This window comes from Numida meleagris, chromosome 6 (assembly GCF_002078875.1).
Source record: "Numida meleagris isolate 19003 breed g44 Domestic line chromosome 6, NumMel1.0, whole genome shotgun sequence".
Lineage (NCBI taxonomy): Eukaryota > Metazoa > Chordata > Aves > Galliformes > Numididae > Numida > Numida meleagris.
The window spans coordinates 21,480,537-21,552,625 of record NC_034414.1 but is presented as its reverse complement, the minus strand read 5'-3'; the positions used below and the strand labels follow the sequence as shown (position 1 = coordinate 21,552,625).

The following is a 72,089-nucleotide window of genomic DNA, read 5'->3' as shown; positions in this document are numbered from 1 at the left end:
TAGTCATTTAATTCACTATAATTAGGATTTTAGGGAAACTACAGTCCTGCTGTTAGAAGCCTTTAAGGTTTTGAATTGAGGGAATGACTTTTTTTTAATTTTTTTTTTATCTTTTTTTTTTTTTAAATCAGCTTTTAGTGGTGGTTCACTTTCTGTGATTCTCTAGTCCATAGAGGAAAATGCTATCATTGGCAGTAATAGGAAGTCATTCATTAGAGATGGCCTGGAACAGACATACTCATCCATCTTAATGCAGTGACGTGAACTGACTCAGAGAAATGCTAATAGGTTTACATTGCCAAATCTAAATCTGAGTTCAAAGTCAGTCTGGACAATGAGTTAGTATTATAAGTTACTGTCAAGGGGAACTAAGTGTGTCCAGGGTGAAAAAGGTTGTTATTTGAGCAGAACATTGGACACAAAATTGTCTTTTCAACAAAACATCCAGTAAAGGGAGGTATCCAGGATATATATCCCCCAAGTGCTCTAAACAAGTAAGCAAACATCTCTGAGGGCAATGTGTACCTGCAGAACTAGCCTTCTCAATGACACATAGATATGCCAGCAGAGTATGCAGCGTATTTAACATCCACTACTGTGAGTAGCCAATTAGCAAGTCCAAGCAAGGCATGAAGTCCATACCCTAATGCATGTGTGTCCAATCTACTGGCTTGCCTGGGCCAATCATCTAGGGCTACATCTACAAAGGCTGCTCCAAAAGTAATGCCTCCTGATTATTTACATAGAAATTACAACTTACGCAAAGAGCACGACACTGTTAGATTGAGCAAATTCTAAGCTACAAAACACTTTTTCCCACAGAGTAACCACTATTAGCTATGTATTTTCACCAGCAATGAACAAGAGCCTGCATGCTGTGCTCGTAAAAATCTGTACCAGGTGAGGTGATTCACTGTTGCTGTCACCGCTGCTGAAACGCACCAGCCACCATCTCACAGTGCTAACGTCCACTGTATGGTGTTCATAAATGTTCACCAAGCATCGATGAATGTCAGTGGGTGCTTTTTTTTCTGCATGGAAGAATTCAATTCCACACCAGTGCTTCACACACACCTTCATGTCAGACGCCATTTTGTCAGACTGCCCCTCTGCTGCCATCTGTTACACGGCAACAAAATGTAAAGGAATATTGATGGGAAGGTTCAACCTCTACTGCCATACCACCAATATCCACCTCTGATATCATGGGCTGACATAATAAATAGGAGGCATTACTCTCAGAGCAGCCCTTATTAAATACATAATACAGTTAATTTACGTAAGTAGCAAGACTTTTTTTAATTTTTAATGTTTTTTATTAAAACATATTGTCAGTGGTTTACGGCTGGTTCAGCCCAGTCCTGTGACTAATGGAACGGGAGGACACATGGACCTACAGCACAGGAAAGGGGAAAAGGGGAAAAGGGGAAAAGGGCAGGGAGATGGGCCTAAAAACAAAACCAAAACAGCAGCAATGATCTGAGAAGAGACAAACTAATTTACTAAATAAGATATCGGAATGCAAGATAACACAATATAATATAATATAATTAAAATTGAAGCTAATAAATCAAATAAAATGAGAAAGAATGTCCAAAAACCAAAGGCCTTACTCTAATGCTGAAGGCAAGACGTCTAGGGAGTGACATGCCGGGACAAGCAGAAAGGAAAAGAGAGAGCGTCTCGTGATCTGCAAATGGTTTTATCTTTCCCTCCGAACAGAAAATGGAAACAGAACAATGCCAAGTCCTCTGGGGTATGTAGTTCTTCTTCTCTTCTGAGAACCAGGTACCCAGAACCATCCATCATCCACAGAACTGGAGCATTAACTCTGTAACTCCCAGTGCACTACATGATGTTATGACGTGGAATACTGATAACCAAAAATCATAAAACCATGACACATAAAAAAGAGAGCAACCAAAACATAAAACTAGTGGGATATGTGACTTCGCCTTTATGAAACCAACGCATCAGTCTGGTTCAATGGCAGTGGCTGCAATTCTTAGTGAGTTCTCAAGATGTTCAGTAGAGATTTTTAATAAAATTTTACTCTTCCTATGCTTCATCCTTGAAAACAGTTGTTCACAAATGTACGTAATGCCAAAAGATGATGACAACTCTCCTGTGAAGATAGGCTGAAGGAGCTTGGCTTATTCAGCCTGGAAAAGAAAAGGCCGCAGGGAGACCTCATTGTGGCCTTGCAATATTTAAAGGGAGTTTATAAACATGAGGGAAATCAACTTTTTACATGGGCAGATAGTGATAGGATAAGGGGGAATGGTTTTAAACTAAAGGAGGGGAGATCTAAATTAGATGTCAGGGGGAAGTTTTTCACAGGGAGGGTGGTGAGGTGCTGGAACAGTTTGCCCAGAGAGGCTGCAAATGGCCTGTCCCTGGAGGTGTTTAAGGCCAGGCTGGATGGGGCCCTGGGCAATCTGATCTAGTACTTGATCTAGTGGTAGGCAACTGCCTGTGGCAGGGGAGTTGGAACTTGATGATCCTTGAGGTCTCTTCCAATTCAAGCCATTCTATGATTCTATGACACGAGTAAGGTATGACTGTGAAGTGAGGGATTTTTATCTCTGATAAGAGAGGGTGTACAAAAGTTTGGTAAAGAGACATGATCAAATTTTTAATTGCAACTCTATACATCCCATTTGAAAATTCACAAGTAATGTATTTATGCTGACTGAAAATGGAGTTGCAAATAAACCAAAAAATTGATGATATTTTGGTGATCTTGAAACCTACTGTCAAATTCCTTTATCAAAATAGAAAGCATGGCTGCATATTTTTTGCTGCTCACAGGACTGTGTTTAGCCAGTGTATCAAAATCCATAAACTTATTATCCATAACTTGAGTTAGCACTGCACTGCACCCTTGCCATGCCCTGTTTTTAGCCCAGATAGGATTAATAGCGTACCCTTGTTTGGTTAGTGCTGAGTGACAGCTGTGTGCCCAGGACTGGGCAGGGCTGCTCAGCAGGGCAGAGCCACCATCATTATTCACAGGTTGTTTTTGTTTTGTTTTGTTCTAACCATCTAATTCTGGAGTTTGGCTCTTATTTCCAAAGTGTGCTCTCAGTTACCTTGTCACTGATTTAAAATATCACTTGCACAGAATCAGATTCTTAATTTATAATAGGTCAGGGATTTTACAGTGAGCTACTATGCCAGTAAGGAAAGTGGAGAAGGAAATCGTGCTATGATAACATACTGTTATGTCTGAATTGATTCTGAGTCCTACAGAAGCCAAATGACCTGGCATATGTTAAAAATGTCAATTCACACTAACTTCTTATGCAATTATCCTGCTTTTTTTTTTTTTCTTTTTTTTTCTTTTTTTTCCCTGGCTTTAAGCACTGAAAGAAGATCCACCTTCCAAGAGGCTCTTCCATTTGTGACAGTTATCTACCTGATTTTTCAGAACACCATTGCTGGGAGTGGGATGAGAAGTTGGCCTAGAGCATTTTATGTAGATCTGCAGGATCTCCCAGGAAGGCTGGGGAGCACATTTAAACAGTTTTCTAAAAAAATGCAATGCTATCAGCCTTCTTCTATCACTGCACTCTTCTGAAAGGAATACTATTGTATTCTTAATGCCTCTGGAGGAGGTAGAGCTTAAGTGATTTGACTATGTATTAAAGTTACATAAGCAGTATTGTCCTGACTTATGCTGTATTTTTGTGTTACACGTAAAAGTAAATCCTAACTTAAACATACCGTCCTCTCTTTTCCATTCTTTCCTACTTTAAATTCATTTTCCAGCTTTTGTTTCTTCAGTGGCTTTTTTTTCTCCTCCTCTGTGTACTTTTCCTATCTCACCATCACATTCTACTAGATAGAACACAAGCTTTACAATGTGAAATCAAGCTACCCCATCCACCATGTTCAAACAACTTTAGAATTAGATAAAACAAATTCATTTATCTCTTTCCTCATTGTGACAGAACTATTGAAATTCTTCCTTGTTATTCTGAAAGACTGCCTTTCCAAATAAAATCCAGCTAGAAAACATGTAAAAGTTTGCTGCTTTTGTGTATAGTAAATCAACAACCACACCACACAGTTGCAACCAACTTCAGAAAGATTTATTCAGTAATGGATTAAATCTGTTTCTCTGCTAATGTGTGCCTGTGCCTGATCCATCTGTAACAATGTGCCTCCCTTGATCTGCAGGGCTTTGTGTAGAGATGTAATGCCAGGAAGACAAAGGCTTTATGATCTGTCAGGGTCATTCCTCAGGATAAAGTATTTGATAGTTAGCATATTGATAGTGCATTGGAATTAATGAAGGCAGACATATCACTTTAATTGATACCATTTGTTTCCATAATCACTAGTGATTCCACTGTCCAGATTGCTCTACTACTTCCTCATGCTCCATTAAGGCACTTCTTTCCCCTGCACAGGTTTCTTTTCTTCTTTTTTGTATTCTTCTGCTAAATACAATTGTGATTGGAGAATGCGCCCAAGCTGACTTGGAGCTTAAAGATCTTTACATCAAACTGTCTGCATCCTTCATGAAACCAGCACTCACATAATTGTCAATATGCCTTTTAACCAAGGGTACAGCTTTTCTCCAGTGCTTGTTGGCAAAAGTGCCAAACACTTTTAGCACCTGCCAAATATGCACAAACAGAACAAATAAATACAGAAGTCAATCATACTGGAGTACTGGGAACTCACCTGAGAAGCTGCAGATTAATGACATTATTAATATGAGGGTAGGAGGGTTGCGAATCTCTAACAAAATGCTATTTGTGTTAACCAAAACAGGTAATTTTTAGTTTGTATGTGGTGATAGTTTTGTAAGAGATACTGATGTCCCCCTTATATTTCACTCTTTCTGACTAATTTCTCTTTCTTTAGAAAATTTATTTATATCAAATCAGCTTTTCTTGATGTAAGCACAGCTGAATGTAACTCCTAAAGGGAGATGTGGAGACAATTCTGAACTCAGGAGCATTTCTAGGTCAGCCATGATGCTTTGCTTTGTACTTCTGTCAAGGAAGAAATACGTGTCATCTGTATTCCAGTTCATTTCTAGTCTCTTTTGGTTAGAAGAGAATTAGGCTCCCAGAAAAAAACAAAAAGGCCAACCCTGGAAGAGCCCTAAATATGGCTTGAGAAGGACATATATTGGCAGAATTTGAGACTTTAAGGAAAAATAAGAGAGTGTGCTGGTTTTGAAAAACACTCTATCTCAAGAACTAAATACTTTTCTCAGACTATAGTTACTTCTTTTGCCAGTTTCTCAGACTTCCAATATATAAGGCTTTAATTTTTGTTACATATAAAATTTACTGATAGTCTATTAAACACAGTGTGACTAATCAGCAATTACAGTGATATTAAAAATTCTAAACCAGGCAATTAAAATTATGACTACAGGAGTGTGGTCTCTGTACAATTAGCAAAACATGTTAGTTCAGAGTAATGACACCGCCATGTAATGAGTATGAAATTCACTGGATAATGATGAAGAATTCACTTCTGCAGTTGACCTCCCTTTCATATGACTTAGGTGCAATTACTGATATCAAAAGTTTTATCCGTTATATAATTACATATTACTTGGAAAAAAAAAAAAGAAAAATTAATCATCTCATAAATTTAAGATACTTATTTGGTGGGACAGTCTTGTAACCCGATTTAGTTATCTAAGAAAGCAACAAAAGGAGACTCCTCATTCTGAGAGTCTTTTTAAGACCTTGCCATAATTTAGATGATTAGGACCATATGTTTCTGCCCTAAAAATTCAGAGGAAACAAATAGGTGGATACAATGTGGAGCGTTTGCATAATAATACCAACAGCCCCACTAAACAATATGCTGACTGCTGGTTCACTGTATGCAAAATAGATCTGTGCTTTGAAGTGTGGAGGACAATCAACTTCCCCAAAAGCTCTGCCTTGTCTTATCTGTCTGACATGAAGACCCATCAGGGAAATGGTGAAATCTCTCTTCTTCCTTGGACAAAATTTCAAATAAGGAATTAAAAATGAATCTGGAAAGTTTGGATGCATTGTAATCTTAAAAGTCAGGTACTGACCCCAAGCTAAATTATACACTTCAGGAGGTTAAAAAATAGTTATTTATTAACTCCTATAGCAATGCAAAAAAAGCAATACAAAAAAGCTTGAAGAATTTCTCCCATAACAGAGAAATCATTTTGTAGAGCTTGCAATTGAATTTGAGCTCCTCTTCAATGTGCATGAGCTTATATGAGATCTAAGAACACATAGAGAGGTACGGAGGTCCTTCAGGAAGCCTGTCCCACCTATTACAGAGTAATATTCTCTTGCTATCAGTGAACTCTGTTTTGTTCTTGTAAAAAATCTATCTTTCTCCACTGTTTGAATCGAATTAATGATGCTAGTACAGCACAATTCAGCTAACTAGCATTTCTGCCCTGTTCCCAAGTCAAAATCTTCTCTTAGTTTAGGAAAATGGGTTTGCCATGTTAGTCATAATAAGAAAAGGAAACTACAAACAAGCAATTATATTTTGTCTCCCAAAGTTCCCTCTGCAGCTTTAATTCCTTAATTCCTAGTCTGAAGCATTCGTGGGGTTACTAAGTGATACTGCAGTTATTATCTTTCACTTAATTAGTAGCTGCTTTCTTGTCATGGATAATTTCTATCTAGTATGATGTAAGTAAAAACTAATATTCTTTTTAAAATATAACACAACACCAAGTAATCTTCATCAGCAGAGCTCAAACTATATCCCAAAGAAGTGCCCTATTTTTCTTCTGACTAAATGGAGGCACAGACTTGTGAGAATAACACCTAAGATTTTCAAGAATGGCAATAATATTAAGTGGCAGAGCAAGAAAGAGAATCCTTTCTTGAGTACAAGGGCAGTGTTCTGTACATCAATGTTTATCATAAAGTTATAACATTTTTATTTACCTCAAATATTTTGCTCAGTAGCAGGAGTAAGTGTATATAGTATATACACTTCGTAAGTGTATCAGGCCAAATCCTGAATCCTCCTACTCTTGCCCACAATAGATGGTAGCAACATGCATAGTCACTCATCTTCTGTGTTTTTGACAATGGTATTTATTTCAAGAACATCTCATGCCTTGATAATGTAGGAATCTGAAGAAAATGAATATTTAATGTGATGTTCCTCTAATCACAGTTGAGATGAGAGCAGAAAGAAGCTCTCCTGCTTACAATAGGAAGGAAAATCTTCAATATTAAAATTCATGTAATCTTTTTCTACGAGACTGTTCCAATCACAAAACTGATCACAGAAGATGATCTCTGACAAAGATAATATTTGGTCTTGTGTTATGGACTTCCACTAGATCTCTTTAAAAAATGAAACCAGAATAAGGAGCCCATTATAACTAATAAAACAACTGATAATGGCAGAAAGTCCATGAGGGTTCATAAGTTAGGTGGAGGATTAAGAAAAAAAGAGTAGTAGATTCGAAAATATAATCACAAGTGTCATGAGGTGTATATAGTTCCCTAAAGTCAATAGTGAAAAACATAGTAAAAAATTGGACTTGGGGATTACAACAAAGAAAGTAAAAGGGAAAGGCGGGCCACAAACTCTTAAGTAATGTAGACAATAAAAATAAAATTGTGAGAGATCTATCAGAGGAAGCACAGACCCAGAAACATACTGGTAAGAAGTAGTAAGAAATTACTACATCAGAAACAAAAGATTAAGGAAAAGAAATGCAAAGAAATCTTGATGTCAGTGATTCTGTGGAACAAATAATGTCAATGGAATGAATACAGAAGTAGAAACGACATGTATAATGGCTACAGAAAACTCAGGGATAACTGTATGTTAACTGTATTAATATTCTAAATGGGATAACTTTTGTTTTTTGGACTTACTAGAATTTTAGATTTGTTAAATGGTACTGCGTCCTGCAACAATTGACCTGAATGGGAAATAATTAAGCTATTCTTCAGAAGTAAAAAAGTAGATAAGAATTACTTTGAAATTTTACTTTCTTTGGAACACTTGGAAGGAAGTATACAGGCTGACTTCCAATCACTGAAGTTCCTCAATTAATAAAATAAATATTAATTACAAAATAACTTCCTTGACTGAGAAGATAATTGAAAACAGACAGGCCGAAGATTATGGCAAAAAAAAAAAAAGCAAAAATAAACAAACAAAAAAAACACATCAGAGAAAGCCTGAAGTATTTTAGCTTTGGAAAAGTCCTCACACAGAAAATTGGCATTTGACAGTTAAGGTAAGCACAGGAGGGAGTTTTTTCTCTAAACTATGTGCTTGACTTTACGGGTTTTTTTTTCAGCTGAGTAGTTTTTTCATTACTTTGAAAAGTATGCACCAGCCCTTCATAAAACATGAAATAAACTCAAGTCTTCTGGGGTCTGCAAAGGAAAACCCTATCTAAAGTTAAGTAGAGGTTTCTTCCAGAAAGCTAACAACCTGAAACTTATGCACGGAATATTTGAAAAGGAAGAAGACACTCAAAGATGTTGTTAGCTTTAACACTGAACTATGGGAATGCTGGAGAAAGGAAGTAAACCAGTAAGAACAGAAGATGGAAGTTTGGAAGAAAAAGGGTGGTTGAGATCGAGGCTAGCATGTTACAGGAAAGTTTGCGACAAGTGATACTCAGCACAGGTGGCACAGAGAATAGGACACATCTGAGAAAGAAAATCTAAAAAGAAAGAAGTTCTTCATATAGCAATGGGGTAGAGTAGCAATTGAGCTACTTTAAAAACTGGTAAGAAAGGAGAACTAGTATTCAATTCCACCTACTTAGCACAGACAATGGCTTCACAAAAGACAGTCATCCACCGCTAATCTGTGGTCCGTTTCCCCAGTCCACAGCCACAGAATTGTTTCAGTGGCGCAGGGAGTGTCTCTTTTGAAAGATAAAGTGCCTTGGAGCTTGGAAGCTAGGAGACAATACAGAACTTAAAGTTGCATTTGTAAAGCCACAGCAGATCATAGACCCTCACTGAGTTTATTTTATTTTCATAGCAGGACATACAGGAAGGTGAGCATCAGCTGCTCAAGAATGTGCTGGGCTTCTTGCTTGTTTTCATGTTACGTGGATTACAGCAGCAAGAGCAGCCTCAAAGCCACTTCATACTCTGCCTAGTAATGGCATGAAGCGTATGAAGCACTGCTCACCAGAATAGATGCCATAGATGGCAGATGAAGAAAATCTGTATTTAATCTTTTTTAAAAATATATTTGCTCTCCATTTCTCCTGACCTTTTCTGTTCTGCTCAAAGTCACCGTGTAGTGCAGGTAGTGATTATCTGATTGATTAGCAGGAGCAAATTTGGTGCTTGCCTTCTATTTCTTTTAATTCTCAGAACAAATATAAGTGTTCTTGAAGAGAATAAATCACTCCTGTTAATCTTCGAAATATTTAAGCCACTTATTTACCTGTTCTCCTGTTTGCCCCAAGAGAGAAAAGGCAACCTAGGAGAGTCCTCTGACGGACAACTCTTCAGAAAACTGGCAGGAGTCAGAGGAAAAAGACAAGAAGTCACCTTTGTCTTTGTTACTGTGCTATGCTAAGAAAGTGCAGGTACTGAAAAGAAAATGTTCAAAGATCCAGTGGAATGTCCGTCAAACAGAAATAAGTAAATTTCAGAAACAACACTCATACTTTTCATAAACAAACTTTTCTTGAGAAGGTATAAAAACTGGAAAAACATCAATGTAAAATTCCTGAATGTACTTCTGAATACTGAATAGTTTTTGAAAGTCCAAGATTGAGTTGTTTGAAATCTCTTTTTCTAGCCAACTGGAAGGAATTACTTTATTCCTCCCCTCGAATCCCACTTCTTGTTCGGTTTTACTGCGTCACCTTTGATTTATCACCTGCTAAAGTTGGGGAAGAATGAAATGCAGTTCCCGAGGCCAGAATCAATACACTTTTCACCCTGAGAGGCAAGAGTAAAACTTTGGGCAACACATGCCATCAAAAATGTGTGTGTTTGAATGGTTTGCTTATTGTGAAGTACATTTTCATCTTTAAAGTGTGTTTTTGCAAAATGCATTGAAAAACTGTAGAAAAATTTTTTATAAGATTGCAATGCAATTTTTAAAAAGAAGAAAACTAGCAGATTTTAAGAAGGAGGAATTATATAGAAGGAGAATATTAGATGAGTGTTTTTAGGAAACATTTCCAAGTGTTTTATTTACATCTATACCTAAGCTATTAGAACTATAAATGTATGTTTGGATGAAAGCTTTAAAGGCCTTAGTGTGGTAAAAGCACAGCACAAGTACAAAGTGCAGTATCACTCTGCACTGATTTTCCTCCCATGCCTTCAAGTAACATGTATTTTCTAGATAAACATCTCCCTGGACATGACATTAGCAGTAATATCCAAACAGAAATATCAAAATTTATCTACTACAAATTCTGCATTATTCAAATCTTCTCATATCTTTGCATTTCACACAAAAAAATTGAAGCCACTACCTCATTCAAGTTTTGCTTTCTTTTCCTTCAACATCATTACTTCCTTATAATGCCACGTATTTACAGTAATCCTCTGTGTCCCCTTGTCCTTCCCTCATCTTTTACATATACAGCGCATTCTGAAAGCTCTTTGACAAAACTGTCCTTGGATCTTATCTGAGTTACGCTGCTGAACAGTTTCACTTCTGTCAGGTTTGCAGACACTTTAATCTATATTGGTTTACCTGCTTTCCCATTCCAGCTTACTCATGAAATGAAATAAAACCATTCCAACTTTATTCCTTCTTTTTCTTCTGTGTTGCCTCTGTTGTTTGTTTTCAGATCAGAACTTTATAACAGTGTATATTTTTTTGTTTATATTTTTGTAAGCCGTGCCATGTATACTGTAAGTGCTTTTTAAAGAATAAAAAGGAAGCTGAAATTCAATCTTCTTACATAACCAAGAAAATTTAAAACCATGTGTTTTTATTTCTAATCCACAGAGGTAGGGAGAAACTAAACTTGAGCAAAATTCACTAAAGTAACAGTGGATTTATTCGCCAGAATGTATGCATGTGTGTGTGCATACATGTATATGCATGTTTTCCATATCTTTCTACTCATTTGTAGTTACAGTAGTGGAATTCAAATCCATACGCTAGTTTCTAAAGCAAAGATATTTCACTGACTAGTTGCATTTTCACCACTTCGGTGAATTTTAATTTCAGTCTGGATTAAAAGTATCATGGAAATTCAATCTGATATTTATAAAAGCTTTGGTCACCAAATTACAGTAACTACTGATATAGTGGAGAAAGGGGAAATTCAAATCAGGTCAACTTTTTTTCTCATTGATGATAACATGGAAAATAAATGAAAAATATTTAGATCCAACCTGGAGTTTGGATCTAATGAGTTTTTTTCCAAAAAAATCTAAAGACATATCTATATAGCATAATGCCATCATAAATGATAAAGTCCTAGAAAAATGTGAAATTCCAAAATGCTTATTTTTTATGGAACACAGATGAAAGAACAGTGTGTCTCAGCCTGAGCCATATCTAAATGAAAAATTTTGGTTTGTTTTGACTACATCTATACTGTTCTTGTGATCTACTTCAGGGAATAATTGTTGCTTCCTCCAGCCAATTACTCCAGAACAGTGTGCATCCATGCTGTTAAGGGGATGGCTTACCCCTTCTAAAATTGATTCGGACAGCACTCAGTGTATTACTGGCAAAGAACATATTCCGGAAGCTACTGTGCCTACTCAATGCAAACACCCGTAAGCATGCCACACTTACCATCTGTCTGCCCTCGTGTGCCACATGTCCACACCATCTAGCTTGAAAAACAGCCATATGGAGCCAAACGCTGCTCAGTGGTCCTGGAGACAACAGGCTGCGTCTCCAGTTGCCACTGCTGCATGCCCTGTGTGACATCTTGTCAGATCTGCCACTAAGCCAGACTTGTCCTCCTATGATCAAGGTCAGTCTTAGTTACAGGATATTAATTCATTAGCTTTCTCTTTCAGAAATATCCTTGAAGAGGAAACACAGGCAGCTGTTGGTCATGTATGGAGAAATACAGTGTTGCACGGTGGCTCATGGAACCCAAAACTAGACACAGCACTTCAGATGTAGTCTTCTGGACTACAGAATGTAAGGATCACTTCTGCTGACTTGCTCCTTGCTGCCAGGGTGTACTGCTGGCTTGCATTCAGCTTTCTGTCCACTGGGGTACTCAAGTCCTTTACTCCAGAGCTGCTTCAGTCAGCCGCATCCTGCACAGTTGCACAGGGCTTTTTTTTTTCAACCCAGCAGCAGTACTTCAGATTTGCTTTCACTGAACTTTGCGAAGTTCCTGACAGTTCATTTGTCTAGCTTGTCCGGAGTGCTCTAAATAGCAGCTCTCTCCATTTTAAGTCACTCACAAACTTGATGAAGATATACTTCATCCCATCATCCAGGTCATTAATGAATACAGTCCCAGTACTGACTCCTGACAGATGTAATCCAACTGAAGTCACAGGCCACCAGCTGTGCCAGACAGTTCCTTCCTTTTGTTTCATATGCTACCCACATTGGTGTACAGCCATTTGAAATTCATCCTGACCTGTGCTGCTTTTAGAATGGATGTGTGAAAGCCTGCCTTGCCATGCTGTGCCTCTAGACATATCTGTTCTGGTTTTTGCTCTCTCATTCCTCTCTAGGCTGCGGTACCCATTACCTGGCATACATGCAGTCCTCCTCTCTAGGTCAGTAAGCCTGTTTGCCCACTGAATAGTCCCTGCTCCTCAGAAAGTCTGCCTGTGACACCTGCCAGTTAGCTTGGTTCTGACCAACTGGATGCAGTGACTTCCACTAGAACTTTTCCCTTCACATAAAGTACTGAGGGGAGAATCGCCAGGCCACCTGCCCCTAACCTCGCCCTTGCAGTCACTCTAGACGGACTCCACGATGACCCTGCCGGCACCACTGGCGAGCATCCAAAAGAGCTGCGAAGGAGAAGCTCAGGGGCTGGCCAAGTCTCACCACTCCTCTGTAACATCCCTGACGCGGGTCACTGGTGGTGACTGCAAGCATTTGGACCCGTCCCGTGCAAGAGCGGATCTCCAAAAGCCGTCATTTGCCTTTTCCTCCTTGCGCGGGAACCAGGCGGCAGTCCCCAGCGCTGCAGCCCGCTGAACACCGAGCTGCCGGAAGCATCTTCCAGCCCGGCCCGCGGACAGCGCGAGGATCACGTGCGCAACACCGCCCTGCGCGGACCTTGACGCGGCGCCTCAGCCAACACGTGCTGCTCTTTCCCGCCCGGCCCCAACCGCCGCCCGCACGCGCTGTGCCATCTGCCGCTCGCACGCGCCGCGCTAACGGCTGTCCGCACGCGCAGCCCGCCCAGCCCATCCCGGCCCGCTGCATATCGGCGGCGGCACTTCTTTCCGTCGGTGCCGGCAGCCGGGCTCACCTTTCCACCCCCGCGGGTGGCTGCCGGCATGGGCGCGCGCGTGCCTGAGTGGTTCTCGAATGCCCGTAGGGCGTAGGCGTCTGTAGCCTGGGGGCAGCGCGGAGGAGCCCCACGGAGGTGTGTTGCCCCATGTTGAGACGTCCTGAGAGCCCGCCTCATGCAGGATCGGGGCTGCGGGAAGAGAGGGCTGCTCCTGGCTTCCTTGTGGTCCGCTCACATCTCTCCTATGTCAGGTAGGAGCAGGAGTGTTGTATACAAGGTTTCTGGCCTTTTCTTACTTGTGTGGTACCTCCACGGTGTTTGATTACAGATGGGTCATGTCTGCCCCACATCCCCGCTGCAGGCACTTGCTGGGGTACCACGGGGGGCAGCTGAGTCCCCTCCGCTGTGAGCAGACAGCCAGCAGTCCTCTGTGAAGAGCCATCCTGCGGGGCATCCTCACAGCTTTTCCTGGGAAAGGGAAATTCTGTGCCAAGCTATGAATTTGCAGAGGTGCCAGAACAAGGGAGCCACAAGGACGAAAGACAGAAAAAAGGCTGCTTCGGAAAGGATGTGTAACTCTTACTTTAGCAAGGGAAGTGTAAGATCATCAGGTCTTGTTTCCTGGTGTTTGTGTGTATTGATTCTGAGATTATATAGGAGATCTCGGGGAAACAAAGTCTGTGCTATCGCTCCATGCATTAATGTTTTGAAAAGTCATGTGTTTCCTGTGCTGGTAGCTGCCCTTCTGAACTGATGATTGCCTTGTTGTTGAATCTTTCAGTTTTAATTTTACAGGTTCAGTCTGGAAAGCAATTTTGGTGTAAGACGGAAGTGTCTAAACGTTCACTAGTCTCACATGTGTTTGTTATCCAGTATCTGACAGAGACAACAGCTATTTTTTAAAAATCTATTGCACATTTTGATTTTACTGTCAGCATTCTCACCTCTGGTGAACTCGCTTGAATCCTCAGTCATCACCATCTGAAGAACAGAATGAAAGGACTGCGGAAATGACTTGACTTCGTCTAAAGATTCATTAGCAGCTGTAAAGGTCACATGCGTTTCTTCAGGTCTTGGTGACTAACAGCATCATAAGCCAAAAACCTCTCTGCAGTAACTGCCTTGATTTTATATACAGCATTTTCCATTTTCCATATAATTTTGTTATTTAACCTCATAAATTATGTTTCTACATTTTAGACTCACAGCTATAGTTTTCAGATGTTAATGGTCATACACTGTGACTCTGCTATTACAAACTCTATTATATTCAGAATATGTCTGCATAAATATTTACTTAGTATGACATAATTCCCTTAATTTGCAAAACCTCACATAGTCCTATCCATGTACAATTCAGAAGTCTATTGATTCTATACCAGTAAACATGGTTGGTTTTGTTTATAAGGTTTTGCTTGAAATAAAAAATACGATGATAGAAAGGAGGAGGAATCAAGATGTTTTAAAAAGAGCATGGAAGTTTAACACCTCTGTAAATTAGAGAAGTGTACTAGTATCGGCTAGGACAGTTAATTTTCAGCCTAGTGGCCCATCTGCTGGATTTGTGACAAAAACAGTACTGATAACACACTGATGCAACACAGAGCCAAGGAGTTTTTTGTTTCTCACGCTGCCTTGTCTTCAGGGAGAATGGGAGTGTGCAAGTCAATGAGTGGCTATGTGGTGTCGAGCTACCTGCTGGGGTTCATCCACAGCAGGAGTTTTTCTGAAAGGTGCACAGAAGTTTAACACCTCAGTAAAGTGGGAATCCACACAAGATTGGACCTCAGCATGGTAAAGCAAGTTCATCTCCAAAATGATCAGTAATGAAATAGCTAATATTGACATCTAATTGGTCAGTTTGTTTCAAAGTTAACAAGCAATGAAGTGAATGAGGCAGTTCAACTTTCTTGTACAGAGACTGCAGTAAAGTATCAGCAGAAATTGAATTTCTAAAATACTTGCATTAAAAATATGTAATCGGTCTATCATATATTATTCATTCAGGTATTCTTCAAAACAGGAAAGCTACCAGCATACTTGTCATGTTCTGGACTGTTATTCTTGCTGTGAATATCAATACTGTGATTAATTGTCCTGCCAACAACTTGCAGTATACGCAGGCCTGTTTATATTTCAGCAATTGAGACTTGTTTTCTTAAATTTTCAGCACCTCTCCTTCACGTTAGTTAAATTGCAATATTGGACTTAATAGGTCTGTAATTTACTATGTCTATTAATATTACATAGGAGTCTTATGCCATTTTTCCCCAACATGTCTGGCCAGGGATCCAGGTTATCTTCATTGGAATTCCCAGCTGGATTTTTTCCATAAAATACTCCATAAGAAGGAAATTTCAAAGTGTTCTTCGGAGACCTCATAGTCTCCAAGCCCTCGTTAAATTGCCATTTATACAATATGCTTCCTAACCACCAGGGTCACTTTGCTGTGAAGGTACATCGCAGTGGGAAAGCAGTAAATCTTGGTGAATATTTCACAACCGTCTCTGGCAATTAAGGTTTTGAAAGGCATCTTCTCTGCATAGCCAGTAAAATGAGAATCAAAAGGCAACTGCAGGACAGCCTAGATAAAATGAGCCAACTACTGTCATGTAGTATTTCATGTTGAGAGAAAAAACTCAAGCAAAATTGAAAAGTGATAGGCATTGTTGTGGTACTCCACTGTGTAGTAAGAAAAGATTCTATGGAGTGCTTTTGACCAAGGGAGAAAAATATTTTTAGGAGCTGTTGTTTCATTTCAAATATACTGAATTTCTTTGTTAAATAAGTATTCAGAGAGTGACAGTCCTTTTTCTTTCTTTCTTTTTGAGAAGTTTAGTCTCTGTTGCCAAGGATTCTCTCTTGCTGTGAAAGACTTTCATTGAATTCAGTCTAGACAATCTCTTCAGTGTTTCCGATTTCCATTAGACTGGAAATAGGATTATATTTCCACCCAAATTTAGGAGTTTCAATCTGCTGCTGGACATGCTGACAACTGTTTTGTAGAAACAAATAAGGCACATTAGAGACTCAGGAGCTAGAGGCTTTCTTCCCAAGCCCCCCCCCCCTCCGTTTTTTTTTTGCTGAAAAGCTTTTGCTCCTTACACTTCTGACACTTAAAAATACTGTAAAGAGTTGTGTCGATGCAGCTCTGCACATCAGTACAGTAACAAGATACCTCAGTTTTGTATGCAGCACACTTGGATACAAATACTTTTCAAACACTATCTAATTCTCATATCTTCAGTGAAACCTAGAGGCATTTTAAATGAAATTTTGAGAAATAGGGAAACTTGAATGGAATTTCTGGAAACAGATTAGCAAGAGTAGTAAAGAAATCATTGTCACATATACATGGATGAATGTCTGAAAGATGCAAATAATTTTGACTCAGAAATGGTAAAGCCACAGATGAGCTCTTAAAGTTTCTAGTGAAGACAATTTGACCATTATTTATTCTAAATATTATAATACTGTTCTCTTATTTAGGGACCATTTGTTAACTCCTGTCACTGCTTATTATCTTACTACATCAGTAATTAGGGTGACTGAGTAAAAACAGTTGTGTAGCAAGGAAAAACTTGAGGAAGTCAACAATATCACTTTTTACTGTATAAATTTAGAAAAATAATCAAGTAAGAAAATGACAATATTACTGGCGGGTGTCTTGGCAGTCTTAACAGAATGTAAAAATGAAGATCACTGATGGATGTGAGCAGATGAAAATGCACCCATTAAAGAATTATTAAATATTCTCTTAGGACAATTTCTAAGATGGTCCACTTGCAAATTCACAGAATTGTAGGGTTGGAAGGGACCTCGGGAGATCATCTAGTCCAACCCTCCTGGTAAAGCAAGTTCCCTACAGTGGGTTACACAGGAAAGCATTCAGGTAGGTTTTAAATATCTCTCGAGAAGGAGACACCACAACCTCTCTGGTCAGCCTGTTCCAGTGCTCTGTCACCTCAAAATAATTTCTTTCTCACGTTCATATGGAGCTTGCTGTATCTCAGTTTGTGCCCCTTGCCCCCTGTCCTGTTGCTGGGCACCACTGACAAGAGCCTTTCTCCATTGTCTTGACACCCATCCTTTAGATGTTTACAAATATTGATAAGGTCCTCTCTCAGTCTTCTCCAGGCTGAACAGTCTCAGCCTTTCCTCATAAAGGAGATGCTCCAGTTCCCTAATCATCTTTGTGGCCCTCCATTGGACTCTCTCTCTCTCGAAGTTCCCTGTCTTCCTTGAACTGAGGAGCCCAGAACTGGATGCAGTACTCCAAATGTGTGTTCATCAGTACAAAATAGAGGAGGTGGTTCCTCCCTCACGGTCACACTTTTTTGAATGCTCCCCAGGATACCATTGGCCTGTTAGGCCACCAAAGCACACTGCTGGCTAACAGTCAACCTGTTGTCCACCAGGACACCTAGGTCCTTCTCCACAGAGCTCCTTTCCAGCAGGTATTGATACATATGGTTATTCCTCTCCAGGTGGAGAACGCTTGCCTTTGTTGGACCTCAAAATATTCCTCTTCACCCAACTCCCTGGCCTGTCCAGGTCTCACTGAATGGCAGCACAGCCTTCTGTTGTGTCAGCCACTCCTCCCAGTTCTTTATCATCAACAAACTGAGAGTTGAAAGTACACTCTATACCTTCATCCAGGTCAAATTGCACATCTCCCATTCTAAGCATGTCTGTTTAAGCAAAGCTGTTATCTCCTCAAAGCATGCAAATTTAAAAAGCTAAAATAAAATTTGCTTTTTAATCATTTTTTAATAGTAATGTTGCAATCAAGCATTTCCTAGCCTTTTTTAAAGTTAATTGTTTGTATAATTAGTCATCTTACTCTGAAATAGCAAAAAAGGTTTTCTCAACACTACCAAGATTATGAAATAGTTAATAATGCAGCATCGTTTTTAAGTACAGATAATGGTAATGAATCTTATGTCTTCCTGTATGTTGTTATCATAGGAAACAACATCATGCATGTGAGAAATAGGAAGAAGATACTTTGTTGTGCCACTGAACAAGTTGCTAGTTAGAAACCAGTAGTTGTCAGAAAACTGGTTGCAATGTGAAAATGAAACAACTACTTTTTACATATGGCTCCACCATATATTGCATGCTTCACTTGCATGATTCATTACATATATACTTGTTCCTAGCAGCAGCACCAGATTTGAGCCACATTTTTGGAAAAGCTGTCAAGCATTAATATTAAAGATCATGAAACTATGTAATGAAATTATATTTTTCATACAATCTTCGTGATCGCAAGCACATAGGACTCTTAATTCTTTGAAGAACTATTTCAGAGTCAACATCTCTCTGCCATGAACTTTGAAAATAACTAAGGAAGTAAAAGGGGTAGTCAAATCAAAAAGAAACAAAAGTTCCCAGAATTGACGTTCTACTTCTTACAGACCTGCCTCAGAGGTCCAATGACACATACTCATAAATGTAATACTTACCTATGTATTTTGAAACACCAGAGGTAACACAAAGTTCAACTTCTCCTGTGTGTCAAACTGAGCTCAAGGACGTGGTGCAGAGAAAGTTTCACCTGTGCTGGACCCCAGTGAATGATATGGGCGTGTCAGAATAACAATACTTCACAGGAGTCTTTCTTCATCCAATAAATTTGCGGAGAATGTTGAAAAATCACAGTTCCAAAAAATGATGAAACATTTAAAAAGTGACAGAAAAAAATATTTTTCAGTAGAGATAACAGAACTGATTTTAAAATTATGCTACATACCATAACTGAAATGTACAGCTGCTCTCAAAGTCCAGTAAACTCGAACCATTAACATTTGCTGAAGTACCATACATAAGGAATTCAATAGACCAATTTTCATGTAATCAAACCACAGCAGTTTAACATTTATTACTTGTGAGACTATTTAAACTGTTTTGATCCTTAATTGTTGGAAAACTTGCTTGCTACATCTAGTTGCAAAAAACTGGAGAATTCTGGTAAAAAATAAGCTGACATATACAGTAAGTGAAAGGCTGACGTACAAGCAGTGACTATTACTTAGTTGTATTTCTTTGTACTTTTTCTTTATGCAATATTACTGACTACATGATCCAGAGCAACTACAAAATGAGAATTCAGATATTCTGAAGCCCCATAGAACGCGTTATCCTCTGTCCGAGGTGAATACAATTGCCGATAGACTAATCAGGAAATGCTTCAGGGCTAGGAAAGGGTTCAGCAAGATGCTGAAATAGAATAATGGAGACATATAATAAGTCTTATAACACATGTGGTAAGTTTTGCATGAAGACTATTTATCAATACAGGTTTCAGGCTAGGTTCTGATCTGATTAAAGTACTATTGCTCGTTACGTATTCCAGCTCTTCAGGAACTTCCAGCAGTAGGAAATTCAGCGTTACACTTAGTAATTGCACCACTGTGGTAGTATGGCAGTACACCTATGGTAGGTGTCGCATTTTGTACCATAAACATCAGATGAGATATTCTATGTGCTTGGAAGTAACTGATACTAAATGCTGTCAAAAGCGGTATACTGGATTAAACAGAAAAACGCGTGATATGGCATTGAGTTCCTATGTTTATCTTTTCCTACAACATAGATAATATATAGTTGTATTTCCTATTCAACTTTGCCAGAATTGATGCCAGTATGAAACGTCAGTATGTGATGCAATGTAAATTTCAAGTTCCCAGGCTGTTCTGAAGATGAAATTTTAAATGGGCAATTGGGCATTCTTCCTGTCAGGGCTCTGAGTGCACTAATAGGCCTCAATGGCCATGATCAGCCTCATGTATTAAGACATTAATACCACACCCTCTACTCATGGCCTAGGAATTCTAGTTTTAGCACAAGCTTGGGCATTCGTTCTTTTGCTCAAAGTGTGCTGTAGGTATACCTAACTCCAGCTCACAGCCATGCCTCTATCTGACCATGGATGGATCTCAATGATCCAGAATCTGACCTATAGACTGATTTCTAGCTTGACTTCAGACCTGCTTTGTCACTCTTCTGGCATTCACTGAACTGTATCTATCTTACCTGCTGTCCCTAGATGTAACCTCTGCCAGCAAGTCCTCTGCCTTGCCGGCTTTGTTACCATGCTCAGCTTCCTGTCCCTTAGGGAGCAGCCAGCCCTTGCTGCCTCCTCATATTTCACATGCATTGCTTTGTCAGGTAGGACATCTCAAAAAGTGTCTAAATGCATGGAAAATATGTATTCATAAATATACCACCTCTAGAGTCACGTACATGACAAGGCTGTCCTTTCTTTCCTTAGAATTCACTAATGCAACTACAGCTCAGTGTAGAAACTAAGTAAGCACCCATAAGATGTTTCTTGGGCTAACTTTTCTCTACCTTGTTCTAGTAGCATGCTGCGGTGATGTATTAGAGCATAATAAATATGCTACAAAGCAGCTTTAATTGGAAAGAATGGAGTTTGATTTGTTCTGGTGATGTTGCATTGATCATTTATTGGCACTTAAAAAATAAGCTATCATTTAATCAGTTTTCTTTTCCTGGGCACCTTTACAGTAACCTCTTCACATGCTCAATTCAGCAGTTTGAGTTCTTAGAGCTCAGTGAAATATGTCAGAAAAGACTTCTAAGGAATTCCCTCAATTTTTTTTCCAATTGTCTTTGTATAGAATATAGCATTCTAGAAAAGATACTCTCCTCGTTGAAGATGGAAAATCACAGAACTGTAGTCTGACACTAAGGTGTTACACATCTGTTGTGCTTTTACAGTATTCCAAGAATTTACTAGTTTATTTTTAGAAAAACAGCTTTTTTGTTGTTGTTGTTGGATTTTTTCCTCTGCACTTTTGAAAAGCAGGACTCAAATTTGCCCTACCTCTCTAATGGTAGTTCCTATGGGAAATTCATTAATTTAAGTTTCCTTATCATAGTGGCTACTGTTAAATAGAGTGACTAGTCTTCCTGCCTGACCCTCAGCAACCACTCATCTGTGTATTTCCAAGCAGAAAGCAGAGGCTACTGATGTTATCAGTTGTGACATTAAGTTAGGCTTTATGTGAAAGCGTTATCTTTTGGGAAAACCCAAGAAAACAATAAAGAGATGGAAGAATTTCATTACAAAATGGCTAACCATTGCTGTGCTTACCTTTAAGTATTGACACAAATTATTTGCTAATTAGCTGTTATAGGTTAACTCTGACAAAGAGAATCAGAAAACTAGAAGTGTGAAAACTACGTGAGACAAAAAGTAGTATAATAAGTTGTAGGGAAAGGCAGTAGCAGATAACCAGCTCTAAATTACACAAAAAATGGGCAACAATTAAAAACCAGTTAAAGAAAAAAAAAGATTTACTTACCCATCCCTGCTGAGTATTATATCATGTGATGCAGAGCATTCTCTTGGTCTGTTGGTGTCTGTTGTCCTGACTGTGTCCCCTCCCGATTTTTTTCATACCCCCAGTGTTGGTGCTGCTGGGATAGTGGGAGAAACAGAGTACCTTGGTTCTGTAAGCAGTGTTCAGCAATAGCTAAATCATCAGTGCATTATTAATGCTTTTTGTGTCACTAATCCAGAACGTAGCTGTAGACAGGCTAGTACACTGAAAGTTGACTCTCTCCCAGACTAGTACAGTAACAAATTAATTGTTTTCTGACAGCTAACTGGTAATTAAGTTAGCTGTTCTTCTTGCTGTTCTCAGAGAATTAGTGTTCATGTCACCAAAGTAAATTGAGTCAATTTCCGTACTATTTCTCTTTTACTGTGTGAATACTTCAAGATGCGTAAAAGCAGAGCATGTATCAAGAATTCTTAAACTGCTTTTTGTCTCATGCCTACAGGATAATCACATCCAGTTTTTACCCTTTTAGAAGCTATTATTTACAGTAAAATGTAATCAACCAATGAAATTCACAAATTTAAATGCATTCAATACTTCACTCTGACACGATGTCAATAAATAAATATTACTTGAAGTAGGACAGAATCAATTCAGCATAGGATCAGAGATCAGATCATGCAGAATTCAGCTATAGTGATAAAGCCTCGTACTTATAGCCTCTTCCATCTTGTTTTCATCAGAGTTAAAACCATTGGAATCTGAGGAAAATGCTGAGACTTATTTTGCTTTTGGTGGATTCCTGTGCTTAGGTCATCGATCTGAAATCTCATATTGCAGTGAATATACCTTCACATATACCTCTGTGTCGTGCTCATTCATATCACCTAATACATGTACTGGAGTTGAGTATTGCCTGTCAGTTTCTTACAATCAGTAACTATCTATATGATGTCAAATTATAGCACAACAATTACTCTTTTCTTCATTCTTAAGCATATTGGGAGACTATAAAAACAAGAATGTATGTGAAAAAAAAAAAATTGAAACAAATGCTTTCCACTGGTACAAGGCAGCATAGACTTTGGTTTAATTTAACTGAACAAAAAGCAGTGTAAATTTGCATTAGGGAAAGCCATGAAGAATTTATTACTTCAATGCATCATTTAAAATGGTAAAGGCAAAAGTAACAAAAAAGCAATTGCTATTCTCTGCTTATAAACAGAAAGGCAAAACTAGGTTTTTGTTTTTTTTTCTCCTGTCCAAGATGGTAAGAAATACAGACTTGTGTGTAAGCTTGAGTATGAATTAACATCATAGCACGGGCACATTCTTTTTAGCCAGCTCATCTTCCATACTGATGAACTCATGCTTTACACTGTGAATAATAGGCTGGAGCTATGTCCCAGGGAAGCACTCCGTTGCTAACAGTTGTATTATGAATATGAAAGCTTTTATTTTAACTTTTAGACACTATCAAAGGCAGGTCATAGCCATGACACATACATACTCTGAGTCAGAACATTAGCGACTATGAAATATTAAGACATACATCTTCTCTATCTCACTCTATCACCTGCAGTTGTGTCTAAGAGGGAAGAATAGCAGCACTAGATGGAAACTATAATGTCATACATTAGGAGATTCAAGTGATGCTAGTAAGCAATAGCTTGTTTTGTTTGTACCTATTTTATACATAAATATGTTTAAGGATGCTGATTTTATCGATAAGCAAATGATTTGGTATTCTTAGATGTTAAACATTTTTACTTTGCTTTCAGTTTATAATATCACAAGAACCCAAAGATAAAATTTAAACCTCTTATATGCAATTGGGGGGCATAATTCCTTCAACTATTACTCTGATTATTGTTTGCATATTATTAGTTTCTTCACCTTGAACTGGTATGGCATTTCAGTGCTATGGGAAATCAATGGGGTAAAAATTTCTCATGCTACTCTGAACTGTTGATTTACATACAGCGACTAAATATCAGGTAGATAGTAGGGATGATAAAGAGACTAAAGAAGAGAAAACACATCTGATTTAGGGAATCTGTTAAATTGTTTGTAAAAGCTGATGTAGTATGTAGGGAATAAAAAAGTTTGTTTACTGATACCTGTTACATGAATAGAACTTTCTTTCAATGTAATTGTCTCTACCTTTGCATCTAATAGTATCCGCACACTTCAAGCTCAACCAATGTTTTATATCATTTTCCACTTTAGTACTGCCTGACTGTGCCCTCCTTACATACTTCTTACACTGTGCAGTTATACTCAGTCCTTAAGATGAGGAGAATGTTCTAACCGGTCTGTATTCGTCTAGATTCTACTGTTACCTGTTTCCTAAAGCAGTAAATTTTCATGTACATGTGAGTGTATGCTTCTGTAACTCAAATTCTTTCATTAATTTGATTTTCTAACTTTTGTCACCTACTTACAGGAGGCATCACGTGCTATAAATACTACCCACACCAGCATGCTTGCCAGAGAATTGAGGAAAGAAAATTTCTTGATCAGATTGTTTTTCCAGTGCCCCCTGAAGGTAATGATGTAATTACACTACACAGTGTAGGAGTTAAAGGGAGGTGAGGGTTGTAACATGAACAAAATTGTTTGGAAATTATATTTAAAGACCTGTTCTTGTCTTCTGTTAAAGACTTTACTATTTTTGAGATTTCTAGCTTATATTTAGTTTAAAAAAGCACGATTGAAGTGCTTTTCAAATGTTATTTTCAGGCTCTTGGTTTCCTATGGATTCTAGAAGTGTTGGACTAGCTAGAGTTATACTTTTGGGTGAAGGAGGAAACCAAAGCTTACATTTTTTACTAAAGATTTGAGTAATTACTTAGACCTTTATGTTAGTCCAGATTCATTTGTTCCGTCCATATAACCTGCAACACCAACGCATTTTTATTGAGAAGAAAGCAATAGAATAAGTGTACTGATGAGCTGCCAGTGAAAGAAAAAAACTAGTTGTCCATAATCCATTATTGCCAGTGTTTCATTCTGACTCTGCTTATCACATACCTGGGACTTATTATAGGCATGTAAACTCGGTAGGCAAAGTAGCATTGTGGACAAAAAAGAAACCAACTGCTTGTTCAAGGTGTGCTGTGAAAACTATGAGTAAACCCAGGAATTATGGTATGGATGGAATACTTGAAATCTTTGCTTTTATTATAGATGCTGTTCAAACCTGTGTTTTGGCACAATCACGGTTTTGAGAGCAGAAAGAGTTAACAACTTTTAAGTTTACTTGATTAGAGCTTGAGCAACAATGAGAGGAGTTACTGGACAGTTCTGATTAAAGAAAAAAGTACACCCAGTATTTAAGATGTTCTGGATTTCTCTCTTCTGCAGTTAATGAAGCCCTTAATCTTCTGTCACAAAATTATTTACTATGGCAGGTGGACCAAGGAAAGAAAATAGTGAAACAGAAACAGTAGAATAAAAAATAATAGTAAATAATGTCTCTATGGAAAAAATTATTTGAGGAATTTAAAGATACCGCCTTTTTCTGAATGAGACAGAGATAAGAATGATTCCCGGAAAAGTAGAATCTGTATCAACCAATCTGTGGAAACTTTGTTCCAATCTTATTCGTTGGTCTCTGCTGTCTGCAAATTTGGGTTGTGTACCTAATGGAAAAAAGATTACTAGTGTACTCCATTTGAAAAGATATCCTGCTTTATTTTAATTCTTTTTTTCTGGAATTTTTTTTAAAAAAAGGATGAAAGTTAAGGAAAAAAAAATAATAGATGGGTTTTCATCTTTCCCAGCTTCCCAGTACTCTATGATACTCCTTTGGATGACTGTAGAACTACTGTAAAATGATAGGAAACCTTTAGTCTCTTCTATTGTTCAGAAGTGTCTCCTTCAGGTCTAAGCCTGTCAGAATTTGAGTGTAAGTATCTGCTAAAATTTCTTGTAGTTCTGCATTCTACATAATTCAGGTGTCATGGGTAAAAAGAATTCAGGAACTTCAGAGTCTGTGTCTATACAATTTTTTGTTTCTACTGATGATTTTGCTACTCTGTAGACGACAACTCTGAATTTTTTTTACTGACATTAAATATTTCCCTTTTGCCACAAATATTTGGAGAGCCCAAGTGAGCTCCTCCTTTTGCAGTCTTATCTTAGGCTGGTCACACTATTAAAAACTGTTCCTGTGTTTCAGCAGTGTGCATTCCTTCTTGCAAATCACAGGGAGAACTGAAGTTTTAGGCTTAGAAGCTCTCAAATCTCTTTTTAGTCAGGATAATTGCCAGCACACAGAAGCAGTCACAAGAATAACAGTGCCAAAGTGCTTTAAAATGGAGAGTGAAAAATTGTCAGGTAGGAATTTGGCAATAAATATTTAACTAATGTGCTAGTTCAAATATACAGAACTCTATCCACCAAATGCAAAGTTACACAGAATGTAATTATTAAACACTTTTTGTGGGGAAAAATAACAGTATGTCATAGCCCCTCTGCGTATTTCATCTCAGCTTCTTGCATCTTCATTCTTTTAAATGATTAGTTGTAACATTTCCCCTATTATATAATAAATTGGGGAATGGAAAAAATCAACAGATCACTGATAGTTTTTCTGATGCTAATCCATTTGTCTGTCCTTTCTTGTACACAACCAGTAGCATTTTTGCTCAGCTGCTGAGTTTCACAGTTTATTGTATTACAGAAACAAACCCATAAAATTAAGAAGAAAAAACATTAAAACAGAATGTTAATCAACTAAACATGTGTGACCTTGCCCTCCACAGAGAGCAAGGAATTATGTCTCAAATATGAGCACAGAACATATACTTATATCAAGATCAACAGCAGAACCTGTGAAAAACAATGACTTTCATAATGGAGCTAAAGGCAGAGGTTATTTTTTGTCTTTTTTCCCCAATTACTTATCAAGCAAAAATTCAGATGACAGAATTAATATGGGTATATGATCCTCTATCTCAGCAGCCACAAAATCTTTGTCCAGTAATTAGCTGTCTTTCTCAAGGGAAGAACAAGGCTGGGACAGCAGAGCACTTACAGAGATGTTTCCATCAGAAATTTGATATTCCACTAGGAATCAGGAAATATGAGTGGTATTAACATCAATGACAATTTGAAATTCCTGTTGCTCGCGTACCTGCACTGTAGCCAGGAGTGAGGGTAAAATGGCTTTTCCACAGCACAAGAAATCAAACTGTTCTTATATTTAAAGGCTGTACTAATTCTTACTGGATATTTGAATGTTTCAGGCAGTTAATACATATATTTGAGACATCTTCTATTCAGCAGGATAGCTTTTTCCCTTTGGTTTGCTAACTTTCCACCCATTGCCAAAAATAAAGGCAATGCTATGTAACATCTATCTTTTAAATGGCAGATACTTTAAGAGCAGAGTAAGACAATTAGAAGGCTAGGTTAGGAGTCTTTGACAAATCCTTTTACCACATCTCTGAAGTTAAGTATTTTTCTGTTGCTGGATCCAAATTTATTAAGAATAGGAAAACTGGGGAGAAAAACACATTCATAAAGGTGAAGGAACAGTCTCTACTCACTGGGGTTCCTTTTAGTGGGTGATGACCATGCTGTAGTGATATTCAGTATCATATTTAAACTATAAGTTCTGTATATCAAGGAGTTTTTTCAGTGTTTGTGCAGCATCAATACAAATTAATGACAGAAGCAACAACTATTGAAGAGCTAGGACATTCAAAAGGAGTAGAGAAACTAGACCTGCCACCCAGGATGACTAGTGTCTGAACTGAAGCCTAAGTTATATCTCTTACTACTAAAAGTTTCCTTATAAAAACAACTTTTTAAGAAGTTTTCAGTGCATATACTTGGTCTTAATTTGTTTCATGTTGTGTAAGCATACATTCAAGCCTTCTAGCATCATCAGCCTTTCTGTATATCCTGCATTGGTTGAGAACACACACAAAAGACCTCACAAAAGTGCCTGATTTCAGTGCTACTGAACTGTACTTACAGTCACGTGGCTGAAGGCAGATGTTGACAGTAACAGACTGGATGATAGACATTAAGGTTTTTACTATAAACCATGCTTCTGAAGGTGTTGAACTTCTGTAATCTTTTATGTTATAACAATCTAAAATGGTCTTGTTAGAAGCGTTCACATTCTCTGATGCCTTATCAAATGATACTGGCTTTAGCAGCTTGTCAGTGATAACAATATGAACAGACGTGCAAAATAGATAAGTGGAGGTTAGCAGATACAGAAATGCAAAGGATCACCATTGGGCTTTACGTTTTGTCCAAGGGAGGTGTTCAAATGATTTAATTAGATCATTGGATATATGCAGAAGAATTAGAGGAATGTGTTCCACACTCCCATTATACTCAGGAGTTTTGCAGTCATTTCAGGTAAAATTTTTCTCAGCAGTCATTATTAGAGAGATCAATGAATGAGAGAGAAAGGTTAAAAACATGCATACTACCAGTAAAATACCAAAAACTTCCTTTTTCACCAGCATTTGGGCATTCTGTTGCAATATCAAATTTGTTGAAGTTCCGCAGAAAAAAAATGTTTGAACTAAATTGCATAGTATGAAGTTAAGATTGCTGCAGAGGAACCTGGAATCTTTTTAAATAGAAAATGCCGTATCTCATGGGTAATCAAATATATTCTTCAACAGCAAGCTAAAGTAACACACTTGCCACAGACATTAAAAAAAAAAAAAAAAAGCGAACTGATAGAGGCAAGTATTGCTTTTTAACTCCAGCCTGTAGCTAGAACTAGCTTGTTGTTTAGATGTAAGAGGGAAGGTATATGTGGAACTATGAAGCAACATATTCAGCTCAGTTTGAGTTGCTTGGTAATCAGGACAAACAATGAGCTTCTTCTCTCCCTATGCCTCCCCCCAAAAAAGGTGTATTTTAGCATCTTAGCCACAGAAGAACTGAGGTTTTTTTGGTAGGCTTGCTCCATTTTCTTTTGTGCCAGCAGGCTCTAGTACTCATAATGACTGGACAATATGAGGAGCCAGTCCTTCCACATCTCACTTCCCCAAAAGATTTTCTGTCTCTGGAGAGTCCAGGATAGATGTATTCTGCTAGAAGTCCATCACATACTGAAAAACAATGCAGGAGAAAAATAGCTATATGATAAGAGAGCTGCATAACTCAGGTTTTGAATGCCTGTTCAAGCAAGCTATGGCTCTTGGTCTAATTTATGTAATCTACAGAATACTGCATTTATGCTTGGAGATCAGAAAATATTCTCTCTAACTGGCAGTTTCCTGGCTACCTCTGTAAGAGGTTAATGACTGAACAATAATCCTACTCCTGGCACTGTGGAGACATACTTTTGATGGTTATCCCACTCTGTGTATCAGCCTAACTGGTTAAGTTTTTTTATTAGCTGATACCAAAAGATATTTTTGTAGAAGGATGATGATAGAAAAATTCAATACAGCTTCTCCCCTGACTATATGTATTCTATCTTTTTCTATAAACATCTAGTAGTTTCCCTGTCTAGGAAAGGATTTGCCCTTACCTTTTTCCTCTTTCTGCATTACAAACCTCTCAGTATACAACACTACTGTTCTGGAGGGACTACCATGGGCCTTTATCGACTTCCTAGCAATTTTGCAAGCTAATAACTGTCTCAAAGACATTTAATGCATATTAAAGAAAAATATAAAATTTGTCATTTTATTGTCTTTGTGAAATTGAAGTTATAAGTCTACATAATCAGTATAACAACAGCCTCAGCATGCTGCAGGACTCACAACATATGTTAAGAAAATCAATGCTCCCTGTATATTTTGCTATATTTTGCTTATCTCAAAATAAACATGAAGTTGTTAAAACTGATAAAATCTGAGCTCTAAAATCAGAAACTTTATTTTGCATGGGAGGGAAGGCCTGGATATCACAGCATGTACTGAACCTTTTTTCTAAGCTTCATCACCTTGCAGTTTGCACCTGACTGAAGACTGATACTGCATGTTTACGTGTGACTTAAGAAGTACAGCAGAAATTTAAAAGGGAAGACTTTATTTGGGAACAGAAAACCTTTATTTACTCACATTTGATTGCACGTCTCATTGCTATGATCAAAAATCTCACAGCAGCAGACTACTTGACAATGTCTGATATATGTGATGACCATGCTATTTGCTACTCTTGGCAAGTTTTTTTTTTTGTGGTCTAGAATGCAAAAGACTATACCAAGATTCCTTTAATAAAAAGGAGTAACTTTTCAGTATATGAGAACTGAAAGTACCATTCCTCTCACTTCTACAACATATTCAAGTGACTCTCTAATGTAGGATTTTGCAGATACTCTAGTGAAATGGTAATATTTGGTGTTCTGTAGCTAGCCTTCCTAATATAAATGTAAACCTCCCAGTCCTTATTGCTCTCCCTAGTGCTTAGTTTCTAAAGTGTTTACCCTCTGAGAAAGGGATTAGAGAGAACAAAAAAAACTAAAGAATGATTTTATCTGTTTCTTTCTTTATTACAAGTCTGTGGTCTTTTTAGTATCATAGAGCACCTGCAACTAACGTAGCACTGCATTGTGCCCAGACATGAAGGCTCCTTAGTGTGGTCTCTAGAAGCCATCAGCTTTTCTCTTCAGTTTTTCTACCCTGCTCCACCTTTCTCCTGCTACACTTCTATTCCACAGTGGCAGAGATAGCTCTTTTACCTTTCCAGATTGGCTGCATTTCCTCTGTAACCTCGGATAAGTTACTAGAAGCAAGTGCAAAGAGAAGTATTGTAGAACAATGTGCCTGTACTTGGTAAAAAAAGCAATTTTCTCAACAACTCCTGTAATAGCAAAATCAAATCTTTGGCATGACATTTTGGAGACTGTCCCTTCTTCCTTGTTACTTTATGAATTTTGGCTTACTGAGCAATCGAAGTAAACACTTCCAGATAATCTATTTGCTGTGCTCAAACTGTTAATAAAATAGTCAACTAAATCTCCTAGGGTAATTCAGAACTTCTCTCTTATATAAAGCAGATAATGGGCTGAGAAAACTTGACATTCCTATCTGTCATTAAAAATTAATGTCTAAAAGTAGCAAACATTTCTACCTTACTTTATCTACACGTAGACATGATAGGGGAGGGGCTGGAATAGCTTGAATGAGTACTGGTTGGGCAAGATAAAGTCAAGATTAGCTGTCTTTAAGCTCAGTGCTTGCTTATTTTAGATTTATGAGAAAGAAACAGAACAAAACAACTTTGCGGAAAGCTAGTTAGAAACTTTAGTATAAAGTATATATAATCCCTGGGTACTTGGGAGGTTGGCACTTTGTAAACCTGGCTTGGTTTTGCTCACCTAATATTGTCATAATATATTTCTTTTTATTATTTCTCAACCATAGTTTTAGTAGATAAGATTTTACCCCAGTGGGCTTTATTTGTTCAGGTTTGTTTTTGTTTGTTTGTTTAATGGAGGAAACATAAATAGAGATTAACTACAATTGCCAACTGAAATGAATTCACTTTAATTACATTTACAACTTATTAATTCACAGTACTTAGTCCTTTGCAATGGTTTCCTTAAGTAGGTAGTATCAGTTATTGAGGCCTCTGTTATATAAATGAGCATAGTTGTATTTCTACATACTGCAGCTTGCATCTCCTGAAATTTTGATTTTTTTTTAGCTGTAACTTCAAGCACTTAACGTTCTTGGAAACTTGGTAATTTTTACTAGGGTTCACAATAAGATTCCAGAGCTTTTCAAGGCACTAATTTAACAGAAATGAGACAAGAAATATAGGGAAGAAAATTAATATGCTTGTTGTAGGAGTTGCTTGTAACGTACTTTTCTACAGAAAACCATAGTGTAATGTTTTATCACAAATATACCTTTAAAAGAGTTGTACTGTCAGAGGAAACTGCATCTTAAAACATGATGTAAGTGCACAGTGTATATTATATCTTCTGCACCATTTCTTATGGTCTCATATCCAGATGGTATTTGCCCTGTTGAAATAGAATCATGACTGGGAATGGGATAGCTGCTGTTTAATTACAAAGGAAAAGGCTAATGTCAAGGCAAGTCAAATGGAACATGGGCTGGGGTAAATGATGGGATGAGTGGGCCTTCTCTTCATTTAACATACCAGTTTATCTTATGAACCACTGATGTGAACCCTAATTTTTCATCCTGAGGCTTGGGTTCTAATTTCCTTACAGATAGCACAGAGAATTCTGAAATATTTTTTTCTTGATATCAGCTTGGTGACAGTTTGTGCCTCATAAAAATGAATTGTAGGCCTTAGTATATAATTAGTATAGTAATAACTATAAGAGTTGCACATTTTTAATCATTTAAAGATGTCATATAATTATTATCTATCCTTTATAAATATTTGATGCAGATTAAATATTCCTTGGAAAAGTAAAAATAACACATTTATTAAAGGATTTTGGCAGGACTAATGTCACCAGAATATGTTTTCCTTTCTCCTAGAATTAGTAATACATAATCTTTCTTCAGACTCGTTTACCCCTAAGTATTAGAAAGATACGTTTCCAAAAGAAGGGGAAAAGCTACCTAAAAAGGTTAAAGAGGGAAAAATCAGAAGTAAAATCAGAAGACAGAACCAAGTTCTATCAGTTAAAGATTTTCCCTTTTTAGGTTCTCAGAGAAACCGTAACAAATTTTTAAACTTACAGTCATTAGTTGTGTGTCTTGCTTATGTGAGTACAGTAAAGCTGCTATTCTTTTCATAACTTTCCTGTGGAGTCCACAATGTGAGTAAACAGTTACTGTGGATTGCTCCAAAAATAAGGCCTCCTATTTATTTCCATGGAAACTGCAACAGCCACAAAGAGCACAATAGCACTATTTGATAGAGGAAATTCTCAGCTACAAAACATTATTTTTCAGCACAGCCACCACCATTTGCCGATTTACATGGATGAGCTGATCAAGACGCTCTTCATTTTGTGGTGTGACAGCTGTACATAGCCATCCAGAACTTGCCTTGTCTTTTACGTTGATGCCTCTGCTGAAATATACCACCCACTGTCTCCCTGTGCTCACATCCACTGTTTGGTCTCTACATACATTCCATAAGTGTCAGTGAATGTCAGTGGGTGACACGTTTTCTGCATGGAGGAATTCGATTCCATGCCTTTGCTACATGCACATTTCCATGTAAGGAGCCATTTTGTCAGACTGCCTCTCTGCTGCCGTCTGTCACACAGCAACAAAATGTAACGGGATATTGATGGGAAGGTTCTACCTCTACTGCCATATCACCAGCATCCAACTCTTATGGCATGGGCCCACATAATAAAATAAGAGACGTTACTTTTAGGAGTAGCCTCTGTATATTAATAAAGCCTGAGAAATTATACTTGTGGTGCCACAACTCAGGGAATTTGTATTTAAATGAAAGTTATTAACATGGTTGTAAACCACCTTTACAGCATGAAAAAAATTGCATTTAGCAACTAATTAAGTTGGAAGACTCTGTTTAAATTCTAAAATAGCTTGCATTGCTTGAAGGTCCCTTATGCATAACCCATTTTGATTCAAAATGGAACAGGATAACAAGAGCAAGGCAGAGACATAACTGGAGGAGTGATGGGGCCATGATTTAAAGGCACATACATTATTCAAGCTTTTCTCTGATTCTGGCCTCAGTAGAAATTTGAATTGAATGTTTTTACTCATTCATTGTTGAGATATGAAATAGTGTTATTCCTGCCTTGAGTGGCAAGAATAACTTGTTAGAATGGTAACCAGCCAGAATAAGTAGAGGTACTGAATTATTAGAATTAAGTGAATATCAACTAAATACATTGCAGGCTGAGATCGCAAAAGGCCTTATTTTTCTCGGGAGGAGCCTTTTATCACTCATGTTTCTGAAATCTGTTTGCTCTGTATGTATGAATGTATGCATCGTCGTGACTCATAAATTTCACCAGTGAGCGTAGCCATTCTGACGTGATGCTGGAATTGCTAGATAAAGATTCTGAAGTTGCTCTTTGTGTTGTAGCTGCAGTGAGCTATGCAAGGGCTTATTTATGAATCTGAAAAAGAGACAGTTGCAGAGTGAACAGAGCAGTCCTATAGCAGTAAGAAGATTCAAAAAAAGTGCTGGGCATGGTATCCAGGAAGGTCAAGAAGCACCACTGTTATTATGTCAAAGGACATAAGATAGAATCTGAAAAGTGAATTAACAGTTATATTAGTGACGTCAGGGAAATTATGTCTGTGCCACCACGACTCAGAAAATTTGTGGTTAAATAACAGTTATTTGCATGGTCAGGATGCAGAGTAAATATCAGATGTTAAAAATCTTGCTGATAACCTCATGTGAGATAATAGCTGTAGTAGAGAAGGTGAACTGACTGTTTTATACTGGGTAGACCATCAGTTTTATAAAGGAGATGTGGAAATGATTGGGTTTCTGACCAGATCTGTGCTTGAAAGGAACTACCATCTATGTGAAATGTTCTGAAACAATACTTCAGCTCAGCTTTAGGTTTGCCTGGGCTGCACTGAGTGAAGAGGAATTGTCTTGGGCCACATATAAAATAGATAATATAGTTAATATATGTAAGTAACAAAACTTACTATATTTTTAACGTTTTTAATAAAACGTTAAAAGAAGAGCAACAGAAACATAGAACTAGTCGAATATTTGACCTTTTTTTGTGAAACTAAATCGTCAGTCTGGTTCAGTGGAAGTGGTTGCAATTCTTAGTAAGTTCTCAAGGTATTTGTCAGAGATTTTTGATTACATTTTACTCTTCCTGTGCTTCATTCTTAAAAATAGTTGTTCAGAAAGATATGTAGTGCAAAAAAAGTGATGACATCAGTAGAGTGTGACTGTAAAGTGAGGGATATTTCTTTCTGGTTAGAGAGGGCTTACAAAGTCTGGTAACAAGACATGATCAAGTTTTTGAGTTGAATCTCTGATTGCAATTCTATATATTCCATATAAAATCTCACAGGTAATGTATATATGTCGAGTGTAAATGGAGTTGCTAATATAACAAAAAACTGATGACTTTTTCAGCAATCTTGACACCTATTCTCAAATTCCTTTATCAAAATGGAGAGCATGGCTGCATATTTTTTGCTGTTCGCAGTATTACATTTAGCCAATGTATTGAAATGCGTAAAATTATTTGCCAAAACTTGAGCTTTCCATAGTTTAAGTTTCATTTTGAATGCTGTTATGGTTTGAAACATAGCACAGATAAGCTGATTTTCACCTTGAAATATGCATGTTTAACTCATTTGAATGAATGATCAAACGCACCAAAAATGCTAAATCTGTGAGCTGTTTTTAATCTTCATGTTCTGGAACAAATTTTCCTTTCGATTCCATAAATGACTTGATTTCGTTTCACAAATTATAAAATCTTTTCAGCATTATACTCTGACTTAGCCACTTTTCTTCAGAAAAGTAGATGATGTCCGCATAATCAGCATCCATGTTTTTAAGGAACTTCTTGAATTGGTGATGATTCAGTCCCTTGGACTTCATTACAATTTGCATGACATTATACATTTTTAAAGCTTTCATTCCTAAATATGCTTGATGTACTTTGCAGTGATATTTCATCAAATGTGAGTTGCTGGTGGCAGTTGCATTGTCTTCTTTTAATTTATAACTGTGTGTGCTTAGTGCAAGAGGTAGAGTTAGCTCTGCACTGTGCCTGTATCTTGTCCTGATTTTAGCTAAGACAGTGTTAATAGCATACTGATGGTTTGGTTGTTACTGAGTGGCTGCGCTGAGCCACTCAGTGGGGAAGAGCTGCTGCCATGATGGTGCAGCTGCAGGGGTTGGGCCACAGTTCTGCATGTGACCCACAGGCCATGGGTCGGGCACGCTTGCTCTAGCTAAAATCAAGAGTTGTGAGAAAATGTATTTATTTGTCATAGCAAGAAGCAAATAACTTTCTTTAAGTCCAGCTGGAACCATGTATGAAAATGATTGCTTTTCTGACATCTTCTGAGATTACAGCAGCTGTTTGCTATACTTAGTTGTGTGTTATAAGTAATCTCTCAGTGATGAGATCTATAATAGCTAGTGATTTGGTGCAGTACTAGTAAATCAGCAGACAAAAGCAGAATGTATTGAGGCCCCTACCCCAACACTGCAGAAAATCTGTGACTGGATCTATTCTTGTCCATTGGATCAGTCATCCTCACCATGTGTATGGATTGAAACTGTCTAAAAGACCAGTCTTGGTTGAGACCAGGCTAGAGCAGACGTCCAAGCCACGGCTTGTGGGCTGCATGCAGCCCAGCACAGCAGCCCTGCCCCTGAGCACCAGCTGAACATAGATGCACTATTAACCCCATCTGGGCTGAAACCAGGGCATGGGGAGCAGTGTAGTGCCTGCTTAAGTTATGGCGAATAAGGTTATGCATTTTGATACATTGGCTAAACATAGTCCTGTGAACAGCAAAAAATAAGCAGCCGTACTTTCCATTCTGATAAAGGAATTTGAGAATAGGTATCAGGATTGCTAAAGAAAGTCATCAGTTTCTTAGTTTATTTGTAACTCCATTTTCAGTCAACATAAATACATTACCTGTGAATTTTCATATGGAGTATGTAGAGTTGCAATTAAAAATTTGATCATGTCTCTTTACCAAACTTTTATAAGCCCTCTCCTACCAGAGAGAAAAATCCCTTACTTCGCAGTCAAGTCTTATTCATGTCATAATTTTTTGACAGTATGTTCGTTTGTGAATAACAATTTTGAAGTACTAAGTACAGGAAGAGTAGCTTCAGAACTCAGAGAACTCAGAATTGCAGCCACTGCCATCAAACCCACCTGATGTGTTAATTTCACAAAAACAAGGTCAAATATCCCACTAGTTTTATGCTTTTGATGCTCTCTTGTTTATGTTTTAATAAAAATATTAAAAATCAAAATAAGCATTGTTACTTCCCATGTACTAACTGTAGTATGTATTTAATGAAGACAGCTCTGAAAGTAATGCCTCGTATTTTATTATGTTGGCCCGTGCTATCAGAGGCAGATACTGGTGGCATGGCAGTGGACGTTGAACCTTCCCATCAACATCTGTTAGCTTTTCTTGCTGTGTGACAGATAGCAACAAAGAAGCAGTCTGACAAAATGGCTCCTTACATGGAAATGTGCATGAAGCAAAGGCATGGAATTGAATTCCTCCATGCAGAAAAAGTGTCACCCATTGACATTCATTGACACTTATGGAATGTATGTAGAGACCAAACAGTGGATGTGAGCACAGGGAGACAGTAGGCGGTGCGTTTTAGCTGTGGTGACAGCGACAGTAAGTTATCTCTGCAGGTATAGATTTTTATGAGCATGGCATGCAGGCTTTTGTTCATTGCTGGTGAAAATGTGTAGCTAATGGTGGTGACTACATGGAAAAATATTGTTTTATTGCTGAGAATTTGCTCAATCAACTAGTGTTATTGTCCTCTTTGTATCTGTGGTCATTTGCATGTAAATAAATAGGAGGTCTTACTTTTGGAGTGGCCTACTCCCAGGCAAGATGGAAGGTTGGACACTCATAGGCTGGAGGATTGAAGCACAGATTCTCATTTAGCTTTCTCTACCAAAAATCTATTTCTCTCCATGTGTTACTGCACGCTTAAGGAAGCTGATTTAGCCTAGTTATGCACTTTGTGATGTGGGCAAATGTTATCACTTTCACATTCCAGGAGAAAGCCCCCAGATTTTTCTCTTCTGTCTCTGTATTTAAAACCTGTGGCAGCCTGTCAAGGGTATGACTGAAAGAAGAGGCTGGTAATGGCAAACATCTTACGCAACTGTTTTCTCATTTTGATGGTTCTTTCCAAGTTCTGTGCTGGTGCTTTGTCACAGCGTTATCTATGGATCTATGTTCGTGACAGGGGGCAGCAGGCCCACAGGCCTGGAAAAAGATAGGAAAAAAAAAGGTGTCAGCGGTTTAGGGGCCATCCCGGACCGATCCAGTGGCTAATGCGGCAGGGGACCTGCGGACCCACGCCCTGGGGAAGACAAAGGGAAAAGGGGAAGAGTAGGGAAATCGTAGACAGATCTAAAACAAAACAGCGGCACCAATCTGTCGAGGAATGTTAATTTACTAAATATGATATCGAAATTGAGGCCAGCAAATCAAAACAGAGAGAGTTGAAAGCTGAGATTCTTACACCATAAGCTGCAGGGGGACCATGTGCTTCTCCGCTGCATACGAAGAGAAAAGACTCCTGGTTACCCAGGCAGACTCACCAGCCCCCTCCAGATGCAAAGACCCCTGGGGAGTGCAGGTCCTCCCCTCCCCCTCAGAGAACCAAGCACCCAAAAAAGGCAGTCTGCAAAAACCAGGACATTAACTCTTTAACTGCCAGTGCTTTACATGATGTTATGATGTGGAATACCGACAACAAAAAAGCACAAAACCATGACATGCTTGCATAAGGGAAAATGAATTGCAAGTTGATTGAAGAAACACTCTTCATATCCTTTCTGTCAAAAACATGATCTATTCCAAGTTTTAGTCTTTTGGAGAAGGCTAAGAATGTTACTTGATACTATTTGGATGCTCATACCACACAGTCAATATCAAAATTGTGAGTGGTTATTCTGAGCCATAAAATATTAAATCAAAAAGCAACTCTGTTGGGATAATTTCCAAACCCTTTCACTGATGCCTTTTTCAAAGAATTATATTCTATTTTAGTTCATCCATGATTTAACTCGTAACTACTATAAGTAAATGAGCTGTAACATGCCTTCTTTCCCATTATGTGTCTCCAGAGACACTTCTATTACCAAAAGGTTTCTTTCTAGTGGATATCACCCATACAATAAGGAAAAAAAGTGAATTTCATTTGATCACAGTCACTTCTTCTGAGAAAACTGTTTTTCATTTGGATTAGGAAATAAATTACAAATAGTACTGCATAACATAGAATACGTATTTGTACATAGATAACACAACAGAGTAATGTTTAGCAAACTAAACAAGAAGCTCATTAGTAGCTGATGTTGTTCTGTCATGGTTATAGTATAAAAGAGGGAATCAGATGAGTACTATGCTTATTAATCATGATGCTGTAGATTTCCTAAACGCTTCTGAAAGATACTTTTAATAAAAATTTCATATCTTGCAAAGATTAGAACATCTCTGCTGAAAGAAGGGATTACCCTTCAGAATACCACACTGGTGGTACGCTGCTTGTGCTGTCTTCTCTTTTCTCACCACAGGATAGGGGAGGAGAAGACGCAAGTGTATTATCTCAGCTGTTGTGATGTATTAAATCTGACGTGCTGCCAAATAGTATGTGTATTAATAAGCTTCTCCCACTGATCCCTAATGGCAGTCAGATGGGTTCATTGGTAGATTGTGGTGGACATTTAAATGTTTGAGCCGGGCAATTTGAGATGAGCTGTCATAATTCATTAGCCCTGTTGAGGGAACAGTGCCAGGAAGTATCTGGCTGATGGCTTAAGAAACACCTCGTAAAGAGAAAACCCCAACTCACTCAGCAAATCTCTCGGCAGTGCTAAGAGATCTAAACCCAGTGACCAATACAACATGCTGCTGCTTGTAATAAGCCAGGAATTAAAAGCTGTTGTTACTAGTGCCTTAGAGGTTGCCAAACAACATGCTTCCAAATCACAGTCTTATCACCAGCAAAAAACGGCCTGTCCTTGGTCTTCTGGATGTATTTGTGCATGTGGAAACAGGTTGGAAGATGATGAATTGCTGGTTATGGGGTTAAAAGTTTGTAATTTTTTTAAAATGTGTTTCCTCAGTGTTGCTGCCTATGTTTAAGGATCTGATTGCTAGCATCTATGCAGAACTGTATCAGTTTGCAGGACCAAGTAAAAACTGTGGAGTAAAGGGTCAAGGTGACAATGGGAAGACTGATTGACTGCTTTTGAATCTAGCCAGTCTTCTTTCACAGTAAGCAAAAGAGTGCAACCTTCTTCTGTTTCTCAGGTAATATACAAAAGTATGATAACAATAAATCCTTCTACAAGCTCCTAGAAGTTGTACTGTCTAGTAGATTAACTATCACTGAATGCTGTGTTTCTGTACATAAAAACAAACAAAACAACATTCTCTGATAGAACAAGAGTGCTAAAACTCTAGGGAAGAGGACATAGGAGATTCTTGTATGAATCATATTTGAGTTATGACCTAACATATGGAGAATAAGATACAAAATAAGGCTACTCAGAAAGACAGCTGTTCAGAACTTCACCATGGACAAGAACTGGGAATCAGCTTCTCTGTTTTAGTATCTTGTGTTCCACACATCTTTATCCTGTTGAAATATGGTGTGTTCTATATAAACAGATGCTTCGTAAGAGACTTTTTTTTGTTGTGTTTTTCTTTTCTGGATAATTTCTCTGCTTTCTTCACTCCACCTTGTAATTACAAATATATTTACAAGCTTCAATGAAGAAATAAACAATTTTCCCCAGATCCTTCTAGATATCTGTAATTACTAGTCTTTCTACCAGGACTATATCTACTGGCCAAATATCAACCTTTGTAAGTTTATAGATGTTTCTTTCCAGTCATGTTTTCAGGACCACTTTTCTCTCTTTATACTGCTGCAAGTCAGGCTTGCCATTTATCATGGCTTGCTGTCAGATGCTCTTCAAAGTCTATAAAATAAATAATATTCCTTCAAAAAGCTTTTTCTTCCATCTCTTATCTATCATTTGTTCCCTCATCTTTATGCATTTATTAAAGACCTGTCAGAATGAATGGCTAGGGATGTGATTATATAGCCCTTTTGGTAGAAGAAAAAAGCAATGCACCAGTCTTTCATGTTTGAATACATGCTTAGGTCATTACAGGAAATGAATTTTTTGACCTTTTCTCCAATTTTTTTTTTGGTGTGTAGAGTTAAGAATGAATTGTAGTTTTTTGCTTTGAAGGCAAATTCAGTAAGTTAGCATTAGGATACGCAGCTGCCTGGGAGCCATGATGCAGAATAACAGAGGGCAGAGACAGTCAGAAATGAAATGCATTTGCAAAGCTATTGTAGATAAAGGTATAATTATGTTGTATTATTATTTTTTTTCCTGGCATTTCTGAGTCTGTAAGTGCAAATACATCCGTTTGTTTTGTCTGGCTGATGCCTTAGTTTGAAAAGGCTCCTAAGGAGTCCTCTCTTCTATCATCTACTGTTGTGGCACAATGATTTTATACATTTATAGAGACCATGATTTGGCCAAATTCAAAGCCATAGTCAAAACAGAGCTTACTGGGATCCAAATTTACATTTAATACCTTTCAGAGTAATAAAAATGAGCAGGATCTAATTAAGAATCTGTGATATTGTGTTTAAAATGTAGTATAGAACAATTACAGGTTTTTATATTGTAAAACATACATTGTAGGACAAAATGAAGAAATGTCTGAGTTTTTAAATGGCTTTGTAATAAGTGTCAGATACAAGCGTTATGTTGTCAATTCATCATCAGATTCTCTAGTTGTTGGTACTCTGTTTTGCTGGAAACCAGACATATCCTGGGAGCCACATTTTTATAGTCTTTTGTTTGGTTTTTGTTAGTTTGATTGTTTTATCCCAATTCTTAGGTATTAGTATACAGGCTAAGGAACAGAATGTAACTTTTTATCCAGAAACAAAACAAATCAAAATACAGTATGTGTACCAAGGGAAGTGTGCTTCAGAATAAAATTCCCCAAAGCATAAAATGCTTGATTATGAGATGTGCTGCTTATTGGTGTAATTAATACAAAAGCATATGAGGTCAGTGTGAAAGTAATGTGTTAAAATTTGTGTTTGATAAAACTAGTTATTTTCTTTTTAGTATCACATCTAAGGGAAGAGAACCTTGCATATACTATCAACTAGTGCAATAAGCAGTGTGGAAATAGAAGAGAAAGATTTACCTTTAACTTACTGTATGCAATTCTGGGAATTTTAGGTTCGATGCGCATATTTCTAGGTGCTACCGTACCTGTAATGAGATATAACATTAATTTTTTGTGCATTCAGTGATATCACATGAAAACTTGATATACTAAAAAATAAGACCCCAAAATTCAGTAAAAAGTTGTTACTCCCGTTCTTTCATATTTTTAGTCAGAAGTGAGAAGCAGGTTTCAACATGATCATCCATTTAATCCAGCTCTTTTCAGAAAGAATCAGAATGATTCACCTGGATAGTTGCTTAGGACAATACTTGGTAGTTTTAAAAACAGTTTGTAATGTTTGACTTTGAAGCTATACCAGCATAATTAAAACCGATCTTTTCTCACTTTAGCACTACCATGCTGAAAGACTGGGGGTGGAAATAGCTTATGAAATGAACTAATTCTATACCTTGCAGAGGTGGTATTTTTAGATCATGGCACTTCTTAAGTAGTTCCATGGGAGAAAAACTTATATTGATTCTGGTTTTTTTTTTTTTTTGTACAGAAGATCCATTATTCAGGGTATCACTTCAGAAGCACAAGAAACCGTGACAAAAATTTTCAATTTTGAGTGGTAAGTGGAAGTGGAAATTCTCTCTTTTGTAACAATGATGCTATTAGAAAATAATTTAAATAAATTTTGTATCTGTTCCTCATCTACAAGGTGAATGTAATAGCATTCATTTAGACTCTGATTTTAGATACACTGTGAGTGGGTCAGGTAGAACAATCTGTATTGCACAGTAAATAAACAAATGTTCAGCTGTTTGACTCATCCATCCATCAATCCAAAATCTTTCACCTCAACTATTCTTCTAATCAATTTTGCCTTTTAATTCCTGATTTATACACACATTCAGAGTGAGCACCTGCGCACCACTCCTCCATTCAGAGGTTTTGTTATGTAGAAGTATACTTAACTGTGGCTAGAACATAAAATACACAGTAAATGATAAAAGAAGAGAAGATTTTGATTTCATCCAAGGTGTTCTTTTTTTTTTTTGAAAGTAAGTATAATCTATCTTATATCTTTTTCTCATCATCTTATGTCTTTTTCTCATCCTTTTCTTTTTATTTCTTACTTTCTGATTATATCATTGGAAAAGTTATTTGTGAGCAATCAACTAATTTAATTTTGACTATTACGTAAACTTTACTGCTTTAACTCAGTAATTTTTTACCAGTCAAGGTATTTTGCCATGGTTGATTCCCTCTGTCAGACAGTTTATATCGTGTCTGACTATGCAATGGTATAGATTTGGGATAAAATATGTAAATGTGTTCAATAACAATCCATTCATATCCCTTTTGTAGGCCACAGGATTACTAAAAGCAAGACAAATCCTTCTTTTAAATGACATTTGAAGATTCCTAGTTCTCTGTTACAATATTAAGTATATAGAATTCTATTTCATTCAACAGTGAGTCAGACTAGCTAGTGTAGGTACACACTAGCCATGACTGGGTGGACTCAGAACTCCTCAGCTTTGTCATGGTTTCTATACTTAAAACAGTAATAATGTTGCTTCCTTATATTCAGTGGCAAGTTCTTGTGAGTTTGGAGAACAAAGATCAGGATCCTATTCATACTAATGAAGTCTTATGTGTCCATGAAGTACTGCAGAGTGACAGCTGTGAAATCCTAAGTGGCTGCTGATTCCTTAGAATGTAAAATAGCCGCTATTAGGGCACCCATTGAGAGTCGATCTTCTTTATCTTAAGTGATGCTAAATATAGACACAACTCTTTTATCTATAATGTCAAGAAATAAAAAGGACAGGATGTTTTAGAAACATAATATTGTCATTTTTAAGATCCACTGATAGCTGTTTCAGTTGTTTCAATGTAAATACTAAAAGAAGAATCAGAAATATTAAACTGAAGTTAAAAATTATGTCTGATACATGAGAGGTGATCAAGTTTTAATTTCACACTGAGATGAAGTAAAGATGTCATAATGTTTACCTTTCAGGCACCTTAAGCTGTAAGTATAATATAGTTTATAAGTATAATATAGCTTTTAGAGCACAGTGAAGGAATTGAGATATTTTATGTTGTGTAACATAATCTTAGGGACCTGAGGATACTAACAGCCCATACTAGTCTTAACAAGCTTCCCCATACTCCTGCTCATGGGACTGGGAGTCCCATTTCAGCTCCAGTCAGGAGCATCGGTCCCTTCCCCAGTGATGTGTGGATCTCCAGCTCTGCAACAGAACTGCCCTTGCCTGGACACTGGTCCTGCTGAGTTGGTGAGATCTGTGGGCTGATATCCTTCCCTGGGCCTGAGCCAGTTTCCATACCTTTGGCCCTTCCAGTCCATGCTGAGGCAACACTGGTTGCCCCCACCAGGCCTGATCCTGACTCAGACTGAGGACTGACATTCTGATCTGGCTTTTGGACCTCCCTGACAACACAAACTTCCCTGGTGATCTGTACTTCTGCTTGAATTTGGCTGTAGTCTCTGGGCCTGCCCTGCTTGCCTTGCAAAGGTACTGTGAGCTGGTCCCTACCTGATGACAGCCTTGCCTTGCCAGCCCGGGGATCCTCCATTGCCCTTGGTGCACTGTCCATCAAAAAACTAGTGGAGCTGGTATTGTGTCAGAGACCTCAGTAAAATGAAGTGTTCAGCCTTGGATCTATGTTCTGTCATGGAAACTGCAGAGTTTAAACTTGAAGGAAACATGAGTATACAAGAGAGTTCAAGAACAATTTGGTTGATGGAGGGCAGTCTACCAATTATGACATATATTCTCTACTAGATACAATGACGAAGTCTTCAACAGAGTCCAAAGGAGATATCTTCCAAGTCCTCTTTCTTCTCCCATCACCAGACCATTCCTTTTGCTATTTTTTAACATTACGCTTCATCTTTTATGAAAAAGATGAAATGGTCAGCTGAATTGATCAAATGCCATTTAATGGCATTACTTTTATGTTGTGCTATAAACAGTGATATGCTATTCATGGTATATAGTATCTTGTATAAATGGCAGTTACTGAAGTGTTACAATGTATAAAACTGTAAAAGCAGTATCAAATTCTGCCTTGTACCTCCTTGCCATTTATAAATCATCTTAAATGCTTATTCAATCTTCCTTTTCTATCTCAGTGTAAAATACGTGACAGCTTCATGATATGCCCATATCTCAGGTTCCACCACCTGTGAGGGAAGTTGTGTAGTTTTTGAGGTGTATTAGTTTCAAAAAATTTCAAAACAGAGAGGATCAAGGTGTAGGATAGTAACTTTTGTTTTCTTACTGAAAACTTTTTGCCATTTGTGACTGAATTTATGGTCACACTGAGTGAACTTCCCTCACTCAACATCTACATATTGTGAATTATACCTAAATACCAAAGTGTTATTTAATGTAGCCAGAAAAAAAAAAAAAAGAATGATAGCCCATTACCACTTTATATCCAGAGATCATTTTCAGAGTTCAAGGCTACTTGCCACAGAAATTACACAGGCAGTACTTGTTTTTGTAACTCCCTTAGGCAACACTGAAACTATAAACATGATGGGAATCAAGTTTCACCATGTCTGTCTAATAGCACCAAAGACAGTTACTAGAATTGGTGCTGACACAGCATTCAACTTGTATTAAAGGTTTAACATAGAACACAAAACTTCCTGGCTGCATGTTTATAAGCTGTTAGATTGTTGGGAGAGGCTGTGTGTAAGTATAATCTCAAAATACATACTAGCAAGGTGTCTAATAGTACCATAAAACAGCATGTGTAGTGAAACGTTTTGAGTTCTGGTCAGGGATCTGGGCTAATAACACTGGGAAAATCCAGGTGTATATACTTAAATCTTGACTATACAGTAAAGAAACATCATGAAACAGTGAAATGTAAGTAGAAGTAATGCAAAACTAGGTGATAAATTTGTGCGTGTCTATGTACGCAGACACATATGTATAGACGTGTATTTATTTGAACATTGCTTGTGTTTGATAAAACCTGTGTTCAGTTTATATCACATATGGAATTTTACACTGATCTCAGTTAATTGATGTAAGGCAGGAAAAGTGGGATTGCAGCCAGAAATTACAGTGATTTAATGAAATCAAGAGTATGAGAATGGGGCCCTGACAGAACAGATGCAGTCATACATCAGAACATATCTCTCTTATTCATTGTCTGTAATAATTCTGTTACTTTGTTACAAGTGAAGGTATTCAGTAATAGGTATCAAGGTATTCAATGATATTTAAAAACTATGAGAACTTCAAACTTGCAAATATTTCCTCTTGTCTGTTAAATATTCAGGAAAATTAGTTACTCAAGTATAGAAATTACAGGGAAAGCAATTCAGACACTCACAGGAATAGAACTTACAGAAAATTTGGAAATTATTTTTGTGAACGCTTTAATGATCAACGATTCTGTTTCTTATTTTTACACTTTCCTAAATGAATGTTTCTTGATTTCTGCCTTGTGTAAAACTTTTACTGACATTCTTCTTGCTCTTTAAATTCCTTTGTTTGGCAGCTATTTTGCCTTTGTTATCAGTTTTTGTTACTTGACTTCCTTGAGCATTCAAGTAGTAGTGGGATGGGCTTCCTTCCACTGCTTTTTGGTGTTTTGGTTTTTTTTTTAATTATTATTATTTAATTATTTAAAAAAAATTATATTCATTCATGTTTATAAAGCATTGTCTCTCAGCTATAAAAATGAGTTCTTACTCCTGCCTACTCCCTTATCTCTCAGTTCAGATTTTGACCATAAGATAAATAATAGTCATCTTGCCAGCCATATCAGAAAATTTTAGCGTATTGAATTATTAGAAAACTGAAGGTCAATAAGATTTGTTACTTAATATTTATATTATAGTGCATACTGATTGATGATCCCTTAGCTTCCAAAAATTTGCTTTGGTGTATCTTACTTTATTCAATTTTTATGTGTACGATGACCTAATTTGCATGTACAACTGGAGGATTTTCTTTTCAAAACCTGGAGGAATGCAGCTCCCAGCAGAGACCATATCAGCTCATACTGTAGCTCTCCAGAACCAGAAAGTGGAGGCTACTATTTTTTGTACAGCCAAGGGAGAGAATTTCAGACAAGAATCTCATATGTCACAGTACTGAAAGTAGCTTGAGTGTCATAGTTTTCACTTGCGACAGGCCATATTTCAGAATCAGCCTTATCTGTAATTTAGCATATTTTTAACCATCTTATCCATTCTGAGGATTGAATTGGGCCGATTTAAAGTCTTATTTCTGCGTAATTGCTGTCGGTGTTTATTAAGCCTCATTGCAAAGACAGAGCAGGGTTGGGAAATCAGCCTCACTGGTGACAGTCTGCATTAAATAACCAGAGCTGGCAGTGAGCTTCATACTGTATTTTTCACTTATGCATAGGGGGCTTGGTTATAGTTTTAAATGCAGCTGAACTTTTTTGATGCTCTCTAAAATCATATCATCATAGCTGCTGAAATTGAATTCTGAAACACAATTGCATCTTTTTCTACTATGTTGTCCTAATTTGAATCTTTTACTTCCAGTATGACTTCAAACTCTTCCCTCTGAGAGCTTCTAGAATCAGACCACATTGACATAAAGATGCGAAGGACAATTAAAAGGAGAATCTGAAATTTTTCTCAGAAACATTTTTACAGTCATCTTCTACTGTAATCACAGGCACGCTCTGGGAAACACAGTAATGTTCTGCCTCCAGGGCTTTGAACTCAGCAGACACATGAGAAACAAAATTGATTCATGAGATTTTCTTTTCTTTTTTTACCTCTGTACACTAACACTTAAGACATCTTCTCTTGCTGCAACTGGAGATTGTTCCCCTGAGCCAAAGTTGTTTGGTTTTATCCATCAGTGGCTAATTCTTATATGGTCCTGTGAAAATGCTACACTGTAGCAGTAATGGAATGGCTATTATGTCCTTAAAATCTCCCTGCTCAGGTTGCATAGTCCCATCTCAACTGATTCACAGTTGCAGACGTAGAGGGACAGCCAGTCTTGAATTTCAAGGTTTTTTTTTTCTGTTGAGTCCAATATTACCTACATTTTAGTGTTTGAAATTTAATTCCTTCTTATAACTTTAAATTTCCAGTGGCATTCTTGAAATTTTTATCAATCCCAGCCATTTTCTTCTAAAGTTCGGGATGTCTCATGATAGCTATACTTCAGGAAAACCCTTGGCTTCCTTAAAGTTTCCAAGTGTCTTAAATTGAAAAAAATTACACCAGAAATCTGATAGAATAAATCCTTTGTGAAAGCTCAGATACTTTAAATCAGATTGGAAACAATGAGAACACACCATGTTTTGTGTGTTTAACTGTCTCCAGACTTGTAACAAATGGATTTGTGTATAATACTTACTGGTTGATTTCTTACTACAATAGTTAGAGGCATGATGGTTACTTCACAGCCAAAGGAGTGCTACAATGGGGACAGATGAGATAGGCATGCTAAATATGCAGATGATTGTACAGTTCTGAGTGTGGTAAATGTATTGCGTGAAGTTCTGTGTGATGGCTTGATGTATGAGTTGGTCTCACATTGTTGCTTTTGAGGTATTTGATGCCTTGAATACTCATTGTCCTGAAAAAGATCTGTTCTGTGAACAGTATGCTCAGTTCTGCCCACAAAATACAAAGTCAATTACAATTTCTGGGGAAGCTAAGAAAACAAGAAAGCCTAAGTGACTTCCTCAGGGACACAAAACTAGTTTGTTCTGGTTTTAGGAATAAAAAAATACCCATGCAGATCTTAGTCTTACATATCAAACCTTAGTTATATCCCATCTGTTCTGACTAGAGGGCCTTTGAAAGCCATGTCAGTGAGAATTCAAATAGTAAATAAAGCATCACCAATTGCCATATAAGATCCAAAATCAGAGGTTTTATTGCCAGTATGGCTGTCTAGGAGTAAAGGAAAACACCTTTTTTTTTCTATCATAAAGGAAGTTTTTAAATCTGGCAGTTAAAAAACATCAGCTTTTGATTTTCTCAAATTTTGGATGCATACTGGGTCACAGTAAGAGAACTGAAGTAGAGTTAAATTAGATGATTACAGAAATCTGTTCATTTATTAAAGATAAAATATTCAGAGATAGGACTGGAAGAATGTTGCTCAGTTTGCCCATCTTGCATGTTACAGAGTAGATAAGCCTGCAATATCCCAAGATCATTTATAAACAACAGTCCAATTTATTCTTAAAGGTAGCTAGCAAAGGAAATTTCACATCAGTACTGGTAAGCTCTTAATTTTAGTGCTTCATTTCTGTTACAATCAGAAGGCTTCCCTAAATATTGTTTAACACAAGGTAAAGCTATTCATAATCACAATCACACTGACAGGTTTTTTAGCACCTTTCAGAGACAAAGATCTAAAGGGCTTTTCAGAATGGAGGAGCAGAAGCTTTTCAATTTCTATGTCAGTTAAATTTCATGCAGAATCACTGAGCAAAACTATCCTTCTTACACTTTAATTAAATAACCTTTGAGGATGAAGAACCGCAGAGGACAAGGTCATAGTGAAAACTGTAATTATGTTCTAGAGCTATTGATTTTATGCTAATGATTTTAAATTATGCATATAGATGTGTATCTAATAATCTTACCTACAATGGCAGGTGGTGTTTCAAACTTCCTATGTCACTTGGGAGGGGGCTTGTTTAGGCAGACTTCAGCATGTCTACATGATTTATTGCAAAGGTTGGTATGTGTGGGAGAGGGAGCTCAATATCAGGTTGAAAGAAAATTTTTTTACTTTTTGTTAGGGGACTGCAAAGAACCAAGGCAAATGGAGAGAAGGAAGTGGTACATAAAGCAAGACGTGGCAGAATATCTCTGTGCACTCACTCAGTGCCATGGGTTTTTAAACTCAAGATTCTGACATATGAAGCAGTTTCTCCCAGAAAATTCCCAAAACAAAGATCATCTCTGAGGTATCTTGTATTCAGGATTTCTTTCTTATTTATATATATTCTAAAGGCTTATCTATGGAAAACTATATTTTTCTAAATTTTAGAATCATAGAATTGCTTGAGTTGGAAGAGACCTTAAAGGTCATCCAGTCCCAACCTGCCTGCTGTGAACAGGATTGTCATCCACTTCATCAGGCTGCCCAGGGCCTCAGCCAGCCTGGCCTTGAACACCTCCAGGGATGGGGCATCCACAGCTTCTTTGGGCAAAATTTTCCACTGCCTCACTACTCTCTGCGTGAAAGATTTCCTCCCAGTATCTAATCTAAATATACCCTCATTTACTTTAAAATCCTTCCCCCTTGTCCTGTCACTATCAGATAATGTAAAAAGTCAGTCTCCTTCCTGTTTATTGGCTCCCTTTAAGTACTGGAAGGCTGCAGTGAAAGGCTTCAGAGCCTTTTCTTCCCCAAACTGGAAGAGCCCAGCTCCCTAACCTTGGTTTGTGGGAGAGGTGCACCAGCCCTCTAATCATCTTTGTGGCCCTCCTCTGGACCCACACCGACAGCTCAATGTCTTTCTTGTGCTGGGAGCCACAGGCTTGGACATAGTACTCCAGATGGGTCCTCACAAGGGCAGAGTAGAGGGAGATAGTTACCTCCTTCACCTTGCTGGCCACTCTTCTTTTGATCCAGCCCAGGATACAGTGGTCCTTCCAGGCTGCAAGCTCACACTGTTGGCTCACGTCAAGCTTTTTGTCCATCAGAATCTCCAGATCCTTCTCCACAGGGCTGCTCTCAGTGAATTCTTCTCCAAGTCTTTAAACATATTCGGGATTGTCCCAAACCCAAATGCCTCCGCTTTCACTTGGCCTTTGGATGGTATCCAAGTCCTTTTGGCAAGAATAGTTTTGTTCTAATTTTGTGTGTTGTGGATGTGTTGATTTTGTGACTCACAAAGTCTTTCCAACTATCTATAATTGAAATGAGCACCTATGCTTTTACTGTGAATGATTTTAAAGCACTCTTGTTGATTGATAAGTTCTATAAATCCTGCTATTCTGGTTTAGAGAAGCAACTCTTTTCCCAGAAAAGCTCGAAGAAATTCTATTTATGGTACTGGTGTTTGTGTTTATCACAGATGGTAGCGAGAACTTGGTCTAATCATGTAAACTGATATTGTTTTACTGTATTTTATTATGTTCAGATAGTAGCAAATAAGGTGAGATATTCCATAAGATTATATTTTTTAATAAAAAACTCCAACTCAAACGCCAAAGGATTTTAATTGACAACCTGCACCAAGACATTATAGAATTAACAGTCTACCGATATCAATAATGATTGTTAATTGTAGAATATCTTGCCATGCTAAAGGCACACGTCAGAATTTGCACGACATTCATGGCAAGGCTGATAATCACTTTTTAGTTAAGAGGGATATTTGTGGTCCGTATACATATGGTCCTGTTCTGCATTGAGCACATCTATCGCCTTGATGTGTCCCTTGACATGTAGTTTTTATTCTGAATCCAGAAAATGTTTGTTCTTACTGTATTTACAGTGAACAGTCTGTCTGCTTTAGAAGTGCTCAAAAGGATTAGCTCCATTAGCCAATGGAGTGAAACTTTCTCACTTTCTTGAGTTTTTATTTTCTCTGGATCACAAATGGAGCAAACTGACACGCAGTAGACAAGAAGTTTTCTTCAGTTACCGCCCATGCTGTGCCTATTGGAAAGACTAATACTTCAGTCACTTTAAACTTCAGTCACTTTATCTGTCAATCTCACACTTCCCACTAATTCACAAATCAAAAGAAGTTAAAGATGCAGTTAAAAAGAGAGCACACTGGAAAATAATGGAGATGGGAGGAAAAAAGTGCTTTAAATGATGAGAGGAGTTCTAACGTACTGATTACTTACATGCCAGGTTTTCACTCACTAGGTGGTCTTTACATACAAATGATCTAGCTGAAACTATGTTTACTATCAATTGAACTTCACTTGCTTTTCCTTCTCACACTGCCAACATTTCAGTGTCTTGTCTGTCTCTCCCTTGCAGCTTGACACTGTTTAATGTCTCCTCTGCCGTTCTCACTAATTATCTCCTCTGATTACTAATGGCATCAGGTCTCCCTGGGCTTTACCCTTTGTGATCAACTACTTTTAGTTTGATCTGAAGCAACCGCAAGAAAGGCAAATTCAGACCAGTCTGCCAAGCATCAGTCTCAGAGGTATCCTCTTTTTTTTTCAGTTATGTGAATGTCTTGATCAAACAGTAAAAAAGTTTTGAAAGTAACTGTAAACAATCTTGAGGCTTTCCTGTACTTTTCTGTTATTACTTGACTAAATTGCTACTAATCTTTGTGTGTATGGTGTCTGCTAGAACCACAGAAGATAATGTTAGGAGACCACATGTGTGTATAATTGATATTAGTTCTTACTGAAATTTACAATTTCTAGTATATGATACGACTATTATTCAGTTGTTTAAACAGCACGGCAATATTACCTCATAGTTTCTGACAAGGAGGAAAAAAAAACTTGTGTAAAATTCAAAATGCAGAGAAAAATCACTGTAGTTTTATTTTTTGCAGTAGACCTACATTAATAAATGTACACGCAGTAAAACTTATAGAAAAGAAAAAGGTCATGTGATCTTTAGGAAGAAGGAGTGGCTAGGTAGATAATTTATTTCTCTGTAAGCCTGCATCTGAGGCAGAACAACATCAACCCTATCGGGATTAATTTAGTACTCAGAGGAGAAGTAGGCATGTAAATCTAAATGATAGGTCCTACTTTCCTCATGCATCCAACAGATTTACTTGGAATCAAATTGAGCATATATAACAACTCTTGTTTTGTAAGAGTTGACTTCCCTTTCTGCTCCACAAGTGCAAGTCCTACAAGTTTATTCCCTCACATACATAGTCACACAAACACAGACTTCTTTTTATGCTTTATTTTGACAGTGAACAGGCTTAGATAGTTTCTAGTTACTGTGTCATAGATACTTCTATAGTATGGTATTTTCTAAGGTTAGATCTGAAGGCCTTATAACTACCACCTTCACAATTGACCAGTGAAATTCTGGCAGTCCCTTTATTTTATGGAAAGTTATCTTTGATCCATCCTTTTGCTTCACTGTTATCTGATATGGTATGAGTACTGATCAAGAAAATGACCAGTGTGCTCTCGGAAATGGCTCATATGGCAATGAATTCTGCCAGTTAAGTCAGAAGAGCAGTAGTCAAGTTGTGGAGGGAATGCAGAACCAGAAATAACAAATAAGGTTGGAGGTTGTGGTTGATGTACAGTAAGATGCCTTCTGTTTATGGACAGGAGGTTCTAAAAGGCCATGTGAGAATTCTTTGCTTGTATGCTTTGAGAGAAAAATGTGCCTCTTTGCCTAAGCAATGTCTTCCAAAAAGCTATAATTCTGAGTCCCAAGTTTAAAAAAAAAAAACCACCACCACCACAAAAAACAACAACAACAAAAAGCAAACATTTATTTCCAAACTCTATCCCACCTTTTAAGTTTTCTTTTTTTCTTTTTTTTTGGTGGGGTGGGTTCTTTTTTTAAAGTTCTTTAAAAAAAAAAAGTAATAGCTATAGCTCTTGGAAGGCCAGTCAATAACATCACATAGAAATTGTGTTAATTTTTTATCATTCTCTTGCAAAGAATACTGAAAATGAGATCAAATAGTTACCTAGTTTCCAAACATAACCTGCAATGCTTGGCATTTTTTACTATTACAAAGGCATTTACTAAGGAAACAAAGTCTCTGCCAGATAGGAACCAAACATAATTCTACAGCTATTATATCCTAAAGTCAGATGATTCAGTAAAAGGATATTAAATTGCACCACGTGAAGCCAGTAGATCATTTGTGTGTATGTTCTTGAACACCCAATAAACTTCAAAGACACTGATGCTATCCAATAGCTTTTTGTACATCAGGTGATATTAACTTCTTTCTTGGTAAAGTAATGTAAGCCAGACACTTACCATACCCACAGGGCATTACAACTGTGACTAAAAAGTCACACATAAAGTGTGACTTTTCACTTCTTCCTTAAGGGAGACAAGATGACAAGCTTAGAGACTCTCTTAGCTCTAAGCACTTCCTTGCTGAACAGCATGAAACAGGCAGAATTATTGAAGGCTTCACATTCATAAGGGTGTCAGTTTTGGTAGCAATGGTCATGAAAATGCATGAAAAAGCTAGTTTATTTCGTATAAACTTTTAAAAAGATCTCTGACAGCAGCATTAGCTGCTTGAATGAATTAGAATATACTAGCAGAGTCACATTAACTGGAAGAATATGACATAGCACAGAAGCATTGATTACTGTATCAGCCCCTCTCTAAAAATTGCCAATATATTCTAATAATATATAGTATATTTACTGATTTAGCAGGACCCTGATTTAGCTAAAAAATTCTCAGTGTACTAATATACACAAATCATTAAAAGAACTCTTTCATGAGATGTAACCACCAGAACTGTGGCCAATGTTAAAAAAAGTTAATGAAGATTTGGGCTATTGCTCACAAAATCCATTATAAATTGAAATGTCTCTCATTTATTTGAACCAAAAATAAATTTCAAATAGGAAGATTTTTAATGTGTTTAAACTTTTCACTTCACTTTAAATGAGATTTCAGAAGTCTTACAAACTCATCAGAAAGGTTGAGTTTATTTGGACAGGTTGTTCTCTGGGTTTCTGCTTTCCCCATTCTGGCATGTTGTAACCATGAAATATGTTTATATTGTCTATATCTTGTCCCAGCCTTTTAAAAACATTTTGTTTCAAGGAAAAGAAAATGTTATCAACACTTTTTAAAATGCATCTGAAGTTGGACTGTTAAAATCGATATCTCTTAAATAAATTCAACTGAAACTGCAGATTCTGCTGTATTTAAAATTATTGCTTTGCACATTTGCCACAGATTTTCCAGTCAGAATGATACAAAACTCGAGTGCTTCAGCTGACATCCAAAAGAGAAATTGACTGTAACATAGGATAGGTAATTCATGCTTTTCCTGCAACTAATATTTTGAGAAGATATAGCGCACATTTTCTTTAAACAGGAAGTTCTCAATGGGCGCGTCAGAAATACTCCAACACTGTATGGAACATTAACCTTTACACTCTGGCAAGCACTGGCAAAGATTTGCCAATATGAATTAGAAACACGGTAACTTTAGCACACAGATTATTGGCTTGATCAAAATGAAACTGCGTGTTTAGAAGTTGATCAGATGTAAAATACTTCTTTCCCCCATTTACTTACTGTTTTACAGGCTTGGGACTCAGTACCTATGTATTGTGAACAGTATTGTTTTAACTCATGTCTGGAGTAAGCCCAAAGCAAATATCCCCTTTTCTTATATTCTCTTTTTCTGATTCTGTTCTATCTTCATATCAAGAAGTGGTATCATATTTATTAATTCCAACTTTTATAGGGTATTTTTTTGAAAAATACTGCCATGGTTGGAATTTGCAAAGAACAATGCACAATTCTCAAACATAATTTTGGTTAGGTATATTAGGATCCTTAACAAACAGAGAGAAAATTCCCTGAAATTTGATGCCTCTGAAAGATCTATGCGGGTAAACAGCTACTCTCCCTTCATTCACCAACCTAGTCACCTTATTGTAGGAGGCTATCAGCTTACTTAAGCATGATATCGCCTTCATAAATCTATACCCACTGCTCCCAATTGCCTTCTTGTCCTTCATGTATTTGAGATAGGAGATTTATGAATCTCCAGAAGGATTTTCTTCATTACTTTCCCAGGGATTGAACTGATGCTGACTGGCCTGTAGCTCAATGGATCTTTCTTCCTGTCTTTCCTGAATATAGAGATACTTGCTCTCTTCTAGTTTTCAGGAACTTCTGCCAATCACCATGATCATTCACAGATAATCAGTAGTGGTCCTGCAATTACATCAGCCAGCTCCCCCAGTACTTGTGGGCGGAACTCATCATGCTCTGTATGTAAGACTAGTTAATTTAAGTGCTTCCTAAATTCATTCTCTTTCCACTGAGGGTAAGTCTTCTTTGTTCCCAACTTTCCCTCTGATTTCTGGGACATGGGACTCTTGAAGGACAGTTTTACTGGTACGGAATGAGACAAAGAAGGCATCAAGTACCTCCTTGCCTTCTCAATGTCACTGGTTCCTCTCTCCCAATTCAGCAGCAGACCTACATTTTTCTTAGTCTTCCTTATACTGTTCACGTGTTTGTAGAGTTCTTTCTTACTACCTTTGACATCGCTTGCCAGATTCAACTCCAGGTCCACACTGGCTTAAATAACCTTATCCCTGCAAGATGGGACAGTAAATATATTTTTCTTTTGGGTCACCTGCTCCTATCTGTACTTCTTGTACCTTCCTTCCAAGCAGATCTCTGAAGAGGTTGAAGTTACTCCTGAAAGCTAGAGCTGTGGTCCTGCTTTCTGCCCTACCCCTTCCTCTTAGAATCCTGAACTCTACTTTCTCATGGTCACTGCAGCCAAAGCTGACTCTGGCTTTCATGAGCCTAACCAGTTTTTCATTAGAATCAGGTTGATCAGAGGATCTTTTCTTGTTGCTGCTTGTTGTTCCTCAATTATGCTTGCTATGAAGTTGTCAACAATGCATTCAAGAGATTTCCTAGATTGGCTGAGCCCTACTGTATTGTCCTTTCAGCAGACATCAGAGTGATTTAAGTCCCCCATGATGAGCAGGGACTATTTGAAAAATACTTCATCTCTGTCTTTCTGATTAGGAGAACTATAGCAGATATCCATGACAGCTGCACCCATGTTGGTCTGCCTGCTAATCTTAACCAATAAGTTCACTATGAAGTACTGATGAATCAAAATGTCCAGCTTTCTAGGGAAACCAGTTTTAGATTTCTTCCTACTTGATACTCCAACAGTTTTGTTTGTGAATGTCATAGCTGACATAACATTAATCTCTCACTCTAATAGACGGGATTGCCTATATTGAATGGATCGACAGGCTGATACAGACCTGACTGAGATGGTGAAGCCTTTTTTGTGCTACTGATATTCTCCTGAAATGTGCTGACCACATGCTTGAAAATAGATGCAGGTGTACCAAAGTATTTCAGTTGCAGTGTTCTGGTAATAGATTTGTCCTTTCTTGGGTGTTCTTAGACACTGACTACATTTTTTTTTCCCGAAGTAAATCATTTGGGAAGTTCAGTGGATTTTGGTTTAACAGCTACCAGAAAAAAAAAGGTATTAACGTACCATTCCTTGCTTGGCATGAGAAGCTACTTTGGCTGAAGAAATAATACCATGCTTAGAATCCTTAAGATGTGTAAATGAGAAGTGAAGCATTAGTATTTTATTGCAGATGAACAGAGGCAAAATAAGTTTAATTTTCAGTTAAAAGTGACTTGTTAACACCTTGTCCATCACTTGCTAGTTTTCCAAGCCAGAAGCAGAATTTGAAGTAGACCCAGATTGGCTCATCTTCAAGCTGAATTTGCACGTCTTAGAGAAATACTAGTGTTCATTTCCAGCCACTGGGGATAAAATAGGCAGTGCTGCAGTGACCCCATGTATTCTTGAGAATTTAGAGTGAAACCAGTATAGAAAATAATGTAAAAACTGAATGTGACTATAAATTAGAAACTCATCCTGTGAAAATTAGGGAAATTATAGAAAAGAGAGATGGCATGCACCATGAAAGGCATTGTCTTTCCTAACTGTCAGAAAGTAGTGCCTTAATCATTGTTGATGGCCATTCTTTGACTTATTCTTTTAAATCGCCTATGGTCTCCAAGAAGACTGAACTAGTATTCACTCTCCTTATATGTTGAAATGACTAAAACATCAGTAGTCTCTCATTGTTTTTACTGTTAGCTTATGCAGTCTCCTTGCCATGTCTGGTAGGTTCACACTCAATTTCTCACAAAATTCAGCTGCTAGATCACTGATCATTTTAATGGACCTTTGTTTTCTCTAAATGTCTGCTCCTTCAAAGTCTGGTATCCAAAACTAGATAGTTCTCTAGAAAAGCTAGCTTTAAGAGAGTAAAGAGATTTCAAATCATTACTGCATACCTGTGCTATAATGATTTTGTATATACTTTCTAGTATGCGTGGTGATCTTTGCAACAGCTTTGTATTGTTGAATCATATCCCATTTCTGAAACAATGTAACCCTTAGATTGTTTTCTACAAAATTGCTGCTCACCTAGTCTCTCTGCAATGGCAGTAATTGCAATATGCTATAGAATCATAGAATCACCAAGGTTGGAAAAGACCTACAAGATCATCCAGTCCAGTTGTCCACCTATCACCAGTAGTTCTCACTAAACCGTGTCCCTCTACACAACGTCTAAACATTCCTTGAACATCTCCAGGGTTGGTGACTCCACCACCTCCCTGGGTAGCCCGTTCCAGTGCCTGACCACTCTTTCGGAAAAGTAGTATTTCCTAATTTAGGCTGGACATCAGGAAATACTACTTTTCCGAACAAACAAAAACAAACAAAAAAAAACGTTGGTAACTAACTAGTTTCTTTTGTACAAATTGTACTTTAATTGTGGGCTTGGTTTTTTCTGTACAAAAATGGTAAGGATGTAACAGTATATAAAGAAAACCTTTACTGTCTATGCAGAAGCACTATATGATTTGCAGAAATGTTAAACCAGTACTTTAAAAACAATTTTACATGAAGATATTGAGGTTGCAAGTTGCTAGAATAAAAAATGAAGTAACAGATATCTTCTGCATGCACAAATGATAGGAGTACATCAGGCAGCACAAAATATCTTTGTCTCACACAACTTAGAAAAAATGTAATTGTAGAAATGACTTTTTTCAGCATTGCATACTGTCAGTGGGAGAGTTCAGATCTTTTCTGTGGTGTGACTTCTTCCCCTCTCTTGTCAGTCACTTTTTCCTATGGTTGAAATAAGCATGGAACTAGAAGGAATATGAACACTCAGAAAAGATTAATGAAACAAAAAATAAGGAGGTAGGACAAAGGTGATTACTATATGGAGGAAAAGACTGAGAACTCATTCAGTAGTTTTTGATTTTAAAGATATATATCCTAAATTGTATGGAACAGAAATAAAGAAATGAGAAATAGTGTGGTGTACCCTATGACCAGATGGGGTATTTAGCTAGAGGGAAAAAGATCTAAACTTACCAAGTTAAATTTCCCCCAGAAAGCAGCTTTCCTCATGTTTTAGAACCTCCCAGATATTGCTAATCTTTGAATTTTTTTCTTAAGATCTTTTGCCTAGATATTGTTGAGTGCATCCAGCTTTTTAGCTCTTCTTTTAAACAATGGGTTTCAAGTTATATGCTGATCTGAATTACCTTCAGTGTCTTGACAAATGAAATAACACATTTTTTCACCATTTCCTCATCAACCATCCGTCACTCTCTGTATCAAGCATTCAAAAATTGTAATATCAATTTAAAATTATATTGACTTTGAAAAATAAAATATACTTTTTTCCTTCTTTATGCAAATTGCTTTGGATCTTAGACAGAAAGGCTTGGTGAGGGAGACCGGGAGGCTTATATGATCTCTTTCTTACAGAGCATGAGTCTTAAAGACAGACTCTAATTATTGAAAGATTTCTGATATGAATATGAGATTTGTCAACACGCATGCCTGTCTTTGCCGCAGCTTATCACTACTGATGCTCATCTTGGCATCTTTTTTATGTTAACATCTTCCTGACATTCCTGAACTTAAAAGCAATGGTGATTTCCTAAGTACACAAGTTTTGTAATTCTATCGTTGATTTTTTGAAGCAGCTTACTGAAAATGACAAGTCAGTGACAGAGAAAACACTTGTTAAGCTGAAACCGTTCTCTCACATGCTGTAAAATCTTCCTCGTGGCTGAGTCTAGACACCATTTTTTGGATCTATCTTCGTGAGCAGTATGAATAAAATGGGGACTGAGTCAAAGGTAGCAGCAGAGCAAAGGCTGTTACTAGCTGTGCACTGTTAAAATGACAAATATTTATTTGGCTGTCAGTGTAACATGCTGCTTTAACAGTCCTTTTCGGTCTCCTCTGAGGCCACAGCAGAAAAGACATAGGCTGTATACAATAAGCCTAATGCACTATATGTAGTATGAACAACTGTAAATAGTGTTAATAAATAGGAAATAAACAAGGCATGAATTAGCCTAAACTAAAATGAAAGTAGGAACAGTGGTTACAGCACCAAACTAATTTGGAAAATTAAGATAAATTTTCTGTTTTTGTGTTGGGTTAACCTTCCTTGGCTGCCAGACGACCACCAAGATGATCTCTCATTCCCCTTCTTCAATAGGAGGACATGGGGAGGAAATTAAAGAGAAAAGCTTATGGGTCAAGGTAAAAATGGAGATTGTTTACCAGTTACAGTCATGGACAAAACAGACTTCACTTTGGGAAAATGATTTTAATTAATTGCAGATTAGAAGTAGACTAGGATAGTGAGAAGCGAAGACAAGACTAAAAATACCTTTCTCCCATTTCTCCCATTCCCTATTTTCCTAGGCTCAGCTTCAGTTCTTCATTCCTGGCTCTTCCTCCCCATCTCAAGCATCACAGAGGAAGTGAGGAATGGGTGTTGTGCTTGCTCAGTTCATAACATTTTGTCTCTGCTGCTCCTTCCTCACACCTTTTTCCTCCTCACACTCCTACTCTAGCCTGCAGTTGCTCCCAAGGAGCACAGTCTGTCACAAACTGCTGTAGTGTGGGTCCCCCATGAAGCTCCAGTTTCTCCTAGGAGCGTGCTCCTGTGTGTGCTCTCAGCGGGCTGCAGTTTCGTTCAGGGCATATTGAATGGCTGCAGTGCGGTCCGCTGTGGAATGCAGTGTTGAGATCTGCTCTGATTGTGCTTATCCATGGCCAGCAGGGGGACAGCCAGCTTCACCATGATGGTCTTCGCAGACTGCAGGAGAATTTCTGCTCCGGTGCCTGGTGTACCTCCTCCCTCTCTTTTGTCTCTGACCCTGGTGTTTGCAGGATTGCTTCTCTCATTTTTTCTTGCTCCTCTCTCCCAGCTGCTTCTGCACAGCATAATTTATCCTTTCTTAAATATGTTATCACAGAGGCACAACTTTTCTGCTTATTAGAATATTTATAGAAATAGGAAGAAGGACATGCCCATATGCTAACTAAGAATAAGCAAGCTTCTTTTACAGCAGTGACATAGGTACTAAAAAAGAACATAACTTACTCATTTTCCTAAAATTGTGTATGTATTATTATGGTACTTGAATCTTTTTGATAAAATACATCTCAGACTTTATTGCTATCTGTATTCTGTTTTTAAGAACCATTTGAAGTAAAAAAAAAAAAATACAAAAAAAAAAGTCAATTGCTACAGGCAAAAATCTTATAAGATTCTTCCACTTCAGATGTGACGAATGAAAGCATTAAAAGTAAGCATTCAATTTAATATTATTCCTTTTTTTTTGTATAATTGAACAGTTTTCGTCTGTTTTTACATCAAAGTAAGAAAAAAATCAAAGAATACTGGATTATTTATTTCTGCTGCTTGAAAGATATAATCCCTGTATTCCACCATAAGGTCTAAGTAAGCCAATGCAGTGGATTCCATACCTTTTTTATATAGCTCTGTAGCAGTAGGCAACAAACAGTGCTGACTGTGTAGGTCAGGTCCATGAGCCTTGTAAGATTTGCCCTCGAGTGTTGTGAACTAAGTATAGAATGAACTCACATATTTGATGTGGTTATTTTTAAAGATGCATACGCATTCCTGTCATGTGAGTCTCGTCACCTTTGAAAACAGATAAAAAATATAGAAAGACAGACTTGCACCCAAAAAGCTTCTTCTTTTGCTGGACTTCTAAAACTGAAATCATGTTCAGCGGAAGACTTATGAAAAAATGTCCTCCTTCACTGAAAATGGTCTTGCCTTGCTTAAAATATGTTTTTATGTCAAACAATTCACTGAAACAGCCACATCTGTGGGGTCAATTAGGAAATGTAGGACACTGTACGTCCTCCCTACAGCAGGGCAAAACAGTGGGAAGTTTGGTTCACACATGCTGCTTGAAGAAGAGATGTCAGCAGGGACTGTCACTCACTTGTCAAGGGGGTTTCTCTTGTTTTTCTATGCTGCATATTGGCTAAAGTTTACAGTCATATTTTAAAAGGATTATTTATGTTAAAGGATGTACAAGTCACTGGAGTCTCATCATTTTCCAGCTTTATTACTATTATTTTTTTAAATAAAAGGATAGGAACTAACAGCTATAATATATCTGTGATAACTATGTGATACCTGTTTTCCACTTGCGGTCTCTATGAAAGAAAAGAGTTTCACTGACTCCTGTGAGAACTGAATTCAGTGCTTAGTATCTCCATTGCCTACATTTATAGAATTTCAGTGTCTCAATGCCAGGTATAGATGATATCTAGAGGCATCCCATTGCAGCTCAGAGTAACAAAAGCAATTTGAATTCACAGTGATGCATAAATTCTGGGTGATTTGTATGTGAGATAAGCACCAAAATGTTTTGGATGCTTTTCCAGTTCTTTTTGTCTTTATAATCTCAGATTGTTCATATTGCATGGAAAAAGATTTGCTCAAATGTTGAGTTTTCTTTTTTGTATATAAGCAGAAATTCCAGCTTTTTGTGTAAATGTAGAAGAATACAGAGAAAGCTAAACTAACATTATTAAAGAAGGTTATATCAGAGTTAAGAGACATATTATTGCCAAGTTCTGGAGGACAACTGTTTCTTAAATTCACCGCATTCCATATTATGTGAGTTCCACAACTTGATGCAAGATTTTTGTCAAGGGAAACTGTGAATATACAGATCTATAACATCGTTTGTTTCTTAGGCAAAATGACGACAAGGCATCCCATCAGTACATGCAGAAGTAGATTTTGCCACTCTAAGGACTCAGACAGAATGGAAGAATTTGCAGTTGTTCAGAACAGATTGAGTCAGTGTGGCTTTCAGTCACGACTGCCTGAGGCAGGATCCTGCTACACAGCAGTGCTCCCTGTCAACATTCCATAGGAGCTAGAACTGATTTTACAGTCTTGTTATTTGCCATTCTAAGCATGTGTTTTCAGTTGCTTAATGCCTAAAGCTGTTTTTGCATTAATATTGTATGGTTGCCTAATCATACTGGGAAAACTCAGACTTGTAAAAATTCAAGGCATGTTTTTTTGCGTAGGTTTAAGTGCCTTTCTATCCCAGACTCTCACTGCGTTTGTGTGCACCTTCTACTTTGCTGCATGGATTACTGAAAATCTCCAAAAGTGATAAAATTAAATAGTCTTAAAATGTCAGTATAAACACAATGACAAAAATGTTGCAGAAGAATTGTAACTTAGATGTTTTTCTTAAGTTCCTCATGTACCAGAAACATGAGTTTTGCACCAAGGAACTGTATGTTTTTCAGTCCTAACATGAAATGAGGAAAGAATGAGGACATTTGAATCATATTGCAGCTTCAATTCTGCTGTTCACTTTGTTAGTGAAGTCAGATTTCTTTGAAGAAAATATTATACTATTTATTTTTCTATCCTTAGCTAAGCAATAAACTCTCAAATATTTTAAGGACACATACATTGCAGTAGCCTCCAGATATGAGGGCTGTTAACAAACTGACAGGGAACACTGCTGTTTCTACATTATACAGGTGAGAGTACTGCAACGGGAATACAAGAATATAAGTACATTTGGGAAAAATAAACTACAGAGGATGCTAGTATGACCAAAAATGATGCTAAAGTGACAGTTAAACCAACTGAGACACCCTGTGAATTTATTAAGGCTTTTATTATGGTGGAGCTAGAAAGTCTATATGGTACTATCCTACTTAAATTGTCATATAAAAAATAATGTGTTTAACAAAGCCCACTTGCACACTGATGTTGCAAGATTTTGATGCTGAGTTAATTTGAATTACAGATATATTGTAAATGGACATTTTTAAATGCCCTTGTAGTTAGGCAAGTAACTGTGTGAAGATGTCTTGATTCAGCAAAGCAAGTCTACAGCTTATATGCAACCTGACCTCTTTTCTTTCATATCTAAGGTACATCTGTACTGATATCTTCACTGGTTAACAGTAAGGAATTTTTAGAATAGATTTTATTTTATTTTCAGCAAGGAAATACTCATCAAAACTATGGACTGAAATGCACCTGATGACACTATGGTTCTAGTTAAATGACTGCTAGAATAGAACATATATACTTCTTGTTTGAAAATCAGAAAGAGATGGTGAAGTTGCTAAATTTCCAAGAACTCTGTGAAGTAAATATGACCTACTAGCAAGCTGATTGCTTTATATGACAAAATGGGCAATCCTATCACTTTAGGTGCCATAGAATCAAATAAATGTGATATTGATTAAGCTGACTTTTTGACTATGGAAATCTTTTCAAAGGCATGTTAGATTGGGGCCTACTTTGTACATCTGGGTAGCTTCCAGGAATTAATTGTTATGGAATTGTTATGGGACTTTTTAGCAGAAGCTGACTGCACTATCCTGTTTAAAAGCTATTGTGAGACCTATCATCACTACCTTTGTCTAATCCTGCGTATTGCTCACCTATATTTCAGTGAACCTAGGGTTCTAGGGCAATGAGATTTATATGTACTGTACACGAAAGTAATTCTCTTGCTTGTCACTAGCACTATTTCCTGTCAATTTCCCTCAGAACCATGTAGTTCCTGTGCTGCCATCTTTTTCTATTTTTCTTTTGTCATTTATAGCTTTCAAGAATGGTACGTAAATCACTATTTTCCGTTCTCCAGTATCTATTCTATGTGTAAAATGCTTTTCTTTTTCAGTATTTCATTCAAAATGTATTTATATTCCATTTAAAATTGATTTAAGACATTGTGTAATTTATTTTACATTGCTTACACACTGTTGTCCTGCTTCAGCTCACCTTTTGATATTTTTCAGCATTTTGTTAGCTGATTCTCGGTATATTTTAATACCTGCATAGGAACGTATACTTTTTGTAAATATTATTATTGAAAATATTTGTTCTTAAAGTACTTCTGACAAATCAAAGAAAAATGTTAAAACTGTTTCAGCATCAGTGACATTACTTCACACCATGAACGTTACAACAGCAGTATCATATAGGACAATTTTTTTTGTCTTTTCATTTAAAACAGATTTGTCAGTTCATTTCAGACATTTCTCATGGAAAACTTTGGGCTACTCAAAACAATTTTGCCAACTGCAATTTATTTGTCATTGTTGGTCAGGAACATTCAATATTTGACAGATGTGATATAGTAAGTAAATTGAACAGATTCTAAGACATTTTTGCAGGACAGATGTGTATCTGTATTGAAACATAATCAAGTGGCCCGCAGAAAAAAACAACCCTTGATTATATATGGAGGTTGCTCTGAAAGAAATGCCTCCAGTTTATTTCCATGGAAACTCTGACAGATAGAAAGAGCATAATAACACTATTTGATAGAAAAAATTCTCATCTACAGAACTCTGTTCTTCAACATAGTCACCACCATTACCTACGCATTTTCGCCAGCATGAAATGAGCCTGCATGTCGTGCTGGTAAAACATCTACTGCCGTACCACCAACATCTACCTCTGGCATCATGAACCAACATAATAAATCGGAGACATTACTTCCAGAGCAGCCCCTGTATGTTATCTTTTATATTAAAAGGTCTTCTAATTTGAACATTCTGTGTGTTTGTTAAGATCTAGATCCAGGTGACATGTAGCCAAACATTTGTTAGCCATGTTACTGACTCCACCTATGAGTTGCACTGCTGTGCTAAATTGTGTCCGGTAATGTCCCTGTCAATGGCGACTCACTTCAGTAAATGAATACATGTACTGACAGAAAGCTTGGAGAGACAAGAAGATTTCTTAAGCTAAATTAGCTCATTTTCAACTGTCAGTCTAATCTCTGGCCATTCTTGTTGCTGCTGTCAGTCTGGGCAGACATATTGTCTTATTAAGTCAACCACTAGCTATCTGTTAAGATAATTTCAAAAAACTACAATAGCATAGAATTCATTATAGAGCTTCAGGAAGCGCGTGTTGCACATCTCACCATTCAGAAAATTATGATGTACATTAAATACCACTGTGAACCCCCAGCATTTTACAGAAACAAACTCAGTCCTATTTCTGTCTACACTGTTTAGAGCAACAACCATGAACTTACAGTACAATAAGCTGCTCTTTCTCAGTTTCTGTTAGTAGGAGTCCTTTGTTTTCAAGATACCTTTTGCTTTCTTGAACCAACTCCTACTCCAAATCAAAAGTAGATTCTGTCAGCTTTCAGTAAGAAAATGCTGTCACTAGCACATGATGAGGGAGCAAGTCTGCATAATTGTTCTGGGCACAAAAGTCACAGCAAGGATAGCTTGTTGCAAGCCAGTACAATATGTTTGAGTTCTGGTCATGGTCTGTAAAGCAGCAAGAGAACTTCATCGGATAACTTGTTAACCATAGCTACACACTGAGAGGTAAAATACAAAGTAATTAAAATATACATGCAGAAGTTGAGGAAAATATAAGGACTTCATCTGAAACCACTTTCTGTATGAACTATAGATTTTGCTGTCAGTGCAGCTATAAATATGGAATATAAATATTCAGAAAGTTAGGGATTCCGATCTGCAAATTGATGTAGCATTGGTAACAAATAAATTGATGTAGGATTTTTTTTCCATTTAGTTGAAAGAAAGATTGTATCTTGTAACTTTCCTTCATAGTCTTGGAGAAATATCCCCAACATCTCTATTTATAGTAGATATTTATGTCTATCTAGTACTTGCTTCATGCTATGACTATCAGATTGCAACTTCTTATGCTAAAATTTTCATGCTAACATAAGCTAACATAAGCGTTCTAAGCATTCTACAAACAATTTTAGACAACAGCTGTTAAAAATAACCTCTTTATGTAAATAGTTCTGTTCATTGCAGATTCTTCAGGCCCATAAATTCATAATCGTTTGTGAAAAAGTTCTTTACAAAATAAGTGCTGCTCTAATATGGGGAGATACTGGGACAAAATCAATAATAAAGTGGTTCAGGTAAAAGACCTAAGTGTTATTTTCTACCATTAAAATTACATGCAAGGTGTGGAATTACTCCATTAATTCTTTTCATCTGGGAATACCTTATTTTCCCCTCACTGTATATAATACCAGAGGAGTTCCAGATGTTTTACTGACATTAAGGGAAAAAGATATTTTAAGGACTTGATGGTGCAAATATATAATGATATAGAGTGTTATTTGAAATTAGAAACTTTTTCCTGGGAAAGATGGGAATTTTGTCTTTATGTAATGATTTATCTGTAAGGCTTGTCTAGTAAGGACTAAGCAAAAATTAATGGGAAAGCAAAAGGGAATCTTAAAGCCACACCATCTAGTTATAATTAGATGGCATTGATGAAACAGATTTGAGATAGCGCTCAAGTTGATTTTCAGAAAATTTGAGGGCTGCTCCAAAAGTAACTCCTCCTATTTTACTACATTGGCCCATGATGTCAGAGGCAGATATTGATGTTACAGCAGAAGAGGTTGAATCTTCCCATGAATTTTCCATTACATTTTGTTGTTGTGTGATAGATGGCAGCAGAGGGATAGTATGACAAAGTGGTGTCTGACATGGAAGTGCGTTTGAAGCAAAGGTGTGGAATTGTCTTGCTCTGTGCAGAAAAAATGGCACCCATTGAGATTCATCGACATTTAGAGAATGTTTATGGAGACCAAACAGTAGATGAGAGCACAGTGAGGTGGTGGGTGGTGCATTTCAGTAGTGGTGACAGCAGTAGTGGGTCACTTCTGCTGGTGTAGATTTTTATGAGAGTGGCATGCAGGCTCTAGTTCACTGCTGGTGAAAACACATAGCTAATGGTGGTGACTATGTTGGAAAATGTTGTTTTGTTGCTGATAATTTACTTTATCAAATAGCATTTTTATGCTCTTTCTATCTGTTGAAGTTTCCATGGAAATAAATTGAAGGCTTTACTTTCAGAGCAGCCTACATATTTGAAGGAAGGTGGTGGTGCTTGTCAAACGCTGTTAAGGACCTACTATGTTAGTCCACCTTTTTATACTCCCTTCTTCATATCCTTATCTCCTAACCTTCCTTTCCCAAAATAGTTCTCTTTTCTTAGCCTTTCTAGTCTAATTTGAGCCCCTAAATATTGATTTGCACTAAAAGAATATTCTTGATTTTTGTCTGTTTTTTTTTTTTTGTGTACTTTATTAAGAAAATAGTTATTTGTTGTTACTTTTAAAATAGAAAAATGTATTTAGTAGAACTCTTTGGAGAGCTTTCCTGAATTTTCTTGTGTTTAATTGTTTCATAAATGATACTATCATAGGATGTTTAATAAACTTTTAAGTGTCACGAAATCCTGGGAAGAACTGTAGGTGTATTGGAAAAAAGAGTACAGTGCAAATGATTTATATAAATAGGGCCTTTGAGAAAGAGAAAATTAATGAATATACACAGGTACACCTGTATTCTTGTCGAAGAGTCAGTAATAAGAATGATGAAAGATCTAGAAAATAAGGCTGCATGTAAACTGCTAGTTGTGAGACAATCTTGAAAAAGAATGGTGATATTATTGTCAGAGGTTGCTATAGAGAGGAAAAGAATAATCTACTCTCCATGATGAGTAATGAGCTTAAACTATAGCAAGTGTTTCAAGGTGGATGATAACTCCTATCCAACTCTGAGGAAAACAGTACCTGGCAATAAATGGTCCAGAGAGATCATAGAGTCTTCCACATCAGATGCCATCAAGAAAAGGTTAGAAAAAGCACTTAAGAAGAATGATACAGGCATGCTGCTTGTTCCATTGGTGAATGAATTAGAGGACCTCTGAAGGTTGTTTTCTGCTCTGCAATTTTACTATATTGTTAGCAGAAGCAGTTCATCTGACTTTTTCCTCTTATTGTGCAGTCCTACACATTTTGCTAAATAATGATCGCATTCCTGGAGACAGTGCTGGGGAAATGGAGGCAGAGTACAAACAATTTTAGTTGGAGATTTTGGGACAGATTTGCGGGAGAAATCTTGGCCTTCGCAAGTGAAGACCTAAGAGTAGAACGATGTCAACTAGCCGGTAGTATTGTATTATGAAACCAAACAGAGTCATTCGTCAGTTCCCATGCACCAGGATGGAATATTGCACTACATTGTCTTGATGGCCAGTCTTTGTGCCCTAACCTAGTGCCAAAGTAATTTTTTCTCTAAGCTTGATGTATTTAAAAAATACTTTGAAAAGCGAAATAATAAAAGGCTTCTAACTGCTCAGCAATTTGTTCCTCTAAGAAAAGAGAGAGGATTTGATGTTTCTTATTTGTAGTAATAGAGCACCAACAAATAGGAAGCAGAAACAATGTCAGCTTAATGTCTATTACGTAGAGAAATGTAAATGGAAAACTCGTTTCCACTGCTGCTGGCCCTGCAGGTAAATGCCTGTGAAATAGACTTCAAGTTAGAAATCAGTGGTGATACTGGCCACATTTTGTGTTAAAACAAACTAAAACAGGAAGGTTTCTCTTACTGAACCATTCTTGTAGAATTAGGTAAGCTTTAAAGTACTATAGAATTATGAATAGTACGTCTCCAACCTTTCTTTCCTTACCTTTAATATTGTTTAATTCTAAGCAGAGATGTTAAACTTTTATGTATATATATATTGCTAAAAATAAACATTGTAGGCATAAGTGAGCATTGTTGTTGGAATTCAGCACTGAGAAAGAAAGAGCAGGAAAAGAGCAGGAAGATAGCACAAGAAAGATCTTAATAGAGTTTCTATAACCTACCAAAAAAGAAGCATAAAAGCAGATGGAAATTCTTGCATTTTGAAGAGCGCAGGATCCCTCATTATAAGTGAGATAATCTTCAAAGAATGTTCAGACTTCAATCAATCTTCAAAGAGTCTGTGCTTAGCATTTTACATAGAACTGTTCAACTGTACTTGAAAGTAGAAAAAAAGAACTTTATAAACCTGAAGGACAAAATGTAGTCAACACCTGATAAAAAAAAAAAGAAGACTGGAATGTAAAACTCTCTTTCCAGAAAAGGTTATGCTGTTAGAATGAGTGATATTCTTTCTCAGTCAGCATCGAACCTGATAAATGACACTGGTCAGTAACAATACTGCCTAATGAATAACTAAAGGCCCATCCCTTGTGATCATAAAAATGCCTTGGTTGCATTTTCATGAATATTGCAGACAAGATCTATGTCTTGGGAAAATAGTAAAGCTGATTCTAAGTCATATTTCCTTTTCTCTCTAATTTCACTTGAAACTACTTCAAACATCATATTTGACATTAAGTTTCAACATACATTGTGATGCAATGAACAGCTGCACCACAGATGCACTGCAATTTACAGATGGATGAATGGAAGTGATTTTCCCACTTGGAAGACAGGCAAACTTTTACGTTAATTAAGCAGCCTCATATTAGATCAACCTAATAGGAAACTCCATTGAAGCCTACTAAGGACATCACTAGAATATGGTATCAATGTAAAATTTAGGTAAATAAAAAAAACTGTGTTGCTTCAGCAGATGTTGGTCAGTAATTTCTCACTGACTTATAGCATATTTGTGAAGTTGTAGCGTCATGAAAATGCTGATTGGTTATATTCATGAAGATTGATTAGAGAAACAAAATATACACCCATAATATGTTAGTGTCAAATAGTGAAAGGTCTCCCAGATAAATATTTTTCTTTTTTTAACCTAATCACAAATAGATATGGCAGTATACTTCAGTAATAACTACTTTTTGACAGCTACTAAAGCGATTGCACACTAAAGGCACTGTATATTCCAGGTACCAGCTGAAATAAAGATGATTTGTCATACAAGTATTTTAAAGGGTAAGCTAATAAAAAAAAAGTTCACTAATGAGAGAAGACCCTTTCATTTTATGGTTATGCATGTAAATACATATAATTTTTGTTGTAGATAGGCCTTGCACCACTACATACATAAAGGATCTACAGCTTGCAAATTCCACAGCAGTGGTTCTCAGGGATGACTTTGTACAGGTAGCAATGATATTTGGATTTATATGCATTCCTTAATTCCTTAATCTCCTTAATATAGAGATTCTGATAGAAAGAGTGGGCCCATGTACTGAAAAAAAGCAGACTTTTCCATGGAGAACTTGAGGAAAACTTAGAATATAGATCAAACTCCCATGGAAGATTTTGAGATTTGGTAATAAATGCATATACATGGGTGAATATATTTACAAATATTGAATTTAATATTAGATAGTAAAACTTAGCTGAGTTATTTCTAAAATGATAAGTACCATGCTTCATAACTAATATTTCTGTAAGGCTATCTGATTCTTTTTTCCTCATTCCAGTTTTTAATACATGATCGATATGCACTCCAAATTCTTCAGATATGCACTTCAAATTCTTCAGAATGATAGGTGTTTGTAAGCACACATTTACTGCCTTAAATACCTTTCTCTTTTAGCTGGTAATAATTTGCATGTAGTTATTAGAATTCCTAAACAATTACCTTGGTTTGATTTGAGTATTATTTATTTTTATACCGTTTTCTGATATTTAATCTAAAGTTGTTTTCAGCTACTCCTTCTTTTCTCCTGCCAAGAATGTTTCCTAACTAGAGTAACATTATAAAGCAGAGATTACCAAGCATTTCCTTATGAGTGAATACCTAATAGAAAATGAGAAAGGAACAGGGTAATGAAAGATGGAGAAATTCTTGGAGATATAAGTATGTATTTTACTTCTGTAGGCTGTGATCAACTACAAATATAACTAACTTCTCATATAGATGTATGAGAATTTTAAGCAAAAACTTCACTCCAGTGTTTTTTTGCTGTCCAAGATTTAATGTGGCCTACTAAGAGGCCAGTGGAAACCTTAAACTCACCAGGAAACCATTGCTGAAAGAGAATATTTTCATACTTTGCTAGCATCCATCATGAAAGGCTTCTTATGTGGTATTTTTATGTGTGGTTATTCCACATTGCTTGCAACTTTTCATTTCTTCTACACACACACATTTAAAAAAAAACCAATTACTTTCCATCTCTGCCTATTAAGGTTCAGCATTCCCATGAGGGTACAGGAAGGCCTTGGTCTCTTTTCAGAATAGAACAGGATAACTTTATTTTCTCTCATCCTTCCTACAAGTATACCCCACCATTCTACATTTCTGTGCTATGACACAAGTAACTGATGGCTTTTTGTATTCTATTCTATACAGTTGTATGACACTCAGAGCACTCCAGAACCTGTCTGTGCCATCCTATATCTCTGTCACAGTATTCTAAATGTAGCCTGACTTCAACAGCAAGGGAGAGATTTACTGATATTTGCAAAAACCTACACATTATATCTGTCTGATGTATCTGAGGTGATTCATAATGAGAGAATGGCTTAGTGAGAAAGGTGTAACTATTTTAAAGCAATGAGTTATGTTCTAGTCGATAACACTGGAAGCATAAGGTGTAAAAGAGGAAACTAGAAACAGTACAATTATATCTTTGCCCCCAGTCTCTCCTCAAATTTGAACTTCAGAATTTTGTGAAGCAATTAAGCCAAAGAGCAGTTCAC

The 72,089-nt window shown here is 37.1% G+C and overlaps 1 long non-coding RNA gene across 1 annotated transcript; it reads left to right on the top strand.

Moving 5' to 3' along the window:
* LOC110402039 lies at nt 11,494-49,493 on the top strand. The gene is made up of 4 exons (XR_002440837.1): nt 11,494-13,635; nt 24,143-24,244; nt 42,088-42,156; nt 49,332-49,493. It is a non-coding gene; the product is annotated as an uncharacterized LOC110402039 (long non-coding RNA).